The sequence below is a fragment of the Sebastes fasciatus genome, chromosome 6, assembly GCF_043250625.1.
Source record: "Sebastes fasciatus isolate fSebFas1 chromosome 6, fSebFas1.pri, whole genome shotgun sequence".
NCBI classification, from domain to species: Eukaryota; Metazoa; Chordata; class Actinopteri; order Perciformes; family Sebastidae; genus Sebastes; species Sebastes fasciatus.
In genome coordinates this window covers 4,113,310-4,184,992 of record NC_133800.1, presented here as the reverse complement: position 1 = coordinate 4,184,992, position 71,683 = coordinate 4,113,310, and the positions used below count along the sequence as shown (strand labels likewise).

The window sequence follows — 71,683 nt, the reverse complement described above, 5'->3', positions numbered from 1 at the left end:
AACAGCGTAGCGACACGCGAGCAAATATACGAGCGCGCATGGGACGGCGACCCGGCTGATTTATACGTGTTACAAACAGTCCCTTTTTAACACAGCAACACAAATATGTCACAAAATTAGCCAAATCGTTTCCATAATTTTCTGTTCAAAACCACATTTTGTTCATTAAATACCAACTCTACATTTCAAAATGCAAAAAAGAAACATTCTCTACGTAAACTAACTCTATCAAAATGCAGCAAACCTGACTCAATATCAGTTCTGGTATGCTGTGTTCAAGCATTTGTAAATAAGACCAGAAAAATCTGTCATTTTGGTATTGGGTAAGGTTGTATGTAAATAAAATGTAAGCATTTTAGAAATGTGTTAATTGACTGCATATTGGACAAAAGGATGTTAGCGCTTGTAAAAAAAACCCGGTAAGAACGGCACACTTTCATGCCAGCCCTGTTCAGGTAGATGTGTGTCTGCTGCTCTGTTAAGTTCAGAACTGGTCCAGCTGTGAGAACACATCTGGAACTAGAACTTGCAGGAAACTAGATTGATGGATTTATAGTCAAACAGTGAAAGTAACCATTAAAATCCCCCATGTCAACTTCAGTATCATTTAGAAATCTGTAACAGTCTATAATCAGTCAAAATCATCCCAGGACTTATGTCACCTTGCATAAGCAGCTCCTTTCTTGTGGACTTTATTTTGAAAACAGGAAGTTGTATTTATTAGTACTTCGTGCGGATCTGACATCGATCGGGTTCATTTTATGAAAAGTGTTGCTGTGTACAATCAGCTTCAAGCTTTAACAGATCTGTCAGTCCAAATAACAAGTGAGTGTCTCGTAGACACAGGAGCTTCTCTGTAGTCGTTGGGCTGCTATCTGCTAACATGACTGAGCTCCGGCACCGTGGAGCCAAAGACAGCGATCCGACGCTACAGCAGCAGCCGTCAGAGGACAAGGTAACGTTAGTGAGACGGTCACATCATCCACCGCTAGCAAGCGATGCTAACGCCAGCTAGCTACTGGATCGTCCTCAGGCATTATCCTGTAGCTCGTGTAGCGACAGGAACAGTCATGTCACAATCTATTTAAATCCGTCATGTTGCTTTCCTCTGGGCACAGTCGTGTACTTTACAGAATAGCAGCTGTTATTAAAACAGCTGTTAAAAGCCTCTGAAATGCGCCACACTAAATACAAATCATCCGCCAAACTGCTCTCATTTTAGACGTGATTGGTTGATGCTGCTCAGCGTCTTCCTGGGTGGACTCTAACAGGAGAACCAAACACACAAGTTACAATGTTATCTAAATGAACTCTGCTGTCTTCATCGTTTATATGCCGAAGTATAGAGCATCTCTTCTTGTTTAGGAAAAACACTTTAGTTATACTTGATCAGATGTCTTTATTCTATGCTGAGCAGATTAATAGTGAATTGTGAACAATCTGGTTGATGTCTGGGGGAGATGTTCTGCAGCTAGTAGCCACATCACGTTACACGGTTTGATCTCTCACCAGGTCTACAGACGCGTTGAGAAATCCTTCAGTGAAACACTGGTGAAGACTGTCTCTGCTCTCAATCTGTTTTTAGTAGTAAGCTAAAGTCAACTGTTTACTGTTAGATCGTTTAATCATCCAGGGCTCTAAGACATGGTCCCTGTCAGTCTAACATTAGCTTAGCTGGTCTGGCTGCTACAACAATAACAACAACAGCTTCAGGCGTTCTGCTGTCTGGCAAGATGTCATAATCACAGGATCCTGTTGTCTTCAAACTGGAGGGGAAATAAAGGCATTATCTAATAGAAGAGTCGGAGCCAGCAGAGGGGCGTGGTGATGGATGTGGGGACATGTCTGTCTAGGACGAGAGGACATGATCATTGAAGAACAGCTAAAAGCAGATGGGAAAGTAGTCGAGGCTTTAGCCACATCCCTACAACAAACCACATAGGCCATATCAGGGGAATGGTAATATACTAGTGAGGTCACACAAAGTGCTATGATTTGTCTTTATGTGTTGTTTATTACTCTGTGTCTTTTGGCTGTGGTGTGTATTAGAGCAGTTCAGCAGTGAGTACTCCAAAGAAGCTGCCTGTTGTGGTACTAGTGTGGTGAGGTTATACAATCAGTTTAATTACTTTCCTCTATTAGGTATAGTACCATTTAGGTTATATTCCTACACTTCTAAAGAGGTGTTGACTGTCAAACTGATTTAATCAACTCATGTCTCTCTGTAATCATTGAAACAAAAGACACTGATGACATCATTTATATCTTCAATATGATCTGGTTTATTCAGTTTGTATCATCTACCAATGTAGAAAATCCATCCAGTATTTTTTTAGATTAATTTAACTCTATCTTTATTAATCTGTGAGGTAATCTAAAGCAGAATAGTAGAATCAATACCAGTATATAGCAGGATCTGGCCAGCTAAATCCTGTGTAAAGACAACACCCTGGCTTAAAAGAACGCCATGTTAGCTTGACACCGACCCACCCCTCCACCTAAGTACAAATGCTAGCAGCACTAGGATTTATTTAGTGTGGGTAAACTGGGCAAAATGCAAGTGCAGATGTTGAAACCATGGTAATTGTGTGCCACAAGTGTCCAACGTAGATGTGGAAATTCAGGCAAATAGTAAATTGCCATGTGCCTTAGGTCAGGAAGGACCACAAGCAATATCACACAACAATCGTCCACAAGATAAAGTGAATTACTGCAGGACATACAGCTGTTCTGGCACAGCAACATAGTGATCATACCAAGTAGAAGGTGGGGAATAAAAAATAGTAAAAAAGGTTAAATCAGTTCTGGCTATGCTATGACCTTTTTTTTTTATCTGGATCAGCTTTAGAAAAATGATGTTTGTTTATGAAATGAGGAGGACATTAGTTTAGTACTTTTCATGGCAGTTTGCATAAATAAGAGTAGAGTGAAATTCAGTTCACAGTTTTATGAATGAAGCAAACTGTGATCAAACTATACAAACATTAAGGATGCCTCGAGATTCATCTGCATCTGTTTGTGGATATCTGCTTGGTGCATCATCTGGTTTCTAATTATAGACATTGTGTGTTCTTTCAGGCGATGTCAGGAAGTCTCATTCTAAATGAGCATCTGAACACACGTGTGGTCTTTAGCTATTCAAAACATTTTAAAACAGTTGCTCTAAAATATTTGTGCCTAATGAACTCACAGCTGAGAAATCACAAACCTCCTCTTTTCTTTTTTGCTTTATTTCTGAGGGACCCACCCTCCTCTGGGTTTACTTGTCTACAAATCCCAGTAAAGACCTCGGAACATAAATGTGCTCATCCTTTCACAACATGCAGATTTAGCTTTTTTCTAATGAATTGGAGATAAACAAAACGGGAGACACTCGGTGTTGAAGCTGACCACCAGAAAGCACCGAAGGGGAGGAGTGTTTCTGTGAAATGAGCGCCTATTTTTAACTCGAGCATCCTGAGTGACGGATATTGTCTCCATAGTAACCAGCAGGCGGAGGATGGGGCTGTATGTGCATGTTTTCTTTGCCTGCTTCTGCATTCAGTTGGTGTGTTGAACTATCGACAGTGCATCTCGTAAGAGTGTTTCATGTAATTTGAAGAAGAATCAATGGATTTTTCCAAATCTTTGAAAATGTACAGTTTGGGCTTCTTTTAGCTGAGTTGATCCAGAGAGAAGGGACACTGTAATAAAGGTGGACACACACTGACTGTTGCTGCTGTTAAAATGTGATCCTCAGCCTCAACGTTAAATCTCTCTAAGGCAGGGGTGCTCAAACATTTTGTGGCCAGAGACCCCTTACCCCCCCCCCCTCACAATCAGAATAGCGATTCAGCATATGCTCACTACCATTTGTACCATTGTACCAGCACAATTTTATAATTTATAGCAAATCATTTCGTGGACCCCCTGGCATAATTCCACGAACCCCTGGGGGTCCCCGGACCCCGCTTTGAGAATCACTGCTTTAAAGAGCCACCTGAATCAGTATAGGAGGGTGTTATTGCCATGAAGGAAAGGTTTTCTTTATAATGAGAAACATTTCTAGCTTTATTGACGTCTTTCTTACGTTATAGCAGCATATTTTCCATGTAACTTTATTTTTCAACAATCATTGTGATTATTGATATATTGAATGGTTTTGGGTCTGTTTTTATGTGTCAGCCCTGTGATAGTCTGGCGACCTGTCCACGGTGTACCCTGCCTTTGCCCAATGTCAGCTGGGATCGACTCCAGTTGTTAGCACTGTTAGTTGTGAGCTGCCGGCTCAGCCGTCGCCATGTTGAGAGCCGTGCGGAGGCTATAAATATGCTCTGGATTTCATATTGAGCACCTTTAAAGAATTGGACAATGCCACTGCACCATCATACTTTAAAGCTGAGTGTAGAGTGCAGATTGAGTATGAGCTAGTAAAGGAATACAACAAAAACATAACTGGCATGGTGGAAGGTGAAAAGCAACAAAGGTATTTTATTAATATAGAAAATATCCAGCTGCAGTAATGTAGTAGTGTCTATTTGTTAAAGCGTTAGACTGAGTGGGTGTCACAGCAAGCCGACCTTCTGCTGTGTGAATGTGAGAGGAGAACTTGGAGCCTCATTTGGTCACCATCAACAGAGATCTGTGGAGGGGGGGGGGGAGGGGGGCAGACTGACCTGAAGAAACCTCTGTTTTCATCAGACGAGCCGTAACTGTGTGTAACTGTCACCGTCTGATGTCGTCCATCCCTTGATTGTTGTTACCATGGAGAGGCAGAGATCAGTGTGTTTTGAACAGGCCTCTGTCAGTGAACAGATGGTTGTGAGAAATCAACAATATGGATGGAGATGATTTGGCGCAGTGTTTAGCCTCCCACACATACCCCTGCACTGGCAGTCCTGCTGCTCTTTGCTTAATACTGTATGTCTACTCTGATATGATGAAGCTGCTGCTGTTTGGGCAACAATTACATATCAATATTTGTTTGAGTGCATAATCAGGGATCAGGTATACATAGTGTTGAAAGGACTTGGACTTGTTTTGACCAGCAGGGCATTAAAGGCATTACACATCTATGGTCCACCCAAACAGGTGTTTTGAATTATTTTAAATGCTATGAGGCTACAACCCGCTCTGCTCAAGCGAGCCATAGACCGGAGCCAACTTCCTGTATCTTGCAACTCCGGCTCCGCCTCTTAAGGTGGGCTCTTAAGGTGGACCAGCTTTTCTCCTTAAAGAGACGAGCCGCTCCTGTGTTTTTCTCAGCTTTTTAAATTAGTTATTAATATATATTTTAACCGTTTAACCGATAGCATTAATCGGTTAAAATGCTTAATGTAGGTTAATGGTTAAACGGTTCATTATTAACATCCCTAGTCCGTGGTGTCCGCAGCTGTCCACGTCCGTTCAGGAGTATAAACAAAGCTTTACGCCTCGTTTCCACAAAGTTTTATTTTGTGTCCGTAGAGTATACAGATTATTCCCCCTAGTGTTCAACACAAGGAAATGCATCTCTTTACGGAAGGATAGAAACATCAACGCAGATATGGAAGAGAAGTTACTGCATAAATATAAAAGTGTTTTTTATATCTATGAGTTGTCTGTCTGTTTTTCACCGTCCAGTCTAGACGAGTCATGTTTATTCACTTTTCTAAGAGAAAAGTTCGACGGCATATTTACACTGCTAAATATGCGCGTTGAACTTTTCACAGTTAATTTATTACAACGTACTCAAGGCAAATTACGGACGAGAAAAAAAAGGAAGGAGTTTCGCAAACACATCGGTGATCAAGGAGGTTCCTGTAGGAATGACTGAACTTCCGGTTGACTTACATATGCACACAGAGCTATGTGGAAAGAAGGCGTTAGCCTCAGCCTCTTGCACAGTACCATGTACGTAGCCATCAAGTGCATACTTGTGCAGGGTTCTTGTTTTAAAAGGAGTCAGCTGGAAACATTAAAAAGTTAGCTAGAGGCAGAGTTTTCCATTAAGAGTTTGTTGTTGATGTTGTAAACTACACATGCGCCCTGTGAGAATGGAAAGCTTGGTGGAGCAAATGGTGGGCAGAGCTTAGCCAACGGTCATTCTACTGTTTTGTTGTGCCTGTCAGAGAGGAACAGCTTACACTTTTATCACTCTTTGAGGTAAATAAAGTTTGGTGACCTCAAAAACCCCAGCGTAGCTTCACCCAACTTCAACCTGAGTGTGATCAGCCAGATCTGAAAACACCTGTGTGGCTTTACAGAGCCTTTACATTCTGACCAATCTGCTTCTATATAAGCCATTTTGTAAGGAAAAGTAGTTCAATTTACTATAAATGGGTGCATTAGTGCTATTGGCAGGGAAATGTAATTCAAATATATCTGTTACCATTTTAGGTACTTTTGGATACAGTCTATTATTAAAATTGGCGAAACTAATGGAAGTAAATTCAAGTTCAAATAGTAATCTATTATCATGTTTTTTCCCCCATTTTATTTAATAGTGTTTCAACGTTTAATAGGTTCATAGAGTTCCGTACTTACGCAACGTTGATGTACGCCAAGCTGGTGATTACAGCCCGATTGTAGACCAAGGAAATATTGATGAAAGTACTTTGATAAGATGTCTATAGTGTAAGATTACTGCTCACATTGTAAACTGATATGGTCTAACTGACTTTGCATTTTAATGTTTATAGAATCAATGTAGGCCTGGCTGCTTCTTTTTGCATTCATTCTCATCTCTACTTCTGTAGTGACACTGTTTGACTCCATTATGATGTCATGATTAATTACTGTATACAGCTCAGAAAGTCAGATGACAGTTGGTTCCGGATGAAGTTTTAGTTAAACAATGAAAATTGTGTTTTGAGGAAATTTCTCAGCTGACATTTTTTCTGTGGGGAGCTGTTTTTTGCTATAAAGCGCCAGGGGAAATGGTGTAAGATGAGTTGTGTGTTTGTGCTCTGAAGAGCAAAAAATAGCAAGTTCCCTCTAACCTAGATACCATATCATGTGTTTTAGTTTGAGAGAGGCCATCCCTCTGGAAGTCGTCCTGTAAAGAGTATTTACCTCTAGTTTGACTGCATTCATTTATCTGCACAGGCCCTCTGTTGCTGGAAATATGTAAATGCAGTCATATATCATATTATTGGATAATTGCCAAAAGAAAAAAACATAAAACATTTGGGGACAGTTGAGAGATATTCTTAAACTGCTACATTCAACCTGAATCTAAAGCCCCTTTTTGACCGCAGGAACTTTCGCCTGCGTCGCTTGCGTCGGCCGCGTCACGTGGCACTATATTCATTTATGGAGCACTCCAAGTCACTGCATGTTCCACATCAATGTGCTGCACATATTTCAAAATAAAAGCCTTGTGTTAACAAATTAAGGAATTCTGTCCATATAAAAAAATGCTTGAGGGCTTTTATTTTGAAATGAAAGCAGGAAATTTTGATATAAATTTTGAAATAAGTCTTTACTTTTTTTCATCTCTGTAACATTTTCTACAGATAGAGACATCGAAACTATAGTAATCTTGCTGATATGATGTCAATATACAGTCAATAGATCACTTTCACTGTCTGTTGCTGTGAACCACGCGGCTCGCGTCAAAAATAGGTGAGACCTTGAATCTCTAGAAGAGACGCGGCTGAGACGTGTATGAGACGTGCGTCTCATGCAGGCAGTGTGGCTGCTCTAACCTGTTAACACGGACGCCGAAATAAAAAACAACAGGTAACGCAGCCGCCACGCGCTCCTGACGTTCCCAGTGTGGACGAGGCTTGAAAAGCCACTTATGTTTCTTGGGATTCTGTGGTTGCATCTGTTTTCCTATCGTTACAGCACCATATCTTAGCTGAATGTCAGTGTCTTATTTTTCCTCTGTCTGTTTTTTTGTCAGGGTTCAGACAGCGAGCAGAAGGTGGAAAAAGATGGGGCGTCAGATGGCGAGGCCAAGGCGGACTCAGGGATGCCAGAGGTGCCAGTCCCCGCTGATGACACCCCCGAGGTTCTTAACAAGGCCCTGTCTGGACTCTCCTCAAGGTACCATCACCGTTATTGCTGAGTCTTGTCTGCAGTAATGAAAAATGTCTTTACAGTATTTGAAAATATGACTGTGAAGCAGGGTGTTGAGCATGCTCAGTCAGCTTTCCCTGAATAGATGATGGCCAGCATAGAATATAAAAATAGTTATGGACGTTACACACCTTTTATCTAAGGAACCACTCTGTATTCTGTATTCTGAGTTGTTCGTGAGTCACTACATTGTTTTGTACAGAGCTACCAATCTAAACAAGAGGCCCCTGGTTTTTCTTTGAACAGCAGATGTGAATCACTGAACTCTTGAACCTGTATAGAGCGGCAGTGTCCCTCCCCTTCCAGTAGAGCCCCATGGGACTTATTTCGGGAAAAATATGAACAGTAGTTAAAGTGTCAGTAGGCAGTATATTTTTGGCATCATTGGGCAAAAATTCCATAATAACTTTTCAGCATATTGTAATTCAAGTGTTCTGAGAGAAAACTAGACTTCTGCACCTCCTCATGGCTCTGTTTTCAGGCAAAATCTAGCCCCTGATGGGAGACTTTTCAGAAATTTCAAAAATGTTGGGCACCCTGGACTTGAGGAAGGTGAGCTAATAAATGCTACATTGTGCTCAATAGACTAATTCCATTAGTTCCTAAAGGGCAAAACCTTTGGCCCTACTTTAGTAGGGGTCAAGCGGTGAGCTTGGATATGTGAGCCATGCTCACTTTTGCCTTGTTGAACCTGTTTGAATTGCGCCATGAATCATACGTTTCAAACTGTTGAAGTATCAGACTGTGAAGATACGTAATTAGAAAAGACTACACAACCAAAAATCGCGTAAGTGACGTCTCTCTCTCTGACGCTACGATGCCTGTGTGTTTCGTACTGGGATGTACTCGCACCAGCAACAGGTCTCGCTCGTTCTTTCGCTTCCCGGCCGATAAAAAGACCAGGAGCCGCTGGATAAAACACATCGGATATTAAGATATTGTTTCATTTGAGCGTGGAACATCGCTAAGTTAGCTAGCTAGCTAGCTAGCTAGCTAGCTAGCGTTGGTGACGTATGTTGTGCGAGACGAGAGATGTAGTTCACTGAGCGGTTTCACACAAAACGAAATGATACCACGACAAACCTACGACAAACTGAGACTTTCCTAACTTGCAAAATGATCTTTTAATTGACAAACATCATATGTGTGATTCATGGCGCAATTCAAACGGGATCAAAAAATGATTTGTCCCCCACCGTTGACTACTGGACATATTTCTTCCGAAATAAGGTCCCATTGGGGACACCGGAAGTGGATGGACTTCGCCTCTCTATTCCTGGCAGCAACATTATGATATCAAACTTGGGATGTCCCTGTATGAGATGAGACACAGTTGCACTGTTGTTTTAACACGATGCAATATGGATAGTTAACAGTCACCACACAGATAAGGGATAATATACACACGTAGGCAAAATTCTTGGTACCCTTCCGTTAAAGAGAGAAAAACCAACAATGGTCACTGAAATAACTTGAAACTGACAAAAGTAATAATAAATAAAAATTCACTGAAAATTAACTAATGAAAATCAGATATTGTTTTTGAATTGTGGTTCAACAGAATCATTTTAAAAAACAAACTAATGAAACTGGCCTGGACAAAAATGATGGTAACATTAACTTAATATTTTGTTGCACAACCTTTTGAGGCAATCACTGCAAACAAGTGATTTCTGTAACTCTCAATGAGACTTCTGCACCTGTTGACAGGTATGTTGGCCCACTCCTCTTGAGCAAACTGCTCCAGCTGTCTCAGGTTTGAAGGGTGCCTTCTCCAGACTGCATGTTTCAGCTCCTTCCACAGATGTTCAATAGGATTTAGATCAGGGCTCATAGAAGGCCACTTCAGAATAGTCCAATGTTTTGTTCTTAGCCATTCTTGGGTGTTTTTAGCTGTGTTTTGGGTCATTATCCTGTTTGAGGACCCATGACCTGCAACTGAGACCAAGCTTTCTGACACTGGGCAGCACATTTTGCTCCAGAATGCCTTGATAGTCTTGAGATTTCATTGCACCCTGCACAGATTCAAGACACCCTGTGCCAGATGCAACAAAGCATAACATAACCGAGCCTCCTCCATGTTTCACATTAGGTACAGTGTTCTTTTCTTTGGATGCTTCATCTCTTCGTCTGTGAACATAGAGCTGATGTGACTTGCCAAAAAGCTCCAGTTTTGTCTCATCTGTCCAAAGGACATTCTCCCAGAAGCTTTGTGGCTTGTCATTATGCATTTTGGCAAATTCCAGTCTTGCTTTTTTATGATTTGCGTCCTCCTCGGTTGTCTTCCATTAAGTCCACTTTGGCTCAAACAGTGACGGATGGTGCAATCTGACACTGATGTACCTTGACCTTGGAGTTCACCTCTAATCTCTTTGGAAGTTGTTCTGGGCTCTTTGGTTACCATTCGTATTATCCGTCTCTTCAATTTGTCATCAATTTTCCTCTTGCGGCCACGTCCAGGGAGGTTGGCTACAGTCCCATGGACCTTAAACTTCTGAATAATATGTGCAGCTGTAGTCACAGGAACATCAAGCTGCTTGGAGATGGTCTTATAGCCTTTACCTTTAACATGAAGGTCTATAATTGTCCTTCTAACCTCCCGAGACAACTCTCTCCTTAGCTTTCTGTGGTCCATGTTCAGTGTGGTACACGCCATGATACCAAACAGCACAGTGACTACTTTTCACCCTTTAAATAGGCAGACTGACTGATTACAAGTTTGAAGATACCTGTGATGCTAATTACAGGACACACCTTAGTTTAACATGTCCCTATGGTCACATTATTTTACATCTTTTCTAGGGCTACCATCATTTTTGTCCAGGCCAGTTTCATTAGTTTGTTTTTTAAAATGATTCTGTTGAACCACAATTCAAAAACAATGTCTGATTTTCATTAGTTCATTTTCAGTGAATTTTTATTTATTATTACTTTTGTCAGTTTCAAGTTATTTCAGTGACCATTGTGGGTTTTTCTTTCTTTAATGGAAGGGTACCAACAATTTTGCCTACGTGTGTACATCAAGGCGTCTTGAAGGATCAAACAATGAAACTCTGCTTGAGGTATCCTGTCATGCAATTTTAATGCACACCTGCCACCTTACATCACGATATCTGTGCCCATTGTCTCACACAAGACAGCAGGATCTTTTAATGTTTTTCAGTCTTCTACTGTTAAATTAAATAGCCAAATGGTTATGTGTATTAACCTGTTTAGTTCAGTTCTAAAAGGACTTTGAAAGGCAAACTGAAAGTGTGGGTGTGTTTTCCTTCAGATGGAAGAACTGGTGGGTCCGGGGTATCCTCACACTGGCCATGATCTCCTTCTTCTTCTTCATCATCTACCTGGGCCCCATGGTGCTTATGATGATTGTGAGTACAAAGAATGCGTGTTGGTGTTTGTGCAAAAGCTCGCACACCTCTTGGGGCGCTTTCACAAGCCACAGTCCGTTTGGCTAGTCCGAATCAAGAGTGAAAGTGATACTTTTGGTTAGTTTTGTATTTAGTCTGGTTCAGTGTCACAGTGCATGAATTAAAGCGGACCAAATAAATGAAAAATAATAAGTTGCTGAGGGGCGTGTACAGAGCGAATTTATCTTTTTCGTCTTTCTAGCTGCCACTTTTTAATCGTGGACTTTGATAGTTTTTTCATGTTGACTTGGCACTGATCTACTGTACGCACAAATCACTTCTCCAGTTTATCTCCAATGACTTTATAAACATCACTATTTTTGTGGACTTTATTTAGCGTATTCTGTGTGTTGTCGTCGACCCAGATGTCAAGCGAACATCAGCTGTCAGTCCTCTCCCGCTCGTTTGCTTGTGTCCATCTCAACAAATGCCCATAAAAGGCAGCCTGCCATTTGGTTTGCTTGGAAATGGTCCGAGACCACCTCGCCTCGGGCCGGTTGTTTTGGTCCGCACCAGAGTACGATTGCTGTGTTTACAACTGCCCAAACAAACCGCACCAGGGGTTGATTAAAGCCGACTAAATATTTGCTTGTGAAAGCGCCCCTAAGTTACCTCACAGAGAGTCTGTTGCTTCAGTAGAGTGAAAGCGGTGACAAAAAGTGTAAAACATAACGAGTAACAAATATAATGAGCCATGGCCTCAGGAATTTACTATGGCTGTCAATCAATTAAATATTAATTATTTAATTGAATATTTAATGGCATGACTGTCCATAGTTAATCGCAAATTAATCACACATTTTTTATCTGTTCAAAATGTACCTTAAAGGGAGATTTGTCAAGTATTTAATACTCTTATCAACATGGGAGTGGGCAAATATGCTGCTTTATGCAAATATATGTATATATATATATTATTGGAAATCAATTAATAACACAAGACACTGACAAATATTGCCCAGAAACCCTCACAGGTACTGCATTTAGCATAACAAATGTGCTCAAATCATAACTGCAGCCCAACAGGCTACAACAGCTGTCAGTGTGCTGACTTGACTATGACTTGACCCAAACTGCATGTGATTATCATAAAGTGGGCATGTCTGTCAAGGGGAGACTCGTGGGTACCCATAGAACCCATTTACATTCACATATCTTGAGGTCAGAGGTCAAGGGACCTCTTTGTAAAAGACCATGCCGGTTTTTCCTCACCAAAATTTAGCGTATGTTTGGAGCGTTATTTAGCCTCCTTCACAACAAGCTAGCATGACATGATTAGATTACCAGTGGATTCTTCAGGTTTTTCTAGTTTCATATGATGCCAGTATCTGTTAAACTGAACCCGCTACAAACTAAAAGTTGGAAGTTGTGTTTAATGCATTAAAGAAATTAGTGGTGTTAAAACGAATTTGCGTTAACGCGTTATTATCGCGTTAACTTTGACCTAGCCTTAGGCACGGTTCATTTTCTCAATGAGTTGTACAGTGTATCAGGGTTCATACAGTAATTTCTCTCTGCAGCACGTTCAGTTGAACTTAAGCACACTGATGAAAAACGTAATCTCCTGGATAAATGCTGATCCAGGCTCTTTAATAGCACGCAGGATCGGCGCTCCTGTCATGTGGGAATTCCCTTAAAAATAGGCCTGTCAGCCATTTTGTGTCACTAGGACACCAGGACGTAGGACATATTCACACACACACACACAGTTGTGATGCTCCAGTAGTTCGGTCCCTGGTGACGCCTGGTGTTTCTCCGTGCAGGTCCTCTGTGTTCAGATCAAGTGCTTCCAGGAAATCATCACCATCGGCTACAGCGTGTACCACTCCTACCACCTGCCCTGGTTCAGGACGTTGAGCTGGTGAGGAACGCACGCAAACACAACCGCACACTTTTATCGCACATTTTTATAGAGGTGTTGTGAACGCGGCAAATATCCTCGCTTGCTTCTTTCTTATTGTGTTGTCTGGTGTTTTATTTTGTTGCAGACTTCCTGAGGTTTGTTTTCTGACCTGATTACGTTTTGAGTAGATTGTAGATTGTTAAGCCAATCAGTGGATCATCAGAGCTGTTTGATTTGATTAGCAATAGCGGTGTACAGTATAGTGTGATAGATAGCAGAGTCCTGACATTCACTATGCCATGTGCCTGAAAAATCTAAACTGCATCCCACGTCCAGTTAGTCATTTGGACCGGCAAAACATTCGGCCTTCTAATTTTTGTCATGCAGGGAAGTGAGTCAGCGAGCGGAGTTTACTCGCATGAGCTCACTGGTTTTTCTGCAGGCATACTGAATGCAGAGTCTGATGTAGCTGCTGTCATAAAGCCGTGAGACGTGTACATGTGCTCCACCACCCCCACAGGTACTTCCTGCTGTGTGTGAACTACTTCTTCTACGGTGAGACCGTGACAGACTACTTCTTCACGCTGGTGCAAAGAGAGGAGCCGCTTCGCATCCTCAGCAAATACCACCGCTTTATCTCCTTTGCCCTCTACCTCACAGGTACTAACACAGTAGAGACCCCAGCTGCAAATAAAGCCTGTAATAATGTCTGACCTTGTCGGTGTGTTGGAGAGAATAACTTCCTGCAATGTGGACTGAGTTCTCTTTTCATTTTGTAGTTGTGTCACAGAATCACGCCAGTGGGCCACAAAAACATTGATTCATCCAGGTCATTCAATATTGGCTTGTGTCATGTCCGTTATACCAAAGAGTATAGAAGCAAAGAGACGAAGCTCTGGTGCTTTTTTGACAACAGCTGTTAGATGGCGCTGCGGTAGCCCTGCCGCCATTTTGGACCTATAACGTGGGGTACCAAAAAACCTCTTACCACTATTACCAAACAAAATTAGCCACACATAGGTTTTCTACTGATTACTTTCTACTAGAAACTTTGATTGTGGCCTAATGCAAAGATGCCGCAGGGTGACCTAGTAGTTAGTGAATGTGCTCAGGACCAAAGGCATTTCCATTTTATCAAATGAAATGATTAATCTTAAGGGTGAGAGAGAAGAGGTGCTGTTTCACACAGCAAAGGCCATATATTTAATAAGAGAGGTTAGTGTTTAGACTGTCATCTGCTGGTTAAATTGATCACAAAGGACAAGATGGCATCAGGATCTCGTAGGCTTGTGGAACATCAAGCTTGATAACTTTGTATGCATTAGGTTAGACATGCAAACTGGAAGAAGTCCCACTTCCTGTACTTGCAGGTTGTCCGTTAGTAATTCAGTTCCACTGCAGCTGCTGGCTGATGCCAAACAGGATGTGGTGAGGAAGGAAGCACCCTGAATGTTTCTGCTTCTTGTCTACTAGACTCAAGGTGAAACTGAATGACCCGGCTTTCTCACATCTCCGAGCAGAGAGGCTTTGAAGATTATAGTGTCATACCTCGAAGTGCCAGAAAATGCTCAAATGTGGAGCGTTTTGGCAGGACTTATTTTTCAGATACTGTAGATGTTGCATCTGACCTGGAAAGGAGTAAATGTCAATGTAAAACCTTTAAGCAACCAGCTACCTAGGGTCTACAGTATGACTTCCTTTCTCCCAGTAAAAGCAATTTGTGTCTCACACATTCTCTGCTTTGCGACATCCTCTCATCACCTCAGTCTTGAAAAAACAGTATAAAAAGCTCCAACATTCCTCACCTACTCATACCAGTGCACATTACCTCCGGGCTTTGTCTGAAATAGGTCAAGCTAAATTTAGTTGAGTTTGACCAAAGATGACCGGGGACTCTGACTTAATTAATCTCCCTCTTCTTTCAGGCGCTGCAGCCCCTCCATTATGTCCCTGTTAAGTAAATTCACACGGTGTTTTGTCATGTTGTTGCAGGTTTCTGCATGTTTGTGCTAAGTTTGGTGAAAAAGCACTACCGCCTACAGTTCTACATGGTAAGTGGCACCCTGCCTCCTCCTGGCCTCCAGCCTCCAGCCTCCAGCCTCCAGGCTACTGGGTTATTGATGAGGATAGCTAAAACACAGGCCCTCGAGTGTATGGAGAAGTGGGCCAGCGATTGCTCTAATGGAAATGTCTGGCAGACAGTCATTCCAACTGTCTTCAGTTGGTTGTGTTAACCAGATAATTTGCTACAGGGGAATTGTTGCTTGGTAACTCAAAGGGCATCCAATCCATAGATATAAAATAGTAGATGCGAAATTACGTCATAACTAATAGGATAACTGTACGCCATCTTACCCGGGCATTGTTTACAATCACCACTTATGGACAGCAACTCAGCTGTTCAGCACCTAATCGCCTCACTAGAAGGACCAAAGAGACCAGGGAGGCTGGCATCACTTCACACACGTTAGTATAGAGTAGATGAGAGATTTATTTTTTTACTTATGGGTCAACTAAAACTACAAAAAGTTAGTGAACTATGTAACCTTACCGTTAGTTACAGTACAAAGCAACGGACCAGCTGAGTTCTAAGTCAAAGGCCCCCTGTTCAGACCTGGCATTAACATGTGTCCTGAGTGATCCGAACACAAGTGGGCAGCTTTAAGTGCGTCTGTTCACACCTGGCATTAGAGTGCGTCTCCAGTGGCCACTTGTGATCCGATCTCACTTCCCCGCTCTATATGCAAATAAACACGTAATAAACACATGGCTAATACAGCAGCCGTTGTGATGTAATCTAACAGGAATGTCAGTAATAATATCCTACATATTCGTGGAATCGGGTACATTTTATTAACATAAAAATAAAAGGTTATTAGGCGGTCCACCCCGGAGACCACCGTGCACCGCCGGCACCGCTGCCTTTGCCAGGCAACAGAGGGGGTACAGAGAACCAGAGAAGAGAGAGAGAGAGAGAGAGAGCGGGCGTGTGGCAGCTCCATGCAAAGCAGCGGAACAAAAACACCATCACATCACCGACAGTATGATAATGAAGCACTTCGGGTGCCTAGTCTGTATATACTGTATGTAGCCTATAGATAAGATATACTTTAATAAAATACAGTTGTACCGACAGAATACAGTAGAGCACAGAAGCCGTTTCCATGCTGCGAGGCAGACAAGCCCTCGCGTCTGCCTGTCTATTCAAAGACCACCTTTTCAAGTGGACTTGGGCACGGTCTGTACGGTAGGGAGCGTTCACACTAATCTAACAAACTGGACTTTGGGGACAAGTGTTCAGGTAGTTTTACAGCTACAATAACATTGACACCCGTCAGTTGAGTATGCCCACAATATTTGACTGTAAGTGAGGAGTGCAGCTAGTTCTTAATGTTCAGAGGAGGAGACCATGCCTCCACCCACATTTTGTAATCTCATTGTGGATTTAATGAAGCTATTATTTGGTCACGCTTTAGCCAAAACTCATCTCTGTGCAGTCAGTGTTCACTGTGGGTGGTGTATCACCAGCAAATCACTTGTTCTTACTATATGTCCAGTCTGTCAATAAATATTGAGAATAAAGACTTACAGTCGTGAGGAGTTAGGGTTTAATTAAAACGCATCCTAGTGTAAACATACTCAGCTAATCTTGTTGTATTGTCTCCACAGTTTGGATGGACCCATGTGACTCTGCTGATTGTGGTGACTCAGTCTCACCTTATCATTCACAACCTGTTTGAGGGGATGATCTGGTCAGTAAACAGTCCTTTATTTCCTTTACATAGGCTGTATATTCAAGCAGTAAAATGTCTTCTCCTCTCTGATGTCTACTCCAGAAGTAAAAATTATGTCGAAATCCAATTATGTTCATTTTCTATGTTGACTTGTACGAGAATTAGCTCGTAAAATTAATGTATTTTTCAAATTGCCTGACCACACGTCTTGTTTCATAACACATTTTTTCACTCAGTCTCATATATGAGTCTCATGCGAACTCTTCTCATCTGAACAGGTTCATTGTGCCGATTTCCTGTGTGATCTGTAATGACATTATGGCCTACATGTTTGGTTTCTTCTTCGGCCGCACCCCTCTCATCAAGGTTGGTTGTACCACTGTTATTCGTAGCTTTAGAAACTATTAATGCAAGCACCAGTTATCCAGTGTTTGAAGATCGTTAAGTTCATATTTGAAGATTATTCTCTCCTCCAGTTTTTGGTTGTAATGCCAGGGTAGGTCAAACATAATCAGTGTTTAAGAGGTCTGGGTATTGACTTCTGTCATGGACACATTAACAGTATTGTGTGTGGTACATGTTGGTATATTAACCTGTTATCCACAACTTGACCGTGTCCTCTTCAGCTGTCACCTAAGAAGACATGGGAGGGATTCATCGGTGGATTGTTCGCCACCATTGTGTTTGGCATCATGGTAAGATGTTGTTTTTTTTATCTCATGCCTCTATAGACAATTCTGCATTTGATGTGTGTTGATCCCCACCATAGCGTTGACATGTTTTGAGGAAGTTTGAGAGGTATAGGTGTTATAGGCTGTTTACAAAGTTATTGTTCAAAGCAGCACTATTTTGTTCACTAGCCGCCGGTCCTCCCTCCGGGCACCAGTGTTATACCTGGAGATGTCGGACTGATGCCCTATGACCTAGGTATCAGACAGGTTTCTATGTTCTACATAATAGTGTTGTCAGAAATATTGATTTTTCGATACACACACATATTAAAATATGACAAAACAACAGGCTTAGATATAAGTCTGTGTAACCATTAAAAGCTAAGGTAGGTAAGGTATTTCCATCTCTCCTGAGTTATTAAGAGATATTCATTTCCCTCAAGATCTCTAACAACTATTTAGGTAGTGATGATCTGTTTTTTCATTGAGGTGTGCAACATAAAAATGAAGCATTCATGTAATCTCTGAGTTATAATAAACGTGAACTAAAACGCTGTCGATTTAAACTATTCTACTTCTGGCAGCAGTGTTGCTGCTTTTCTTCCTCTTCAGTCTGTCAACATTTGAGTGAAATAAGAGCCAGCAGGCCGGTGATGTGACTGCAGAGTAACTGAAGCTTGTTCTCCTCCCAGCTCTCCTATGTGATGGCCGGCTACCGCTACTTTGTGTGCCCGGTGGAATTCAACAACGACTCCAATAGTTTCCAGGTGGACTGTGAGCCGCCGGAGCTTTTCCAGCTCCAGGACTACACCCTGCCCAGCGTCCTGGAGTCTTTCACGGGATGGGTGAGACTCACCTGCACTCCTCCTGCTCTCTCTCTCTCTATCATCTTTTTTGGCTTTACTGTGTCTCTCTTTGCATTACGGCTCCACAAGTCACATACGGACTAATGTGAACATGAAAGAATGAAATAAGTATTATTGCAAAAGCCACTATGTGTTGCCAATATGTCTTAAGAGGAGTCCAAGATTTTCATAGCATAGTGTATTTGTGCAGCATCCTGTCCAACATTTCGGAGGTGGACAATGCCTAACTGATATAATAAAGAAAAAAAATATATATATTTATATACACCTTAAATGGAGATTTGTCAAGTATTTAACCCTTTTATCAACATGGGAGTGGGAAAATATGCTGCTTTATGCAAATGTATGTATATATTTATTATTGGAAATCAATTAACAACACAAAACAATGACAAATATTGTCCAGAAACCCTCACAAGTACTGCATATAGCATAAAACAATATGCTCAAATCATAACATGGCAAACTGCAGCCCAACAGGCAACAACAGCTGTCAGTGTGTCAGTGTGCTGACTTGACTATGACTTGCCCCCAAACTGCATGTGATTATCATAAAGGGGGCATGTCTGTAAAGGGGAGACTCGTGGGTACCCATAGAACCCATTTTCATTCACATATCTGGAGGTCAAAGGTCAAGGGACCCATTTTGAAAATGCCCATGCCAGTTTTTCCTCGTCACAATTTAGCGCAAGTTTGGAGCGTTATTTAGCCTCCTTCGCGACAAGCTAATATGACATGGTTGGTACCAATGGATTACTTAGGTTTACTAGTTTCATATGATGCCAGTATCGTCACTCTAGCTTTACAACTGAGCTGTTACAACCTAAAAATTGCATGTTCCGTTAATGCATTAAAGAAATTATTGGCGTTAAAACATATTTGAGCTAACACGTTATTATCGCTTTAACTTTGACGGCCCTAGTCCGTTATTGGGCAGGCTCACATTGAAATGCTGGTTGAATGTTGATAACTGCTCGTATTTGTTTTGGTCTTAACACTCCCTTCTTGTTTCCACAGACCTCAGTGCGTCTCTATCCGTTCCAGATCCACAGCATCGCCCTCTCCTCATTCGCCTCCATCATGGGACCTTTCGGTGGCTTCTTTGCCAGCGGCTTCAAAAGAGCCTTCAAGATCAAGGTGGGGATGACGGACGCCTGTATTCGCTTGCATCCGTTGATGTCTGTGGACTTTGCTCTGTTTTTTTATAATGTTCAGAGGAGCAGTCCAAGCACACGTACTGTCCTTTGTTCTTTCAGGATTTTGCCAACACTATCCCGGGTCACGGTGGCATCATGGACAGATTCGACTGCCAGTACCTCATGGCGACATTTGTTAATGTCTACATCGCTAGCTTCATCAGGTAAACACACGTCTATATGAAATGATGACACTTGAATATGTTAATATGTTGAATATGTTAATTAGCAGTTTACAATAGTAAGAGTGGCAGATTTTATCATCAAAGTTAGCAGCCATTTCTTAAACAATGGGTCCTTGATTTCAGATGAGTAGACGACAGCAGCTTCTCATTTCTTGCCGACTACCGTTGTTTTTCGTTTGAAATCACAACTGTCGGTGGCACATTTTACCAGCTAGCTTTCTAAATACCATCAACTCAGTGAGTTAACACCGTCTCTTGTCGAGTTTTTAATGTCTCCAGCCGACGTATATGAAAATGAGTTCCCTGCAGGGGCTGTTAAATATGCATCTGAGGGCTACATACATGACATGCTCAACCAGTGCAATGTATTGATGCAGCTAAAGCTTACAGGTCCCAGGTATTGCAGGGTAGTTAGCCTCAGTATTACAGTATTTCATTTTAAGGAAAAACTTACAATCAGCCTGTTTGTTCTTACATAACCCTATTTGATGCTTACTATAAAAAAACAAGAGTGTGGATACGACAATTATTTACTAGGGCCGTCAAAGTTAATGCGATAATAACACGTAAGTGCAAATTTGTTTTAACGCCACTAATTTCTTTCACGCTTTAACACAACTTGAAATTTTTAGGTTGTAGGGGGCTCAGTTTTAAAGCTAGAGTGAAGATACTGGCATCCTATGAAACTAGAAAACCTAAGGAATCCATTGTAATGCCTATTTCTCGCATTAAATGTTTCACAAACATCTTGTAGTGTATTGTACTTTCTTATTTTACAGCTAAACAGTACACTACAAGATGTTTCTGAAAACATTGTATGCGAGAAATAGGCATTACAGTAACAGAATATTGATTCATATTTGATCAGCGCTGCCTAGTTTGACCGTTTGATCGGAGTTTGTGAGTGATTGACAGCTGCCTCGGACCAAGGAGTCTAACACACACGCGAGTCAGAGGGTGCAAGGAAAACCAAGTGGCGCAATGAAAGTGAGGGCTGCCGTAAAGTTGTATCGGAGTACGAGTACATGAGCACAGTATTGGTGCATCCCTACTGAAAACAGCCATGAGGAGGAGCAGAAGTCTAGTTTTCTCTCAGAACACTTGAAGTTCAATATGCTGAAAAGTTATTATGGAATTTTTACCCGATGATGCCAAAAATATTCTGCCAACTGTCACTTTAATAAAAGGTCAGTTCTGTTGAGTTCATTTTGGATTGAGGATGTACGATTATCTTCTCCCTCCTCTCAGGGGCCCCAACCCCAGCAAGGTGATCGTGCAGCTCCTGGCCCTCCGTGCCGATCAGCAGATCCACATCTTCAACTCCCTGAAGGCTCACCTGACAGAGAAGGGCCTGCTGCCAGCGCTGGAGGAGGCCGCCGCCTAGAGCCACCCGGCACCCGCACCGGCTCGCCCTAAGAGGGAGACCATAGAGGAGGGCAGCACCCGAGGGGCCCCGTGCAGCCCCCCGGAGCTCTGGGAGACTGGCAGTGCTTTGTGTGAGCCAAAACACATCAGAGAAAAAAAAAAAAACTACAGCCTTGGGTCATTCCATGTCATTTGGGTATGAGAGACAGGTGTGTCTGTGAATCATGTTTCAGTGTTTTCAGGTTGAGTTAGTGATTTACTGTACTGTTACACATTTTCCATTAGCCAACTTGTATCTATTCACACTGTCGAACAAAGTGTTGGTCAGCTGTACATTTCTACCTGCACACAGGATATCCTCTATATACCTATTAATGTGTGTTAATATTTTTATTGTACTTTTGTTTTTAGTTTTAATGCACTGCTCTCAACCCTCACTGTATCGTTACCCCAGCTGCACCCCCCTTTCCCCAAATTTAATTTTTCTTTGTTGTGATTGTTTCTATTTATACATAGATGGTTTTTATATTTGGTATGTTCTATTATATCTTAATGTTGTGTCTGTTTTATTCAGACTGAATTCACCTTTGCCATCTGTCACATGCATTTTACGTGTGTGTGTGTGTGTGTCTTTTTCCTGTGTTCTTGCTGCCATTTTTTTCATTAAAAAAAACAAAAGCCGCCAAATCATCGACATCATCGACATCATCGACATCATAATATCACGTATTATCAAGCAGGTCATGTCCGAAGACGAATGGCTGAGCCATCCTGAAGTGTTTGACAGGATCCAGTCTGTGAGTTGGTAATGCCAAACTATTTGTTTGTTTTCTGCTGTAAAGTTGCAGTTAGCAATGCTCCATACAAAATAGCGTTTTATTAAAGGTCCCATATTGTAAAAAGTGGGATTTTCAGGTCTGTTACATTATAAAGCAGATTTAAGTGCTATATAAATACTGTTAAACTATCAAAACGCTCAATATACGGAGAAATACACACAGCCCGTATTCAGAAATTGCGCGTTTGAAACAAGCCGTCAGGATTTCTGTCCATTTGTGATGTCACAAATATACAATATTTAGACCATCACACAGTTTTAAATGTAAACATTATAAATGTGTCCCAGTTTATTCCTGGTTGCAGTGTATGTTAAAAACATCAGCTGACAGGAAGTAAACATGGACCCAAACTGTTGCCTAGCAACGCAATTCCGATGCAGTTCCATTGAAATGCACTAAAACGGAGCGTTTTAGACAGGGGGTAAATGCAGGTATATTCAGGCAGACAGTACGAGGAAAATAATGTGTTTTTTGAACATTACAGCATGTAAACATGTTTTAGTAGAAACACAAAATACAAGTATGATCCTGAAAATGAGCATGATATGGGACCTTTAAGGTCGCCAGTGCGACGGACATCAGCACCCTGTCAGTATAATAGTCACAATGTCCCCTCACCTGCTTGTTGTTTCATGGCAAAAGCAGAAAGGTTCTCAGAGATGGAACAAAATCATGTTGTTTTTTAAATCTCCAACAAGGAGCTGTTCTAGTTTTTACACATGTACAGTAAGGTGGTGGGATTGTTGCGTTATGGCTTCTGTTTGTGACATTGTTGGGATTGGACAGTACAAGTAAAACGGCACAAAAACGGTTTCTACGCTGCCAATATCTGCTTCTGTGTGTTGTAACCTCACCGTGTTCACAGCTTCAGAGCAGAAAGACAGACTATATATATGTCTATCACTGGTTGTCTTGACCTGTATGTGTGACAGCAGTTGTTCCAAGTGTGAGCTCATGCATCTGATGTTCAGGTTGTTTGCCAATACACTCAGCTGCTGTACACACCGAGCACTGCTGCAGTAGGATTCTGTGATATTTATACCACTGGCAAATGTTTGCTTCATTTGGTGGTTAAAATATAAAAGATTCTCCAGTGATGAGTTCCTTTCTGTTTCTGTTTTTTTGTTTTTTTTAAAGGAACAGTGTGTAGCATTTAATGGGATCTATTGGCAGAAATGAAATATAATATTGATAAGTATACCTGAAAATAAGAATTGTGTTTTTGTTACCTTAGAATGAGCCGCTTATATCTACATACGGAGCGGGCCACCATGTTTCTACAGTAGCCCAGAGAAGACAGCCAGTGGCTCTAGATAGGGCCACCGTAGTTCTCCTACACGCTTGGCACACGGGAGAAATTTCAATCGCAATCTGCAACCTCACCACTAGATGCCGTCAGATCCTACACGCTGCACCTTTAAGCATTGTGAATGAATTCTGTCTGTAGTTGTGTTTTAGCATCCGTTAAAGGGGCACTCCACCCATTTTTCGCATAAGGATGAGTTTACTTGTCACGAGAAGTGCTTGTGAAAACTGTTAACATTTTAACAGAAAGCCTGTGTTTAACAGCCAGGGAGGATCTAATGAAAGATGTGACCATGTTGCATTATGGGAAATGTTGGAACAAGCATTATACTGGGGACTAGAAGCAAATAGATGACATTCTGGTGTTGTTTTGGACTGAAAAGGCTTATATTTATAATATTTCAATAGAATAGAAATCATTTTGTTTTACTTTCGTACGGCACTTTGTAAGTGGACGTTTTACTGTCGTCCGGTAGCCGCTTTCAGTCCAAAATGGCGGAAGTGTAGCTTTGCTGCTGGGCGCTGATGTTGCAATGGAACGATCAATTGACTTTCACTTCTTGGTGATACACGTTCTTTGCTAGAAGTCAGGATATCTCGGCCTCCGATGATTCTTCTTTTATTCGGTCTAGCAAAGTTGGGGGACTTCACTAAGACACTAAATTGCTGGAGTACCCCTTTAAAACTGCCAACACAGTCTGCTCTGTTCATTTTTATACGGTTGAATAAGGTTTTATTTTTAAAATATTTTTGTTGTACTTTGAAAGTCTTGAGCCATAGACTCCATTCAAACTCAGACTGAGTGAGTTATTTATAACTTATATGCAACTGGTGGACAACAAATTTACTTGCATTTAAAGACTGGAGGAAGATTTGTAAAACTTTTTGTTGATATTGTTAAGGAAAGGTAAAGTCAATTTGGCTCGTACTTGAAATTTCCAAAAGATTCCAAAATGCTTAAATAGTTGATGATGCAAATTAAATCCGCACATGGTCATTAGTCACACGTTTATAGGTTGTTTTGGAGAAATGGCATTGCTACAGAAGTGCAGCAAACATAACAGTGTATTCACTGTATGTGGGTCCAACTCTAATTAGCCTTCCATACTCGTCAACCAATCACCTCACGCTGTCCATCATGTTTGTACGTATTCATAATTTTGTTTCCATCCAATCAGAATCAAGAATTGATTTACCCTCATCAGTGAAAGCCAAATGAACTCTGGGGGTTTGATGAAGTACTAGGTGTCAATGTAACCCAGGCACAACTATTTATGTGCTAGTTGTTATAGGACAAAACAGCAATATGAACAACCATACAGTAGTCGGTGTAGCAGGGCTGTGAAGGTCAGAATCTAGGTGGTGATCATATAACAGCTTATAAACGTGCTATCATCTGTGTACAGTGAATGACAGCGTCACCGTATCAGGGTCATTTTGGAAATAGTTTGCCACCTTACATTTCCTCTCATCAGATTCTGTCCTCAAACATTTCTATATATTTTTGAGCAAAGGACGCACATTTTGTAACCCAAAATGTGCTTGTGCTTCATCATGGGAATCAATTTATAGACATTTTCAGATAGAATGAACTGCTGTATAAACCAAGCATGACTTTACATTCACAGCTCCTTATTTGATTGTCGCTCCATTCGTATTTTTATTGATGTCATTTCTTGTCTTTGCTTCGACTTGTGCGATAACCAACCGGTCTTACGCTTAACTTCTTAAAGTATTTATTTTATTTACTGTAAGAAAAACATTTTCAAAGTTACTATATTGTACATTTAAGAAGATGTCTAGAAACATGTTGAGTGTTCTTTAGTATTTTTGGTTAGAGGAATATTTAAAGTATTATTATTGCCATATAGGAGAGAGTATTGAGATAGCAGAACAGTATTTTTCTCTGTCTTTTTCTTGCTGTGACTTCAGTGCAGTTGGGTGTTTTTCTAGGCTCTTCCCTGGTAGCTGTCGTGTGTCAACTTCTGTGTCGCGGTGCACGCTTAAGCAACGCAGACACTTGTAGCAATGTATTGCATCGTCTCCCTTTAGAGTAGACAGGGAGTCTCCAGAAAGCAAGGTGAGGACTGGTGTCTCAACATTCAAAGATATCTCCTATTTCTCTGGCTTCACCGACTGGTTTGATGTTGGAGGTTTTAGCCCTGCAGCTCTGTACTGCCATTTCTCTGTCTGGTGTTCCAGTCGGCCACTAGAGAGAGCTGGAGCTCCTGTGGTCGGCTGATCAAGTGTAACACTGATGCTGCATCTGAGCAGAAAGGTTTGACCCTTAGTTACTGCTGTTTGATACATTCCAGTACCAATAAGATTTGCTCACATGGAGGCAGAATATAAGTGATAAATACACCAATATTAAAAAAACCTTTTTGTTTCATGGCACCCAGGAAACACCTCTGTGCCATTTTGAATCAACACAGTGCCACTTTGCTGTTGTGCATCTTGCCCAGCCAGGACCGTCTAAAAGGAATGTATGGGAGTTGTAACTGTCCCACATGCTGTAGGCTCCCCTTTGTGGACATTTTATTTTGTGGTTATAGATTATCTTATAAAGCTGTATGATTTCAGTATATTATTCTTAAATATATTATTCTGGTTTGTGTTGAGTTGTACTTTTGTCTAGAGAAAAGTTGTACTCTTTGATGCTGAAATGTGCTTTGCCTTGGTTCAAAGAAAATTAAAGGTATAAAAAAAATGTGCTACGTGATGGTTTCTTCCCTCTTGGTCTTCTTCCCCATTTTGAAATAGATATCTAGTCCAGTCTACGGAAGCCTTGAAAGGCAAGCGAGATTTTTTTTTCTGGTGATCTATTTTCTAAGTCTGATCATAATTATTTTCTCTCCTGTGTTTATGACTCAAGAACAGGTGAAAAAAAATGTTTTGCCAGGATAATCTTTCTAAGTTTCTTTTTTTTCTGTGAAACAGGTGGAAAAATATTTCAGGTTACTTTTTTTTCCTGCATGAAAACAAGTAAAAAAAAAAAGCATTTTTAGGCCGATTTTTCTAAGTTAGTTTTTTTCTTTGCATTTTAAAGGGACTGTTTGTAACTTTTTAAGCGTATAAATATATAGAGTGATATTGTGGTTTTAGCTGACGTGTGTTGCCCCAATGTTTTGAGCGATGCTCGTTCATGTCCATTTAGAGCGAGCAAACGCAAACCCGACGCTGACTTTCGTTGACTTAACGGCCACAGGTGTCGCTGTTAACAAGCATTTCTGCTTTGTGTTTGTGTTTGTTGTTGTGTTTGTTGTTGTAATGTTCTAAGTAGGACTAAGCATTCAGGTTTTCTTACTGAGACACATTTGGACTGTATACGTTAACAACCGTGAAATGGTCAATATTGTCTTTTTTTCTTTCATCTGTTTCCACTAATGCCAGGATCAGACTACACGATATTTTTGACAGTTACGATGGTCACTATGTCAGATTAGACGATGGAGAGTCATAAATTATTGTCGTGACTTGGCCGCGACACAATGACAAAGACAGAATACACGTCGGTCCCCTGTTCCGACAACACACACTCTCCCGGCAACGCCGTCTTAATATACGGGCTCACCGGGTACTGGCAGCAGTTGCGCTGGGAAGGTCCGATGACAACATTCTGCATAATAAGTAGCTATGTCCTTCGGTTTACAGCTGTGAGCAAAAGCAAAAACAAAAAAATCAAACATGCTAGACTTTCTGTCGGGACGTCGTGAGGCATCCTAGACGCGGCGTCGGTTGTCGTGTACTATGACACACTACACGAGATAAAACGATCGATTTTCACACACGATACTCATTTATCGTTCCCGATCCGAGTTGACACGCTACGACGGCCGTGTCGGGCTATATTCGGGCTTATATCGTGTAGTCTGAACTGGGCATAAGAGGCAGAGAGAAAAAAAAAGTAACTTTGAAAAATCTGCCTGTTTTCACACAGATGCAAAAATAACCATTAAAATGTTTTTTTCACTAGTTTTCATACAGGAAAAAATAATACTTTTCTAAAAAAAAATTTCAACCAGTTTCACAGAAAAACAAAAAAGATTGTCCTGGCTAAACATTTTTGTTTTCGCCTGTTCTTACAGACGTAGGCAAAGTTGTTGGTAACGTTCCGTTAAAGAGAGAAAAACCCACAATGGTCACTGAAATAACTTGAAACTGACAAAAGTAATAATAAATAAAAATTCACTGAAAATTAACTAATGAAAATCAGATATTGTTTTTGAATTATGGTTCAACAGAATCATTTTAAAAAACAAACTAATGAAACTGGCCTAGACAAAAATGATGGTAACATTAACTTAATATTTTGTTGCACAACCTTTTGAGGCAATCACTGCAATCAAGTGATTTCTGTAACTCTCAATGAGACTTCTGCACCTGTCGACAGGTATGTTGGCCCACTCCTCGTGAGCAAACTGCTCCAGCTGTCTCAGGTTTGAAGGGTGCCTTCTCCAGACAGCATGTTTCAGCTCCTTCCACAGATGTTCAATAGGATTTAGATCAGGGCTCATAGAAGGCCACTTCAGAATAGTCCAATGTTTTGTTCTTAGCCATTCTTGGGTGTTTTTAGCTGTGTTTTGGGTCATTATCCTGTTTGAGGACCCATGACCTGCAACTGAGACCAAGCTTTCTGACACTGGGCAGCACATTTCGCTCCAGAATGCCTTGATAGTCTTGAGATTTCATTGCACCCTGCACAGATTCAAGACACCCTGTGCCAGATGCAACAAAGCAGCCCCATAACATAACCGAGCCTCCACCATGTTTCACATTAGGTACAGTGTTCTTTTCTTTGGATGCTTCATCTCTTCGTCTGTGAACATAGAGCTGATGTGACTTGCCAAAAAGCTCCAGTTTTGTCTCATCTGTCCAAAGGACATTCTCCCAGAAGCTTTGTGGCTTGTCAATATGCATTTTGGAAAATTCCAGTCTCGCTTTTTTATGATTTGGTGTCCTCCTTGGTTGTCTTCCATTAAGTCCACTTTGGCTCAAACAGTGACGGATGGTGCGATCTGACACTGATGTACCTTGACCTTGGAGTTCACCTCTAATCTCTTTGGAAGTTGTTCTGGGCTCTTTGGTTACCATTCGTATTATCCGTCTCTTCAATATGTCATCAATTTTCCTCTTGCAGCCACGTCCAGGGAGGTTGGCTACAGTCCCATGGACCTTAAACTTCTGAATAATATGTGCAGCTGTAGTCACAGGAACGTCAAGCTGCTTGGAGATGGTCTTATAGCCTTTACCTTTAACATGAAGGTCTATAATGTTCTTTCTGATCTCCTGAGACAACTCTCTCCTTAGCTTTCTGTGGTCCATGTTCAGTGTGGTACACACCATGACACCAAACAGCACAGTGACTACTTTTCACCCTTTAAATAGGCAGACTGACTGATTACAAGTTTGAAGACACCTGTGATGCTAATTACAGGACACACCTTAGTTTAATATGTCCCTATGGTCACATTATTTTACATCTTTTCTAGGGCTACCATCATTTTTGTCTAGGCCAGTTTCATCAGTTTGTTTTTTAAAATGATTCTGTTGAACCACAATTCAAAAGCAACAGCTGATTTTCATTAGTTAATTTTCAGTAAATTTTTATTTATTATTACTTTTGTCAGTTTCAAGTTATTTCAGTGACCATTGTGGGTTTTTCTCTCTTTAACGGAACGTTACCAACAACTTTGCCTATGTCTGTAAGTCATAAACACAGGAGAGAAAAAGAATTAGATCACACTTAGAAAATTGATCACCAGAAAAAGAAAAAAAACATTCTCTCTTGCCTTTCACAGCTTCCGTAATCTCCTTACACTATAGACCTGATATCCTATATAATAGTGTTTATTTATTTAAGGCTAGGGAAACATTGCAATCACCATATAAGTCTGCTGCAGTCTTATGGCACTCTGAGCTGTGAAGCGACATGCTGACTGAAGGAGCCAAACCAAGATGTGAAAACCATTTCCTTTAGAACACACCCGTGGTTTTTTTCTTGTGACACCAGTGAATGTTAGTCATTTGAAAAGTCCCCACTAGTGATACATGAAGCCTGGAGCCATGCATCTTTTAGTGAATCAGCCTGGAAGCCATTTATACAGACCTCTATCAGAACAAGTATGGACATGGAAGTAAAGGCAACATGAGGGGACGCGTTTAGAAGGGCTGAAAAAAAAAGAAGAAGAAACATTAACACACAGGAAGTAGGAAGTGTGATCTGCGATATCTCCAGTTTGTGTGATTGTGTTGTTTGAGTGTGTATCAATCTGTGTGTGTATGTGCTCCGGCGTGGTGTATGTGTGAAATGCAACGTTGACCTCTGTGGTACGACTTAAGGACGATGTCTCTCAAACTACCTCGCAACTGGGACTTCAGCACCTTCAAGGCTGAGACAGCTCGCATAGGTAAGCCATTGGCCGTGCTGCGTTCACTATCAGCAGGGTGGATGCTGCACTTTACCACTTCACATTTTAGCCACTTTACAGTTTGGACATTTAACTGTTCCTCATTTTCCATCAATTCAGAGATGGTACAGAGTGAAATGATATATATACACACATAGCACAGTGCACTTTAAAAAAATAATGTGTTTCTCCTTATTGTCAAGAATAGTATTTCTTTGCATATAAATTCATTGTATATACAGAATAATTGTGAAAACAGGTGTTTTATTATAGAAAAAAAAATTAAGTAGGTGACTGAATCTGCATTTTGTTTTATTAGTGGGGTTTTTTTGAGCATGTTGGTAGTTGCGGGCTATGTGCTGATGGTAACCAGTGTGGTATTATTGGACAGTTTTTCTTTACACAAACCACTGTCATCCAATATAGGATTAATTGTATCATATATTAAAACATAACTTGACATTTAAAACTATAAAGTGCTTTTCTCAACTGTTTAAGGAATCACCAACTACTTTGATAATCGATTATTCGGTTTGAGTAATTTTTTTAAGAAAAAAATAAGTCCAAATTCTCTGATTCCAGCTTCTTCGATGTGAATATTTTCTGGTTTCTTTACTCCTCTATGACAGTAATCTGAATATATTTAAGTTGTGGACATAACAAGACATTTAAGGACGTCATCTTGGGCTTTGGAGAAAACACTGATTGACTTTTTTCACCATTTTCTGACATTTTATACACCAAACAACGCATCGATTAAAATCGAGAACATATTCGACAGACTAATCAACAATGAAAATAATCATTAGTCGCAGCCTTGATGTTATTCCTAAAGTCTAAGACAGTCCAAAAACATTATTGAACATGAACAACTCTCTCAAGTATAAAGTGTGGGAAATACGTTATAGATGACTCTGAGAGCACCCAGGGGGATGTTCTGAGGGTGTGGGGACATTTTCTGTTTCACAACTGAGAGCACTACTCTAGAGTAAAGCTCATTTGGGTATAAAAAAAACAAAACATTTAGTGGGTCCACAAAATCAGTCTCCCATTCATTGTCTATGGAGCGGCTCCAGAGTTTATACTTGATGACATCACAAGTTTGAGACTTACTTCTCTGGTTTCTGGCTTTGAGAGAGAAAGAGTAGCTCACGTTCACAAGTATTGATTGAACTTTATGCCATGGAAATAACATGTTGAAATTCTTCATTTAGGTGGTGTTCCCCTTTAAGTCACCTAACAGTAGCAATATTGCAACAAGTCGTTGACCAACGATGCATGCAATACTATGCGCAGTCATGACGGCACAGCGGTCTAGACTTACTAATACCTTGCTTACCACTGTTTGCATATTGCTGGAATCAGTGCAATACCATGCCTTGTTTCCTCTCAGGCTCAGATGGCACAACAGTTGCAACATTCAAATAAAAAGAGGTTTGCACACAAGCAGAGACTGGATAAATTCTCTGCAGTACAGCGCTGCTATTGTTCACAGTGTGCATCATTTTCGCTAATCATTTTCACAATCAGTGGTATTGGTTGTTCAGCACTGTGGAAGGAAGTTGCTGCCTGTAGCACATTTATTTTATCTGCTTCATGTTGACTGACTTTCAGCCGCTGTTACTGTCACGCTCTTGCTTCAGCAAGTTCCTAAAAGCTTGTGACCCCCCTTCATGATTCTTTTACCTTGGGATGTTTTGTGGACCATGACAAATTTTATTCACTGAAACTGGAGTGACGCAGGTTTCAACAGGAAATTGATGCAAGAGCTCAGTTTCTGCAGAGCTCTGAATTTCTGGAACTGTGCCCACATATATGTGAGTGTGTGTGTGTGTAAATATGACGTGTACAATGCATGTGTGTGCACAATCATACTGCATATGGCCTTTCATACAGATCTGAAAGGACATCCGCAAACCAGTCAAGTGACACTGACACTTCCTGATGCAGTGGATTCCACTCATCTGCTATTTCATGCAGCATTAAAGGGATAGTTTGACGTTTTGGGAAATACGCTTATTTGCTTTCTTGTCGAGAGTTAGATAAGAAGATTGATTCCACTCTCATGCCTGTAGGCTACACTCAAAATGAAACTACATTTAGCGGCTTAACATGAAGACTGGAAACAGGTAGATATGTGGATTTGTGTTGCCTTTGGACAGAGCCTGGCTGTTTCTGTTTCCAGCAAGCCCCCCGGGAGAGAGTGCCGGGCTTTGAAGCAAATTTTTGTAGTGGCCAAACGGTGGTACCAGCAAACAGCTATTTGCTATGTAAAGATATAGAGGAGTAATGTCTACCTGAGCAGAGAATGAAGTCACTCTCTCTCTGTGCTTGTTAAAATCCAAGCTTCTATCTGCTTTGTTTACATCGCCAGGCCGGCTGCCTTTTAGTGCATGCTTGTGCATGTGAGCGTGCCCCACTGGCTAGCTAACGGCCACCGCTAAGCACTGCTCTCATACGGCGGTTACAGCAGAAGTGTAGCACCCCCCCTCCGGTTCCCCCATGGTTAGCTCTGCCAGCATTGTTGCCGTTGTTTTTGCTGTTAGCACTGTTAGCTGCGAGCCACCGGCTCTGCCGTCACCATGTTGAGAGCCATGCGGAGGCAATAGAGAGGCGAAGTGCCACCTCATCCGGTTGACCACCATTATTTCGGAAAAAATATGTACGGTAGTCAACGACAAGAGACTAAAATTAATGCACAATGATTCACACGTATGATGTTGTCAATTTAAAACATAATTTTGCAAGTCAAGAAAGTCGCAGTTTGTTGTAAAACTGTTGAACTATCAGACTGTGAAAATACGTACTTAGAAACACTACACATGCAAAAGTCAAGTAAGTGACGTCTCTCTCGCTTAAGCTAAAAAGAACAGGAGTCGCTGGATAAAACACATCAGGTAAGATTTCCTTTGTGCGTGGAACATAGCTAAGTTAGCTAGCTAGCTAGTGTTGGTGATGTAGTACGAGACATTTATCGTCTCGCATTTAGTACCTTTAATTCTGTCATGTCTGACTAGTCCTGCTTCGGAAGTACATACAAATCTTGATCCTATCATCAATAAATGATTGCACAGTCAGTAGGAGACTCTGAATATCATTGTCCCCTGTACTCACTTGATGTAAATACATCTTGGTGGTGGCCACTGCCTACGTCTTTGTGGTGCTGTGGGACTGTAGGCTCATCACGTACTGAGGCCAGTTGGAAGGAGCTGTGTGTTTGCCGGCTGAGGGTGTGGTGTGACATCTGACTCTGTGTGTGGGCTCAAGGTTCCTCAACAGCACTTTAACTTTCCACTAATCAAGGGAGGGTGACGCTATTAAAATTAGACCAAAGACTCTCAAAGCTCTAGGTGGAGACCATCAAAGTGTCGCCAGCCCTCCGGCGATGATGTGGCAGTTTCCTGTTTACCCCGGTTTGGCCCTGCTTCTTCTCTTCCCCTCTATCATCTTGCACAACAGGACACGGTGAATTTAAGAACAAACTGAGCATGTGGGCTCAATCTCAATCAGCTATCTCTGCAGTCCACAGTGCTGCGTGTTACTCGGACCGTCTCCGTCTGACTCCGTCTTCCCTGGGCCACGTACACCTCTGCCTCTGTTCTTTCATCACTCCGTTAAACCTTCATGGCCTCTTACAGTTACACAACTCAAGGGTGACAAGTATCAGTCAAGGGTGACATTCTTAGAAAAAACCCAAATAGGATTTTTGTATCAGTTTCAGTTCAACTTAAATCTAAACAGAACTTGATCTTTCTAGCTTATTGTGTAACGGCCGGTCCCTTGCAGACCATGCTGTGTTATTTATGTAGAACAATCACAGCTGCATTCGTGCCCCTTCCACAGGAAACACGGTCAGCTCAGACCAGCAGTTTCCTTTCAGCCTGAAACTGTATAGGTGGGGGAACAAAAATAGGCTACAGTGTGCAGGTCTCTCAAACTTGATAGGCTGATGCATAGTCATGTCAGAAAGAGGAAGTCCTCCGCTCCAGTCGAGTAGAGCGCTGATGTTTTGGTAATGTTTCACAGCTCCGGCTGTGACACAGCAAGTCGGGGGATTGTTGTTCATGACACTTTCACCGACAGCTTTCTTGTGGTGTTTGGCAGCGCGATCCAGGAGTGTGATACCTGGAGAGGGAGGCCCCAGCCCGGGCTCGCCGCGCTCCACCAGGTCCATGGAGAGGCCGCTGAAGGCCGGCTGGCTCAAGAAACAGCAGAGGTCTTTAGTCAAGAACTGGCAGCAGCGTTACTTTGTGCTGAGAGGAAGCACTCTGACCTACCACAAGGATGACAAGGAGACCACTGTCCAGGTGAGACACTGTTAGTTTAGCCCATACATTATGATGTAATCTGTCTTCTTCTTGTCCTTTGTTGGCATAAAACACATGTGCACATCATTTCCAAAACTAATACATGTTCTACTTCTTTTACATTCAGTGATGATCTAACAACTACATTTAGTAATGTAAAGTTAGCATTGTTTGTATTAAATGTCTTGTAGATTCATAGATTAATTCATAAAATTCATGGGAAATGTGTCATTTATAATTTCCAATCAACACCACAAACACTCTAGCTGTGTGGCTAACTTTGCACACTTCCTGTGAACAAAACAAATGGTGGTTAAAGTCTCACAAGAGAGGCCCGCTGCCATTCAAAGCCTTTGAAATAACTACCCAAAATGAACCATAAGGATTATATGCAAGGATCATTTGAAAGGTAAAAAGATAAGGAATATGAATGAATTGTAAGTAACTATATCACCATGGAGATTCCAATGGAGAAGCAGTAAAAAAATTATATTTTTTTTATCCTTGCCTAGTATAAAATCTTAATTTCAAAGGCAATGTCACCTTTTTTGTTACAGTTCTATCTAATTAACTGGTTTACGCTCTTGATGTCAGCCAACCAAGACCTTACAGTTTTTGTTATCATGCTGTAGATCTGTCTATGTGGGACAAACACAAGATGTAAGATCTCCTTACATGTCATGCAAAGTGTGCACAAACTTCCAAAAAAATGGTGTATAGACAATTAGACTATTACTCTCTCATGATGTCATTACTAGCTGACATTTCAGGGGTGGCTACACTAAACCCCTAATCGCTATAACCATGTATGCAGGGAGTGTGGCCAAATTTGTAGACCATATTTATGTGTAAAATATCCCAAAAAATTACAGATTACATGCTTCGCTTTTCTCCCTACCTTCCGATTTACTTCCTGTTTAGAAATGAGTGATAGTGAAACATGAAGGAAGAGTAGCATTCATGACAAAAAAATGACCATATTCCCGTTCAGGGATACCGAACTCCAAAAGTAGGGCTGTCAAAGTTAACATGATAATAACGAGGTAATGCAAATTTGTTTTAACGCCACTAATTTCTTCAACGCGTTAACATATTCGATCTTTCGGAGGTTGTAGTGGGCTCGGTTTTAAAGCTAGAGTATAAAGAGGAAAGAATACTGATATCATATTAAACTATAAAACATAAGGAATCCATCGTTACCAACCATTTCATACTAGCTTGTTGCAAAGGAGGCTAAATAACGCTTTCAAACTTACGCTAAATTTTGGTGAGGAAAAACTGGCCTGGCCATTTCGAAAGGATTCCGTTGACCTCTGACCTCAAGATATGTGAATGAAAATGGGTTCTATGGGTACCCACAAGTCTCCCCTTTACAGACATGCCCACTTTATGATAATCACATGCAGTTTGTGGCAAGTCACAGTCAAGTCAGCATACTGACACACTGACAGCTGTTGTTGTCTGTTGGGCTGCAGTTCGCCATGTTATAATTTGAGCATATTTTCTTATGATAAATGCAGTACCTGTGAGGGTTTCTGGACAATATCTGTCATTGTTTTGTGTTGTTAATTGATTTCCCATAGTAAATATATACATACATTTGCATAAAGCAAGCATTTTTGCCCACTCCCATGTTGATGAGAGTATTAAATACTTGACAAATCTCCCTTTAAGGTACATTTTGAACAGATAAAAGAGTGTGATTCATTTTCGATTAACTATGGACAATCATGCGATTAATCGCGATTAAATATTTTAATTGATTGACAGATCTATCCAAAACTCTAAGAGTCATTTCCATTTTTGGTCTTGGTTTTAAAACAGAAATAAAGGACTGTGGGTGGAGACAGAGGAAGTGGGCTACACCACATGGTGAACTGGGAGATATACTGTCCCGTACTGTATATGCTGTAATGTAAACAGGGAACTCATAAACATGCGTGGACTCTAAGTGAAATGATAATAGATTTTTTTCAGTTTGTTGTACATCTGCAAAAGCGCCCGTGATACAATATGGCCAGAATAAAAGAAACTGTGCTACACCTGCAGTTGGAATACCTGCTACGGCCTTTACTATGATACTATGAATGAATGAATGTAAACATTAATATCAGTGGTTGGTTCTTGACTTCTAGTTTGGACATGACACTAATGTGCTTTTTTCTGTGTGTGGTTGTGTCCCTGTTCTTTGACCGACTCCAGGGAGTCATCCAGCTGCGGTTCAGTAAAGTTAATGAAGTCCCCACGAACTCAGATGATGCCGGGAAGTACCTCTTCGAGATCATACCACGTAAGCATGAAATCAACCCTGAAACGGGAGCAGAAGTGACTTTAGCCGTTGTGTGGCACCTGGAGGCGGTTTTGTTAGCAGCAGTGATACATCAGAACTGTCTATGGTGGTCTTCTCTGGAAATCTTTCTATAGATTTCACATGTTCTGACATGTATCTGTCCTACTAAAGGTTCTGCTCTGTTAAGATGCCTTTTTTCCAACAATACATTTCACAGGTACAAACAGAGACAGAGAGCGATGTCCGTATGTGCTCATGGCAAACTCCCAGAGTGACATGGAGGAGTGGGTCCGCACTCTGCGCAGGGTCATCGGAATGCCAACGAGTGGAGGTTCAGTAAAACCTTATATTGTTATGGAAACTGAGCTCATGTATGACACTGCAGCTAACGTATTTGACAAGACTTTTCGAGAAATTACATGAATACTGTATAGTTGGACATTTTGGGATGTACATTTGTTCACTTTCTTGCCGAGAGTTAGATGAGAAGATTGATACCACTCTCGTGGCTGTACACTAAATATGTAGCTGGAGCCAGCAGTCGGTTAGCTTAGCTTAGCATTAAGACTGGAATCGGGGACACAGCTAGCCTTGCCAGCCGATTAGACTGTTGTCAGGCAATTAAATAGGCATTATCCAGCGCTGTAAGCCCCATAGATGTGGGTCAGTAGGGGCCTACTACACCCACTAGTAGGTTTTATCATCTATTCACATGGTAGATCAGAAAGAAGAACAGGACAGCGACCTCTAGCGACTGCAGTAATTATGACAGGAGTAGAAGCGGAAGTGAGGCGCTCTAGCATAGACAGTGTGAAACTCCATAAGGGGTGGAGGTCGGGGACGATCTATGGTGCTTATAATGACTGATAACGCCTATTTAATGACCTGATGATAGTCGAATCAAGTGGCCTGGCTCTGTCCGAACAATGTGTTAGTCGTAAAAAAAAAAATCTGCCTCACAGCACCTCTAAAGCAGCTGGTTAGCTTAGCTTAGCTCAGGTTAAACAGAAGGAAGCCAGGAAGTCTCTGCTCGCTGCTAAGAAATAGGCCCATTTCCAGTCCACCCCCTCCACACACCTCTCCCTACCCACGTCCACTCCGTTTGCACATTCACGCAGAGGGTTCGCCATATTAAGTGTCATCCCAAACCAATTAGCAAGAAGTGGAAGGGGGTTATGAAACCCTCCACCAGCGAGTCTGCATCGATGCCCACTTAACCAGCTGACCTTAGTGACGACGTGCAACGCCGTTTTGTGTTCATCATGGAACACTCTCCAATGTCAGTTTCGTGTGACTATCGGTACAAACATTTACTCGTAAACTGCTCAAACTAAGATAGACATTTAATTTATTCTACTTTATTGTCATACAGACGTCATCAATTTAAAGTAAATAGATTGTATTTAGGATCAAATATACCCTTGTCTAGTCAAAAAAAGGTAGACATGTTCATTTGATTGTAGTGTTGTATATATATATATATATATATATATATACAACATATATGTATAATTTTGTTTACCCCTAACAGCAGCTATAACCCTATAATTTATTATATCTTCAACTGTGCAATACTGATTTAACAGTAAAATAATTTAGTGCAATAATTCAGCTGTGCAATAATCTGGTTTAATCTGGCATTAACACTGCAAATATTTATTAGTGCATTTAAACTAATATTCTTATTTATTTATAGTATTCTTGCATTTTTATTTATGCATGCATTTATATTATTTGCATAGATAGATCCTATTTTTTCGGCATTATTATTTGCACTGTTGTTATACATATTTCTTATTTATATTTTCTTATGATATAAATAGCAAAACATAACTCAATTTCCCCCCGGGGATCTCTAAGTATTTCTGATTCTGATATGTATTAAGTTCGTCTCGAAGCTTGCCGCTGTATTTCTATCTTCCACCTTAAAGAAGGAGCTTCATTGAGCTGTGAGTGTGACTACAAACGGAGATCCCTCCACCACGGAGTGGGAGGGTGTCGGGGCCGAATGTGCCAGACTGTGCTAGCAGTTGTTGTTTTTTTACCTTTGGACCGAGCCAGGCCAGCTGTTTCCAGTATTTATGCTAAGCTACTGTAAGATAACCAGCGACTGGCTGTAGTTGTAACTCTCAGCAAGAGAATATGCTGTTTCTCAAAATATTAAAATATTACTTTAAAGTAAAAAAAATAAAGAATATTTTCACTCGAACAAATGATGTGTTTAAAGCACAGGTACCACCCTACAATTACTATAAAGACCATGTGGAAAGGGACAATAATGGTATTCATTTGAATGTGTCAAATGTTTTTGTGATTATACTGTATGAACGTGACTGGTCCAAGATGTCATGTCTTACCTCTCTGTCTGTCTGTCTGCAGTGTTTGGAAAGAGTCTCATGGACACAGTAACATATGAGCAACGGTTTGGGCCTCACATGGTGCCGACCCTGGTGCAGAAGTGTGTGGAGTTCATCAAAGAACACGGCCTGAATGAGGAGGGCATCTTCCGCCTCCCGGGTCAGGACAATGCTGTCAAACAGTTCAGAGACGCCTTCGATGCAGGAGAGAGGCCCTCCTTCCCCAGGTAACACGGCTCCCTCTGTACTGACTGGAGCCTGTTGAATCATTTCATATAAATGAGTCATGATTTCTATTACTTCTATTATTATTGTTTATTGGAAGCACCTAACCTGACTCCAAGACATGTTGATCTGATTCCACACAGGTAGGTTTCAGTGTGTGGCATATACTGTGTATGAAATAGGGTTATTCGGGTTATTGTAATACACAAGAAATACTGAGTTCAAAATGGTTATGAAGTGGCAGTGGCACATATCACAAAAACAGGGCCAAAAATGTCCTTGGAAATAATTTGAAGCCCTTTTTAAACCTGGCTGGTAAACGTACAAGCTTTAAGAAGGTCACTGCTATATAAGGAGACAAAAACCTCAATCAATCAGCATCAGCTTTTTTCTTGTCTCTGTGAGAACAAGGAGAGATGAGAGAGATGCAGAGCGTCTGATAGATTTCTGTCTGCTCAGAGCTGAAGGCGGTACCACATCCTGTTCTGGCGGGTACACAGGAGGAAGCCTGTATTACTCAACATCACAATCTCTCCTGACAGAGCACTGTTGATTAAAACATTAAAATACACCTAACATGTTTGTCTGCCAGCAAGGGCTACTAAAAGATGCTTTATGTCAAATTTCTGATAAAACGAAGTACACAAAGTTTAGATTTTTCCCCTCAAATTGTATTCTTGGCCAAACAACAAAGCTGAATCAAAGCCTGCTGCACCAGCTAAAACTAGGCCCAGAGGCCCAGCACCCCCAAGAACAGCAGAATCCCTAGAGGACTTGGTAAAGACCTTGTTTATACTACAGCCCCATGTATACGCTATTTATGAGTCTGGTCAAGGTGGGAAAAAAGTCTTTGAATGAACAATTAAAGCTTCAGCAGGCAACAATTTTTGGCATCATTGGGCAAATATTTCATAATAACCTTTCAGCATATTGTAATTCAAGTGTTCTGAGAGACTTCTGCTCCTCCTCACGGCTCTGTTTAGAAAATCTAGTCTGTGACGGGAGACTTTGACCAATCACAGGTCATCTCCGAGAGAGTGTTTCTATTGAGCGTTTCTATTGGCTGTGCTCCAGCTGGTGGGCGGTGCTTGGTATTTTCTCAACTTGATCTCAACACGGCAGACTCCAGATCAGCTCTGACTGGTTGTTTTCCTCCGTTCTGTGAAATCTTGCAGATTCCATTAGGAGCACCGGAGGACACAGAGGAACATGATTTTTTTCAGATTACCTGTCTCATTATAAAAATAAATTGTTTAAATCATATTTCCTCCATTTCTACCCACTGCAGCTTTAAAGCCCACAGCCAATACAAAATACACAATGTTAAAACTATAACAGCAACTTATTTATACATGTATGGGTAGAATCCAGTGAACATTATTGTAATAGATTTAAAGGGACAGTTCAACCCAAAATGAAAAATACATATTTTTTCTCTTACCTGTAGTGCTATTTACCAGTCTAGATTGTTTTGGTGTGAGCTATCCAGTATTGGAGATATCGGCTGTAGAGATGTCTGCCTTCTCTCGAATACAATGGAACTAGATAGCACTCTGCTTGTTGTGAGCAGTTTTATAGGAACTATTTCTACCGAACTACACCCGCCAACTGTATCACCGCGCAGAAGGAAGCGTGCATCTACCATAGACTGTATATAAAGACGAAAGACATGTTTCCACTTCCTCCCACTGTACAGAAGTGAAGCCAAAATACCCATGACACAGGAGCTGCCATCTTGAGATTTTGACATCATTTGGAGCCACAGTCTGCGCTGTAGTGAATCAATTACAAGCCGAGCAGCTTGTCAGCGAGACAGACTCACAGCTGTCGATCATGGCGTCTCACCCCCTTTTTATAGCATCAAATAACTAATTCAAACAAAACTTATCAAACAAATTAATACTTGAACATACATGATAGGAACTACCTAAAATGAGAGAAACCATCTTAGGGAAAAATTGATTTTACTTTTTAGTTTGGCTTATGTACCATCTGGGGGCGGGCTTTATGACCTATACTGCAGCCAGCCCCCAGGGGGGGCGATTGAGATGTTTTGGCTTCACTTTTGGGGAGCTGTCATGTCATCCATCGTTATATATGGCATCTACTCATGGATGAGAGGCTACTGTAGTTTATAGCTAACCGATACCGCTAGCTCACCTATTACCACTGAGCTAGCTAATGTTACAGCTCAGCCGAGGAGGACGCTGTTAGTGTTTACATTTTGCGTTGTCGCGAGCACAAGCCTCTCGACCATGGGTAGATGCACGCTCCCTTCTGCGCTGTGATACAATTAGTGTAGTACCGAACGGTGTAGTTCGGTAGAAACAAAATAGTTCCTAAAGGAAGCTGGCCCTTTGAGCACCACAAGCCGAGCATCCGGCCGATATCTCCAACACTCGGCAACTCACACCAAAACAATCTATATTGATAAATAGCACTACAAGTAAGGTTATTTTGGGTTGCACTGTCCCTTTAAGCCAGGTGAAAGGCTTCCCATAAACAGCATGTAACCAAGCAAACTGCATGTCTATAATGTAGTGGGCAGGTTCTAATTGTTATAAAATACATGGCAACTCATGTACCGGCAACATTATACACTGGTCTAACATTGCGTTCTGTGTTTAAGGTTTGAATGTCATTTATGCTGTTAAGTAGATGTTCATTGGATGATATGTGTCATTGCCTGCAGTGACACAGATGTCCACACGGTGGCGTCACTGCTCAAGCTGTACCTGCGCGAGCTTCCTGAGCCTGTGGTGCCCTGGACTCAGTACCAAGACTTCCTGGACTGCACCAACATCATGCTGGACTCCAGCAGCTCAGAGGTACATTTATGCATACATACATACATTCATATGTGTGTACATGCAGGAGAGGCCGTGTGACATTTTGACATCTCTCGTTCATGTGTCCTCTCAGGGTTGGGAAAAGTTGGAGAAACAAATCGCTCTTCTCCCCAGAATCAACTACAACCTCCTCAGTTATGTCTGCCGGTGAGTAGAAGCTGGAGCGCAAAGCATTATGGGACATTTCAGAGAAAAAACATGATCCCTTTGTGGTTAAAAAGGACATCCTATAATTGGAAAGATACTAGTTCGCTGTCCCTGAGCAAGGCACTTTACTGTACATCTACCAGATCTCAAGTTAAAACCATCAGCCGAATGCTGTTCTGAGATCAGTTGCCATCCCCAACACATACTGACCTGTGTCTGTTAACTATGCTGATCACGTCTTTTTGCTTTGCAGGTTTTTGTTTGAGGTGCAGCTGCAGTCCAAGGTGAACAAGATGAATGTGGAGAACTTGGCTACAGTGATGGGGATCAACCTGCTCAAACCTCAGATAGAAGACCCCATCACTGTGATGAAGGGTGAGAACGCGCCGCCGATGTGTCCTCAACCAACATGTGTGCAGATCTGTGTCGAAATTATGCGGATGTGACTGACATTCTGGTCCAAAACAGGGTTGTATTTCTCTGTATTTACTGTGAAAACTGTATTGCTCAACATCTGGAAAACACCCTGAATCCAAACGTTGTGTGATTGCTAATTTTTTTATGTGGTAATAATGCGCCATGACTACATCCTTCTCTTTTTTAGACACTATATTTAGTACAAAAAAAGACCAAGTTAGGAAGACATGCCTCATTTAGATACCCTTGTACTACGTGGTACAATCATTCCATAAACTTTACCTACTATCTCTTTAATTACTACATTAATGTGTGTCAACTGTACATAATAACAAAATAATAACAGAAAAGCGCAATGAAAAAGAATAATTAATTTCAAGTGAATTTTCAAAAGACTGAAGAAAGTGAATTGAGAACACAATCATTTCAAATGATCGTAATCTTTTCACGTCTGTGTTTGTTTTTCTTCGCAGCGACTCCTCAGATCCAGAAGCTGATGACAGTGATGATCAGACAGCATGAGACTCTGTTTCCTCTCTCCAAAGACGTGCTTCCCTCCCCTCCCTCAAAAAAGGCTGAAAGCCAGAAGAACACTCCCCGAAGCTTTGTGGGCTGGGAATCTGCAGAGGTACGAGCAGTTGACCACACATTAAGCCTCTGGAAAAGTGGAAAAAAAAAGAACACGTACCAGAATATCCAAAATGATTCACATTAGTAAGAAGTTGCCGTGTATCAAATTATGAATGTTGGCTATAAGGCAAACAGTGCTAATTCTGTAAAATGGGTCAATTTGTTGACAAAATTAATATTAATTCATATTTGATCAGCACTTCCTAGTTTGATCGGAGTTTGCAAGTGATTGACAGCTGCCTCCGTTGAATGAACAGCCAATAGGAACGTTTTCTCTCAAATGACCTGTGATTGGCCCAAGTCTCCTGTCACAGGCTAGATTTTTTAAAGCTTGAAAACAGAGCCATGAGGAGGTGCAGAAGTCTAGTTATCTCTCAGAACACTTGAATTACAATATGCTGAAAGGTTATTTTGGAATTTTTGCCCAATGATGCCAAAAATATTCTGCCTACTGAAGCTTTAATATGGTCTCAAGTGGATGATGGCTTTGTAGCTTCATTAAACCAAAGGAAATCCATGCCCTAAGTCCCAGAGATTATTTATTAGTTTATAATTAAAAAAATAAATAATTTCCCAGTAAGATAAATTGCATTTCATTTGAACATATTATACTTAAAACTTTCCACAGGAACATTTGGTCAACAATGGTCCTTTGATGATGGTTCTCCATGAATTTGCATGAATGATGACGTTCCGACATCACAAACACTATAAAAGAACTAAAACATAATATTGCATATTCATCTATATGACCACATTTATTTCTATGTCATTCATATTTTCCAAGCTACTTTGGTTCAGTTAATGGTTGTTCTTCATCTGAAGTTTCTGCCTCCATTTCTTCCCTCTGACTCTAAAATAACATTTGTACATAAAAGATGTATATCCGTTATTAATCTTCCGTTATGTGTTTGTCTCAGATGGGTGATGCATCTCTGTCTGAGTCTCCAGAAGAGGAGGAGGACAATGACAGTCCAGGTCCAGACAGAGGGAACCGCAGCCCCCACAACATGCTCCCCGAGCCTCGCTCGCCCTCCACAGACGACTGGTTGGGAAGTCCCCGCAAACGCACTCAGACCCTGCCCGCCTTCAACTGCCCCCTCACCGGGATGGCAGCCAAGGCCGATGCCCTCAGCCGGTGGAGTCACATCCAGGAGAGCGTGGAGGAGAAAAGCGGGACGCTGTCTGAGGACATTTTTAAAATCCTGGACCTCCGGAGCCCGGGTTCATTGTTCGGGGGGTCTCAGATCAGTAACAAAGAGGCAGAGGATAGGTTAACAGCCCGAAGAGGAAGTGACAACACAGGTTCTTCTACTGCTAGCCCCCAAAAACCTGACAGCGTCTCCCGGCCTGCTCCCGGAGTGCTGCCTCATCAAAAGAGTGTGGGGAACCTGACGGTGAGCGGTTCAGTCCAGCAGGTCAACAGCAAGACTGAGCAGAAGAAAGACAGCCAGCAGCTTGTAAACAGGTGAGTTCAGCTGAGGATTCACAACTAACTGGCTACACACCAGACAGCCCCTCACCGACCATTACATGTGGTACATCATCCATAAAATAGCTTATTACCACAAAATGTATGTTTTCACAATGTTGTCTGATGAAAACGTGACGTAAAAATGATCTTTTCAGGAACTATTAGCTTGACAAGCTTGAGGTATTCCAGCCCAGTCGCACAGCAGTTCGTGAAATGGTCACGAAATTTAATGTATTGATTTGTGTACTAGGACACAAGATTCAGATTTTTTTGTGATGGCCAAAAAACACAGAACTTTTGCCCAGGACACCGGTGTTTGTGTCCCGTGTGAAACCAGAAGTCAAAGTTGATTTATTGGTCACGTATCCTCTGTATTTAAGTTACAGTTATTTTAACCCAAACCACAATCTTTTCCTAAACATAAGTAGTTTTATTTTGAAAAGACTGGAGCGGAAATTGACACGTGCATCACGTGTTGCTGGACATTTGTAGAAAATTCGCAAAAAAATTACGTTGTTGAAAGAAAATTGAAATGGAAATTTGTGTCTTTGTACACAAAACAAATAGATTAAATTTCGTGACTATTTCACGAACTGCCGTGAGACTGTGCTGGGTATTCAGTGTAACGTTATCCTAAAGATTTTTAAAGGTTTTTGTAACTGAGAGGGTATTTGTAGAACCCAAGGAGGAGCAAGCAGACCTTCAATTCAAACACCAAGAAACACAAAAGGATTGCAAAAAATACGTGTTTTGACAACTAATTTGGTTTTATATTCAGTCTCATTTTTTCATTAAACATGAGAAAAAAGTGAATACGTTTGTTCCAAGTGCAGCATTTCTTGTTTTGGTTATATAGTAGAAATGAGAGTCATATCTTGACAGATAAAAGCAGATCACTGGAATAGAATCAAAGAAATGACACTTCCAGGAAACTCTGAAACAAGTTGATTTACATTGAAAACAAGTGTAGTAATCTCCCTCTACTGGCAAAATGTAAGTTTAGAACTCAATATTAGACAGTGACAGGCGTCTCTTTGGACTTGATTCATTTGTTTTTGCAGTGACAAAGTGTATATGACATGGATTGTTTCCAGAATACTTTTTGGACCTTTTACTGTACGTCTGAAGCCTCTGTGTCTTTCGCTGTCTCTTCTAGTCTGCAGCAGGAGAACAAGGAGCTGAAGGCCTCAGTGGCGGAGCTCCAGTTTGCCCAGGAGACAGATCGCCGCCGAGTGGCCGCTCTGGAGATCTGCCTGAGAAATGCAGAGCGCAGCCGAGACGAGGCCCTGAGACGCAACGTGGAGCTGCAAAAAGACTTTCAGCAGTTCCTCACCAAAAAGCCCCAAGATCCCACCTAACAGTCATTTTCAGACTCACTAGTAAATAGATTTATGACTCTGTTAACCTCAACAGAGCTAATTTCACATGAACTGGTTATGGAAAATACTATTGTCCTCCAGAGGGATGACACTGGATCGGTTCCATTTGAGCTCTGTTTGGACCTCAAGATATAGAGGTCATTTGTTTGTGTCTGTGAGGAAAGTCTGATTTAAATAGGCTTTAATATATCACTATTCACATGAATGACTTTACACAACTAAAGTTTGTTCCTCCCTACTGCAGGTGTCATGTCACTGTATACGAACAACCTTGATCTGGTGTGTCCATGAAATGCAAGGCCGATCAGCTTAGACTGAACCCTCTGATCTGAAGTCAACTAGACTGAATTAAAGTTAATGGTGGACAGTACAAATACTATGTGTCATATGCAGAGTGACTAGTCCATTATTTTTGATGTTTCATTTCAGTGGTAAATAAATAAAACAGCAATAATAAAAATGCAATAAAAGTGCTGAGATCATGGAAGAAAAAGGAACTGTCAGGCACATAAATAAAGAGATGCAGACCTGAAAGCAGTGGACATTGTGCATGATTGCAGAAACCGCTGGAAGGGTTAAACTGATACTTCAGGCATTTATTAACTTAAGGATCAGTGTGTAGGATTAGTGGCATCTAGCAGTGAAGTTGCAGATTGCAACCAACTGATTTACCCTCTGCTCACCCCTCTCTTTCCAAACATGTCAGAGAGCTACAGTACGGTGGCCTTAAAGCTTCAATAGGCAGTATATTTTTGGTATCATTGGGCAAAAACTCCATAATAACCTTTCAGCATATTGTAATTCAAGTGTTCTGAGAGATAACTAGACTTCTGCACCTCCTCATGGCTCTGTCTTCAGGCTTTAAAAAATCTAGCCCGTGACAGGAGACTTTGACCAATCACAGGTCATTTCATTGAGAGAGCGTTCCTATTGGCTGTGCTCCGGTCATGTGACCCGAACTTGGCGTTCCTTCACCAGAGTTCTCATTCTATAGCTAAACCGTCACACTACAAGATGATTCGGAAAACATCTGAGGAGAGAAATAGACATTAACGTAACATAATATTGATTCATATTTGATCAGTGCTGCCTAGTTTGACCGTTTGGTCGGAGTTCACGAGTGATTGACAGCCGGCTCTCATAGACAGCAGATGGACAGCAGACCTCAGATCAGCTCTTACTGTTTGTTTTCCTCCGGTCTGTGAAATCTTGGCAGATGCCGTTAGGAGCACCAGAGAAAACTGGAGGACACAGAGGAACATGTTTTCTTTCAGGTTACTGTCACGATATAGCGACCGTTTTATAGAAATAACTTTTTTTAATCATATTTGCTCCAATCTCTCCTACTTCAGCTTTAAGGTAACGTAAAAACATGAAAGGCCCCCTCTAGAGTGTTGAGTTTGTGGTTGGTATGTAAATGGTAAATGGACTTGCATTTATATAGCTCCTTTCTAATCTTCTGACCACTCAAAGCTCTTTACACTACATGTCAGCATTCACCCATTCACACACACATTCACACACCGATGGCACAGCCTTCGGGAGCAACTTGGGGTTAAGTGTCTTGCTCAAGGACACATCGACATGTGACCGGGGATCAAACCAACGACCTTCCGAGTGGTGGACGACCTGCTCTACCCTCTGAGCCACAGCCGCCCCATTCTGGGCTACTGTCCACGATTCTTAATTTCAGGTGATTATACACTAATGAAAACATTGATATGAATATTATATTATATTCTGCTAATAGATCTCCCGAAATGCTACACACTGGACTCTGAAAAAGTCTCTGCGAGGCTGTGGTTAAGCACAATAGTGCTGCACTAAATGTTAATGTCAGCATGCTAACATGCTCACACTGACCATACTAACATGCTGATATTTAACAAGTATAGTTGAACCATCTTAGTTTAAACTTTAAGGTGTAAGCGTGCTAACATTTGCTAAGTAGCGCTAAACACAAAGTGCAGCTAGGGCTGATGGAAACAGTTTTGCAGGCATTTGGTTATAAAATGAAGTATTGGACATGGTGAAATTGTCGAAATTGACCATGAATGTCAAACGTTTATGACAATCCATGTAGTAGTTGTTGATATAGTCTGGTCCAACGGACTGACTGAACAACATTGCCATCCAGAGAACTATGCTGCAAGAAGGAGAAACAATCAGATAATTCACTATAATTCACCACAGAGAATGCAGTTTGTTTCATTCAAGCTGCACTAATCAATACTTTTTTTATATTAACAAATAACTGTTATGCAGCAACATTTGTGTCCCCATGAATTACTTCCTCATATTTTCTTTAAAATGTGACAAATATTTATAACAAATGGCTTAAATTACAGATTAAGGTGTTCTTTATAACATAAACAAAGAATAATGCACATTAAATTACTAAAATATTTTTCGACATACTATACTATGACTTTTTTTTCATGAAATTCTTCGACATACTATACTATGACTTTTTTTCACTAAATGTTTCAACATACTATACTATGACTTTTTTTCACTAAATGTTTCAACATGCTAAACTATGACTTTTTTCACAAAAGTTTTTGACAAACTATATTATGACTTTTTTTCAGGAAATTTTTCGACATACTATACTATTACTTTTATCACTACATTTTTCGACATACCATACTATGAATTTTTTTCACTACATTTTTAGACCTGCTATATTATGACTTTTTTAAAAATAATATTTTTTACTTTACTAAGTTGTTTTTTATACATGTGCTCAATTTGACCATGTCCCCAGTGTAAAGTACACCTATCAGCCATACAATTATAAAATATGCAAAATATTCTTTAATTAATGTGACATATTTTTTTGTAGGGAACTCAAAGGACTAAAGTAGGGTGAGCATGTCTTTTTTCCCATGTTTCATGATGTTAATCTGTTTGTTACACTCTCAGTTCCACCCTGTTCGGCTAAATTATGAAGAACGTTGGTCCAATTAAAAACATTAAAAACACATTTGATATAGTTATAAAAGTTCTGTTTATGTGTAGAAGGTTAGCGAGCTAAATCTGGATCACTCTCAGAGATATTGCTAACTTAGCTCCAAATCTTCCACACAGGTCTATAGACCAATATAAACCAGTCTACCCATAAGGATTATTATTTGAGTGCCTGAGATTGGCCAATATGTTTTCCTGACAGTTAAATATGTCACTATTCTTATATAATACAAAAAAGAGGCTGAAATGTTGCTGCACAACAGGAATGACCCGTTTAATGTGAAGGGTCGCTTGTAGTGACAAAAACCAACAGAGAATCACCCGGCACATACATGGTAAATGGTAAATGGACTTGGACTTATATAGCGCTTTTCTAGTCTTCCGACCACTCAAAGCGCTTTACACTACATGTCAGTATTCACCCATTCATACACTGATGGCAGAGGCTATTAAGGTGCCAACTTTGCCCATCAGGATTTAATCTAAATACTCATTCACACACCGATGGCTATGCCTCCGGGAGCAATTTGGGGTTAAGTGTCTTGCTCAAGGACACATCGACATGTGACCCGGAGCAGCCGGGGATCGAACCACCGACCTTCCGATTGGTGGACAACCTGCTCTACCCTCTGAGCCACAGACGCCCTGATACATAGATTGAATATTGGACGTTAATGTGTTGGGCAGCCAGAAACACGACTCCAAAGGAAAGCTAACATTTCTCTGTGTCTGCTGGATATAGGCAACCTTTTGCTCACACCCGAGGGAGGGTTAAATCAGCAGCAACTGGACTTACGTTCTTGAAGAACCTAAACCAAGTTCAGTTGCTGCTGATTTAACCCTCCCTCAGATACCATGACCTGGATGACTGAGAACCTTCACAAACATTTTGCTCACACATTTGTCATAATATGGGGGTACTAACATGTCAATGTTGTTCCACTACAATCACTTAATACTGCTTTAAATATACACAATTTTGACTGATCAGTAGTACATTGGATTACTAAAAAAACTCTTAATTTGCATTGATTTTACAATATGTTTTGTCGTGATGGTGGTATAATCTGGGAGTGGTTAGTTTTCCATACATTGCCCATCCTAAAAAACACACACCACTGTGGGGGAAACGCAGATTCGGATATTTGGTATCTGCACAAAATGTCTGGTGGAAGGTTCAGTCCCAAAATAGCAACTCAGGCCTTCATAAATCCACAATTGTTACGCTTCAGGTCCGTAATACAGGCCATATGGATGGGACTGACTGTGTGAGTGTGTGTGTGTGAGTGTGGGTGTGTGTGTGTGTGTGCGTGCAAAAGGACATTGCCATTATCAAGCCTTCTTACGGCCATCAGGAAGATGTGATAGTCCGTTGCGGCAGCAGTTTAACAGGGTGACAGATAACAGCATTGTCTGTCAACTGTCAGCCTGGCAGATGAGTGGCGGAGGCAGGAAAAAGCTCATTCCTTCCCATCTCTGTGACGCGCCGCAATCATGAGTGTATCTGCAGGGTCACACAAAGAAGCTCAGGAATGAGGGACAGTTGCGTAGTGGGACGAAGGTTCAGGTGACGAACGGAGCGGTTATTCAGGGGAGTGAGTCATTATTAATCTGGTCAGAAAACATCCGACCAGCCTCTTGACTCCATGTTGGTAGCAGTGCCAGACAGTCTGATCCATAAACATGTCTCTATAAAGCTCTGTGTACCCCTCATGGTACCCCCTATTCTTATTCCCTTGTACGTCCTTGCTCTTGCATTTTTAAGGAGCCTCTTGTGCCCAGATAACCCATTTCAGACGCAGTGTCAATTTACCAGAAGAGGTAGTACACACACAGAACATTTTAGCATGCAAAACAGAGGGGGTGATTGCATTTTGTTGAATGAACATGAATGATTGTCTTAAACTACTCCTCATGAGCTACTTGAAATAACCTCCAGACTCAGCTCAGCATCTTTCCTCCTTGATCATTAAGGCCTCACACCTCATTGCATTTCAATTTCATTTGGACGAGTGTTGTCTAATAGATATATCCTGTTACATTCAATGATATCAACAGAGCCTCGGTGCGTTTTGTCAAAAATAAATGGTCAATGGAGCCTAGACGGCAGCTCGCAGAACTCCACCATTTACAAAGCAAATAAACAAATGAAGAATATCAAACCCCGGAGCACCCACCCAAACAAAATAGCGCTTCCACAAGGAAGAGGCTACAGGACAGTGTTTACAAAATCCTCATTAAGGAAGTTGTGAGATAACACACGCTCATGTGCATCACACAAAGTTGAAGGCAGGCACGCACGCACACACACCAGCTAAGAGACCATAAGCACTGAGCAATGCAGAGCCCACCATATCATAGATAAGGGACAGAAAGGGAAAGAAGAGAGCAGAGCACACAGAAAGAGAGAGACAGACAGAGGAGAGGACACAACAGAGATGACTCGGCTGGACGAAGCCAAGCCTAGGCCACCCTGTCACCGGAACCGCAGCCCTGTCGCAAAGGACATCAAAAGGTGTGCATGAGAATAAATGCTGTGAGATCTGGAAGAGAGCAGCAGGAACACACACTCCTCCAGAGAGGCTCACACTGGTCAACAACACTACTGTCTTCTGCCAGGGATACAAAACTCTCTTTGGCTACAGATGCACTGACCACAATTTCAATTAACCTTTGGATTAAGGCGTTCAGAGATTACAAATCATTTTGTCTTACTGTTGCATCAGCTCATCCATAGACAACCCCAGAGGGCATACAATAGATTGTTTTTCCCATGGCGAGCATTTGGGTCTCTCAACTGGAAACCATCTGCAGCTCCAGGACTTTGCTCGTTCTGTTTTCCATCCTGATTCTCCAGGGGCTCTGTGGACAGAGCAGCCCGATCTCCACCAACACCCATCAGAGGCATCGCCCCGCTCCGGGGCTGGGAGACGGGCATGGGGGGGTGGTGGATCCATCGCTGCTGGAGCAGGACAACAACATGAACATGCAGAGCTTGCTGGAGAGCCTGAAGGAACAGTTTCTGCAGACTTTCAACCTGTCTGGCTTGGGTCCTCTTGCCATGCCTCCTGGAAGCACAAGAGAAGAGCCACCTGAGTACATGATGGAGCTCTACAACCGTTTTGCTAATGACCGCACTGCCATGCCCACCGCCAACATCATCCGCAGCTTCAAAAATGAAGGTAAAGATCCTCTGCTCCATATGATGATGTCCCTGTTGATCATATAGATTGATTAAAAATGAGAACTACACTTTCTTCTTTAGTTGGTGCCATGTTTATTGAATATTTTTATGACATTTTATTTAAATATTATGCATTTTCCTCATCACACTCTGGTCTGCAATGCCAAAGAATATAAGTAATGAAACTGAGAACGACAGTATTCTTGTGTCCAGTTTTTAAGTAGACTGTAGCTAAACCAAAATGTAGTTGTTGAAATCAAATCCTTATTCATGATGATGTTTGTTGTTACTTCTCTGTGCAAGGTGAATAATGATCATATCAAAATGCTATTCCTACTTTGAAATGGAACAGCTTGCAAAAAAGATAATAGATGTTTCCCAATGAAGGATGAAATTGGGGATGCAATCAGGGTCTGAAATTAACTTTTTTTTCACTTCCTGCTACTGTGGAAGGCAAGTATTTGTTTTTGTCTGCCACTCAGAAATTTCATCTGCCACTTTTGAAATCTCTGCGCTAAATAAACAAATAACATTTTAGATTCTGATGTCATTCAATGTTCGATATATTTTACATAAAAAAAACATTATATGCATGGTAAATTCCAGAGTTTGAATTACACCGTAGCTTCTGTGAGAGCCCTATTTTTCGGGGCTGGGAGGGTACTGTACACGGTACTTTACTGTATTTTGTTTTTGTCATCTATAGTGGTTATTTGAGTAAAAACAATTCAAATGATTATAATTATTTAAATATTTGCTTTGATTAAAAAAAATCTTGGCATCAGTAGTTTTAATTATGTATTATAAGCTGCTTAGAGCTAATGTTAGTGTTATGAATTTAGATAGGTCATAATTCCCTCTCTATCAACTGGATTTATTCAAGTTCCTCGCCAAAAAACTACATTTTACAAGATTACATTTGAACACATCATGATAACATTGTAATTTACCTTCGCCCAGGTGTAGTAGTAGTAGCGCCATGCTGTTGAGTGCTTTTCTTTCTCTCTGCCATGGCTCCGGTCCCAAACAAACTGAATGCGTATGCGTCACTGTGCATGCGTAACAGTCAGAAAGCATTGAAGAGGAATCAGTAGTCACAGAGGCATGAGATGCTACAGAATCAGACAAGTAGGAACCTATTCTCTGCTCCAATCCTGTGTTCCCTGCCTGCCAAAGTGGCGGATGGCCTGACAATTTATCTGCATTTCGGACCCCAGAGGCAATAGGGTTAGGTTAAGATAGGGTTCGGATACGTTGCAGAACTCAACTGAAAACCTCATTATAAAGATTATACAAAATATACAGAAGTCCAACTTTGACCATTTATTTCTCTTCCCCAGATTCATCTCCCAGTGTTGTGGGTGTTGGAGGAGTGAGGCATCACCCTCTCCTCTTCAATGTGTCAGTCCCCCATCATGAACGCATCACAACGGCCGAGCTTCGCCTCTACACCCTTGTCCAGACTGACCGCCATCTCTATGCTGGTGTCGACCGCAAGGTCACTATCTACGAGCTGGAGTCGCCTGTCGGAGATGACAACACGACTGATGAGAACCCTGAGAGAGGCGATGGATTCAGAGGGGGAGGAGAGCGGATAGAGCTGGTGGAGTTGGCTTCACGCCAGGTCTACGGCACCGATAACGGCTGGGAGGCCTTTGATCTCACTGCTGCTGTTCAGCGCTGGCGCAAATCTGACCATGGCACCACGCACCGGTTGGAAGTTCACATTGCCAGCATGGCTAATGAAGATAATGGTCAAGGTATGACAGAGGACAGCAAAGACAGGAATCCACCTGAAGGGGACATGAAGATTGACACCAGCCCTGAGGAAAAACACAAACCTCTGCTGATTGTTTTCTCTGATGACCCAAGTAGTGATCACCGTGATGACAAGCGTGAGTTGAACGAGATGATTGACCACGAAACCTCTGACATGGTTCTCCAGAACGACTTGGGGATGGGCCTGAATGGTCTGTGGGGGGACCTGGGGAGGGACGGGGATGAGGGAGATGAAGACGCAGAGCCAGATGAAGAGGACCTCATCCAAATGCGCTCCAATCTGATCTACGACACAGCGTCCCGCATTCGCCGCAATGCCAAGGGAAACCACTGCAAGAAACAATCTCTGTTCGTAGAGTTCAAGGATATTGGATGGGACAGTTGGATCCTGGCACCCACTGGTTACGATGCCTTTGAGTGCACTGGCATTTGTTCCTTCCCACTGACGAAGCACGTCACGCCCACCAAGCATGCCATTGTCCAGACACTGATCAACATCAACAGTCCTCAGAAGGCTGCGCGAGCTTGTTGCGTGCCCACCAAGCTGGACCCCATCTCCCTGCTGTACTTGGATGACACAGGCGTGGTCACCTACAAGTACAAGTTTGAGGGTATGGTGGTGGCTGAGTGTGGCTGCAGATAGTCCATGTTTTGAGAGAGTTTAACGTTTTGACTGATTCTGGTCCTTTCATAAAGTCTTACAATAAGAGGAAAGACACAGAACTACCAGTAAGCTGAAAAAGGAGGTTAGCCAAAACTGTCTTCAGCAAAGGGACAATCGTTGGAATCTCTGTAAGGGTTACTCAGTGAGACTGGAAGTGCATATTATTTATTCATGAAACTATGTGCACTCCAAATTCAGACAGTGGAACGATAGTGTGCGGCAGATCTACAGTCAACATTTTGCCAACAGTGATGCCAAGGTGTGTCCTCATACCCACAAGAATGAAAAGGCACAAAATTTCCCAAAGGACCAAACCAAGCACATCCTACGGTGTGTGCGGCCTGGTGGGAACCAGTGGGCCAGTTGTCCCCCTCCCTCTCCTTCCCCCTGACATCTGTCTTCCTCTCCACTTATCTCTGGCCTCCCCACTCGATGCAAACACTAATCAGCACTTCTTGTGTCCTGGCTCAGTGAAATAACCCCCATGAGGCAACCTGACAAGACATGAACTCTCCAGGCCCACCTCCTGCCTCCTGCCGCCTCCTGATACGTAGGCGCTATGCAGGGGTCCTAGTGGCAGGGTTATCTATCCCAATCCTGTTTCCCACTTCACATGCTTCTTTTCCACTCCCCCGAGCTACAGCGATAGCAAGGTGTGGGGGCTTGAGAAACATGTATGCCACCACTCAGGCTTGGAGAACTGCACGGCATTCTGGGCATCTTTGGTGGTGGTGGGATGGGGGAGTTGGACAGGACAAGGGGGCAGGGGTTGTCCACATTCCTAGGCAACAAACAATCTTAACTGACTCAACTCCCTGACCTAGCACCTCCTCAGTTGAGTCATCCATCACTTTTATGGTAAAAATGGCCTTTTTGGACAGTTATTATCTGATGGCCAAACTCAAGAGTGGAAAAGGGGTCACTTTGTCACATTCTCCTTATGGATACAACTCAAAGGAAATACAGTTTTAGAAATACAGTTTCTTTGTTTAAAAGCCTTTCGATACCTCTGCTGCTTGTGTCAAATAAAAGACTATTTATTGTTCTAATTTATTAATTTTTTTTACAACAGCGTAGATAAGTATATATGTACATTTGTAAGTTAATTACTGTAGCGCAGGTTTTGTATCCGTGACAATGCATTTGCAGCACAACATTAATTCTGTTGGGAAGAGAAATGGTAACAGTTTCTTAAACAATAAAGTACAATTACTTAAAAAATTCTACATGCAAAGTCTCCTTAACTGATCCTTACTGTTTCAGAAAGTTTCCACCCCATCAAAATGTCATCTCGTCAAGATGAACGTAAATATTTGGAGCTAAGATGCCACACTGGTGTTGTTTTTGCCAGTTAATTGTACATGATCTATCTTCCACATTTACAATCATCAATCAAAGCATCATGGTCTGTCAACTTTCCTTTACATTATATTAAGAAGAAGCTGCTAGACCAATGATACAATGCATTGCTGACATTCAGATCATTTAGTCCGACAGTATCAGCTCACAGGTCATAGTTTATACACGACACACAAACAAAGAACCATGGGAAACTGAGTGGAAGGCCTGCTAATGAACAAAATAGATGGCCTACTGCTCACACTGACAGCTAGCAGATGCAGACAGCTGTGATGGAAAACCTGTTTGTGAAGAGAAAATGTGAACAAAAAACTAACAAAGATCTGGTCTCCAGTATCTCTTTCTGTTTTCACTTAGTTTTCAATAGATGTTAAACTAGAGCGCAAAAAGCATTGTGACGTTCATTTCATGTACCAACGTACATTGAAGATAAATAAAGGATACAGAAAACTTTACAATATTTCTTTTTGATTTAGAATGTGTGTCACACTAGTGTTCTATGAATGAGATGTCTGTGCTCTGAAAATCAAAGGCGAAGATACAGAACGCAAAACATGGATAGTACTGTAAAGATTGGATTGTGGCAGGCAGGTGAGTATTAGTTGTAAATGCCAGGCTACTTCACAAAATGGTTACAGATACAGTTGGACATATTGAGAAGTATGCTCATTATCTTTTTTCGCCAAGAGTTAGATGAGGAGATCAATACCGCTCTCCGAAACAGCCTGGAGACAGTTAGCTTAGCTTAGCATAAAGTCTAGGAGCAGGAGGAAACAGCTAGGCTAGCATTGCCAAAAAAAGTGATTAATCCGCATGAAAAGTTAAGTTAAAAAACAACAACAACAATTTGTATTTTGGGGGGTTATCAGCCTCCCTAGAGTCTTGTCTTGAGGTTGTCAGGCAATTGGCAGAGAATTGTTGAGTTTTATTACACAGCTTTGTTGAATGCTTGATTCTGATTGGTCAATTACGACGTACTACTGTCTGTTATGTAAGGGATAATGTACAGCGAGCTGGTCATTGTTGTGAATGAGGGGTCCTTCATCACCCTGAAGGGGATTCTTTCACAACAATGATCCGCTAGCTGTACATTATCCCGCTTATTACACGGCTACTTTATTAAGAAATCAATTTTGACACAAAAATGGTCCGCCAGGGTCCGACATCAGAGCTGCACCCATAGCAACGGTCTGTTATACATAGCAACGGTCTGTTATAGAGAAATTACAGACAGCAGAACGCCGTGATTAACCAATCAGAATTGAGTATTCAACACAGCTGTGTAATAATTCTTTATTACAGACCGTTGCTATGTGCTGTATAATAGAACATTGCTATGAGCGCAGTTCTGATGGCGGACTCTGGCGGACCGATTTTGTGTCAAATAACTGATTTCTTAAGTAAGTAGCCGTGTAATAAGCGGGATAATGTACAGCTAGCGGGTCATTGTTGTGAAATAAACCTCTTCAGGGCGATGAGAGACATTGTTGTCATTTCACACAATGACCGGCCAGTTGCATTGTACATCACCCCTTACTTAGAGCTGCTGGTGGATTATTTTACCACTGGACAGAGCCAGGCTAACTGTTTTCCCCTGTTACTAGCCTTTATGCTAAGCTAACGTAACGTTCTCCGAGCTGTACCTTAACAAACTGATATGAGTGTGGTATCAATCATTGCATCTAATTCTTGCTAAGAAAGAGGATTTGCAACCCATGACCAATTCTAATGCAGTCATTATAGTCACTAATACATTAAAAGTTTACAAAAATGCAGGTGAGAGCGATGTGTGGGGTAACTTAACACCATAACACCATCGCTACATTGGTTCAAAATGATTATTATGTAATGCGTCTGCTACCTCCTAGTGTCCTGTTTTGACTAAATGGCTATTTTTTTGTGGATCACTCTACATTATTTCCAATATGCTACTGTATTGTATGTGCTGTGCATCAGAGTCAAATCTAGAAACTTGTTACAGTAATGTTGGCTTCCTCAAAAAAAGCCTTTGGCAACAACCCACTAATGACAAGTGCACTGAGATGTTTCAGAAAGCAAACAAGTCACTGACTCATGTAAGATGAGAGCAGAGGTCGTCTAAAAATATTTACAGACCAGAGGGCAAGAACCTCAGCCAGTTACTGTGACAACAGGAGGTCTCAGCTATGTAAAGCTCACTAATTGAATATTTACAGAATGGTGGACGAAATATGAATCTGGCCTTTGTCACTGAATGGCAAACTTTCAGGAAATATGATGAAATGGGAAGTCTGTAGTATTTTCTCTGATGATAAGGACGTTGTGAAGAGTGCTCTGTGCTGTTTCCTCTCTCTTGTTTTGACAATGCTCCTTCTGCCGAAATAATTTTAATCTTGTTGTTATGCTGGAGTTTGTGAAGGATTTGGCCTACGTGATTAATGTAGGAGCACACCTAAACCACAAGTCAACAAACTGAATGCTTCCCAATGTAGAGACAGTTCAAAGTGCTTCAAAATCCTGTAATGCGGCGGTGCCTGACATCATGACGTCGGCGGCACGACGACGACGACGACGACGTGTATCTCGCTGTGAACGTGTGTTTCGGTGTGTGTCATCCGAAGCTGCATGACTCGCCCTAACTCTGACGTGGGGTCTGTAATAGGTCCCTGATTGTTTCCGTTTTGGGTCACATGTTTATCATTCCATCTCTTGGCAACACCACCACCACCCAGCACTCATTTCTCGCTCTCTCCTTCCAAGCTCTTCGTTTCCCATGAAAAGTACGCTTTGGTAAACATTACTTAATGACAACATGCAACAAAAGTACTTCCAAATGATCAAACACCTTTAAACAATTTGCATTTGACTCTGATATTGCAAAACTGCAAAAAGCCCATTGGAAGAGTCATACGAGAAACAGATGTTCGATGCGGTTATTATGACGGCTAGCAGTCTTTGTCAGAACTCTGTTTTTAATTCAAATCAACTGTCATTCTTCATTAATAGTAAAGACTTTCACTCGCCAGAGACCCTAAAAAAATATATTACAAGTCGTTACCGGGAAGGCTGCTGCGTGTGAGAAAAATCCAACACATTGCTGAGGTAAAGTAATGACACTGTATATAAACTCATTATCTCTCTATGAGAATTGCATTTGACTGTCCATGTTGAGTCATTAAGTGTTACCCCATAGCTCACTGTGATGAAGTGTAGGAAGCTTGAGCAATCTGCAGCTCTTTGCTATCCTTTCTTTCATGTGAACAGAGCATGAGTGCCAGAGGAGAGGTAGCTACAAATCATCTGGCATGACCCCAGCTGCATTCTGCAGAAAAATAAACCGCCGGGGGAATGCTGTTGTTGTTGGGTTTTAAAGGTTTTTGATGACAATTCCTCTCTTGTAAAACAAATTACAAAGGTTACAACTGCAAAAAGTGACTGAAATGCTTCTTCTCAACTCTAAAAACATGTGGTTTTGATTACTCAGTCAAATCCATATGGAACCAGTTTACAGAGAGAGCAGACAGCTGAGAGGCCCACCACAGTATAACAATCACGAACCACAACAGCAGAACAGAAATAAAACATGAAACCCTTGTTATGCTTACACATGTTTTCTCATGCGTAAATGAACAAATATAGCGTTGAATATAACATATTTATCTATAATCTAAGAAAACAATCCGTAGAAAAACAGATAATGTCCTGGCAGAAAATTACCAGTACATTTTCCGTTAAGATTACAGACATTTTTTTCAACCCTAAAACGGACATTTCTGTTGATTTACAGGATGTCCTCCGTGCCGAGCCAAATAGCAGGCCCAACCTTTACATTCTGGAGGGAATGCAGATGCTTACGGTAGCATTTGTACGTTACCTATCGGACCGCCTGAGACTAAAACTGGGGCTAACTCTACCTGACGTCCACTGAAGTCTAAAATATAAGCATTGGTAAAACATAAATTACCAAACTTGCGTTAGTCTCAAAATGAGTCAGCAAAATATTCCTGTGTATCTGGTAACGTTAACGGTCCACAACAGCTGAACTAAACAACAAAACAGCTTTCCAACTAAAACGATACCGAACTAACGTTAAGTCCTTAACATAAATCATTTTGGTTAGACATTAATTGTTGAATTTTTACCGCAGAATTTTTAGAAAGGTTTCTCCAAATTCGGAATTTGAACTAAACTTTGCTGTGTGTGATGGTCTCTGCCTCTTCCAACTTTCGCGATAGTGGAGGTTCTTGTTCCCACAATGCAATGCATATTTAAAAATACCAGTAAAACTCTTGTGAAAAATCGATACAGAAAATTCCTTCATATTAATACGGTACATTGGCCTGTATTTTTTCGGACTTTTCTTAGAGTATATATATAGTATATATTTACAATATAATCATCAAGCCAATCATCAACAGCTTTGGCTCAGAGAGGAATGTTCACGTTAGATATTCACATTATTTTTACATCGTAGACAGTTTCACACTTTTTTAAGGTTAACACTGTTGCCTCACAGCAAGAGGGTCACCCTCAGAGCACAAGGGTCGCCCAGCTTGGGGTCCTTCTGTTTGAAGCTGGCATGTTCTCCCCGTGATAGCGTGTTTTTTTCCAGGTTCTCCGGCTCATAGTCTGGCGACGTGTCCAGGGTGTGCCCCGCCTTCGCCCAATGTCAGCTGGGTTCCGCTCCTCCTGCGACCCTGAATAGGATAAAAAGTTACAGATAATGGATGGATGGATGGATGTAGACAGTTCCACCGAAGCTTTGGCACAATTTAAAGACTTACTTTGCCTTTTGTAATGGCTAGATGACAAAAAGATATCAAACCATGTAGTGATATTAGAGAAATAGTCTCACATTTTGGGTATTTGCTTTCCTGCCAAGAGTTGGATAAGAAGATCGATAACACTCTCATGTTTGTGCGGTTAATATGAAATAACAGCCAGCAGCCAGTTTAGCTTAGCTTAGCATAAAGACTGGAAACAGGAAGAACAAGATCCACCTACCAGGACCTTAAATTCACCAGCTGACACGTTATATCTTGTTTGTTTAATCTGTACTAAAATGTGTGGTTTTACGGTTTGGTATGTTTGCCTTGGCCAGGCGCAGTCACTTCCTGGAGTCTCTGCTGAGGCAGGCTAGCTGTTTTCCCCTGTTTCCAGTCTTTGTGCTAAGCTAAGCTGACTACTGGTTGTAGCTTCCAATTGTACTGTAATGACTTGAGAGTGGCAGCAAACTTCTCTTTCATTGTAACCTGGGATGAGAGAATATCCAACTCGTTCTCACTCCCAACTCAACATAAGCTGGACATGCTAATGTTACAACTGGACTTTTCTTCATTCCCTGGAGTCAACACGAGCACATGGCCAACTTGACGCATAATTGAACCGCAGTGTATTGCACCGGTGTGACCTGTAATTTCCTCCTTGAGTAAGACTGGACTTTCCCGGTTTCAGCTTGATACTTACTTATAATACTAACAACATTAGTGCCAGGAAAATACATCTGCTAAATGCTCTGCTTTATAACCGCAGTAGTTATATCAACACAAGCGACTAATACGTCTTTTTGGAAGTTACCTCCACAAAGATGGTAGTCGAGTAACTGCGACCTGTAAGTGTTTTTTTTCAGGGGTGGACTTAGTAATTTGAGGGCCCCAAGCCAACGTTGTCTAGCTTTACTTTTCACCCTTTCTCTAACTTGGAGTGTTGTTCCCGTCAGTTGTAGAAAAAGAAAGGCCAACTCAAATGAACTATTAGCAAAACTACACAGTAAAAGGCCTGCATTCAAATGGTTACTTCAACTTAAGAGTGAAAGAGGCGAAGAGAGGTATGGAGCTTTCATGTAATGATCATATCATAATGGTCGGGTCATGGAAATGTTACTATGCTGAAGCCTTTTTTTTAAAAATTCGGTCATGTTAGATTCTCAGTGATTTTCAAGCACAGGGCTGTGATCTACTGCTCCTCACTGAGCCCAAACACTTCATTAGCAGGGACCCTGCCATCTGCCTGTATTTTCTCTTTTCTTCTTATTTTGCTATGTTCGGGACATTTCTGGGCTTCAGCAAACAGTGTAGCTTCCAGTACTGTATGGCATGCCAGCTTTTGGAATTTCATTGACTGGATCTGGCAGGCAGTGGGCAGTAGTGGCCAAAGTTCATGTGGATAGAGATGGGCAAATCTGTGTGCTTAAGGATGGAAACTGACTTCCTGTCTCCCTCTGCAGGAACAACACATTCTCAACTCATCACACACTCATGCTTTGTGAGTCTCCTTGGTACTCATTTGCTTAAAGCTACAGTGGGTAGAAATGGAGCAAATATGATTTTAAAAAGTTATTTTTATAAAACGATCACTATATCCTGACAGTAGTCAGTAAAAATCCTGTACCTTTGTTTCCTCCAGTGTCCTCCGGTCTTCCTAATGGCATCTGATCTAGAGTCTGCCATCTATGAGCCGGCTGTCAATCACTCGCGAAATCCGATCAAACGGTCAAACTAGGCACCGCTGATCAAATATGAATCAATATTCTGTTACTGTAATACCTATTTCTTGAATAAAATGTTTTCAGAATCATCTTGTGGTGTACTGTTTAGCTGTAAAATGAGAGTTTGTGACCCGTCAGCCATGTTGATATCTGTTGAGGAAATACCAAGCACCGCCCACCAGCCAGAGCACAGCCAATAGGAACGCTCTCTGTCTGAAATGACCTGTGATTGGTCAAAGTCTTCCGTCAAAGGCTAGATATTTTAAAGCCTGGAAACAGAGCCATGAGGAGGAGCAGAAGTCTAGTTATCTCTCAGAACACTTGAATTACAACATGCTGAAAGGTTATTATGGAATTTTTGCCCAATGATGCCAAAATATACTGCCTACTGAAGCTTTAACATGGTGAATTCAAACAAAAACACTTGCTAAGGTTAAGGCAACAAAACCATTTAGTTAGGTTCAGAAAAAAACATCATGGTTGGGCTTAAAATGACTATGTTACGTGGCACATGAACAGCTGTTTGTAAAATGGAAAGTGAAACGGTGCTCTCCTGGATGAAAGCCTTGTGTTTGTCACACAGACTGTGTGAAAAGAAGTATTCATTATTCTCACTGTCCAAAAAACATCACGCCTGTGGGAGCATGAAATAAACTTTATAACCGTAGGAAGTCACACACTCACTGAGAACACATACACATTTCAACCAGGGTTGTGAGAGTGTGTGTGCGTGTGAGAGAGAGAGAGAGAGAGAGAGAGAGAGAGAGAGAGAGAGAGAGAGAGAGAGAGAGAGAGAGAGAGATAGATAGATAGATATGGCTCTCACCCCATCACCCTGCCCCAGCCAGGAGTTGAGCAAGCGGCCTGCAGCAGCACCGTCACATCAAACATCATCAACTGGGTTGTCGATGTGTAAATTGTGTATTACTGCATAGAATCATGCCAATGCATGTGTGTGTGTGTGTGTGTGTACTGTATCAGACCAGATGATTACCGACAGTAACTTAAGAGGAAGAAAAGGAAAACAGAGTGAAACCATCGCAGAAAGAGGCGAGATGTGATAATTGTTGAAATACAGGAATAATGGTGCACATATTCTCTCCTAGAAGGCATTCATAATGTTGTACTCGTTTGTTGTTAACACGAAAAGTAAGAGAATGAAAATAGAGATATTGAGAGAGAAAAACCTTGCTTACTTCCTCACCTCTGCACACCTGGCCAATCACAAACCTGGCCAATCATGAGGGAAAAGTGGGAGTGAATGTCAGAATATCGGTTTTGGAAAATTACAAAAATTGTCGCACACAGACACCCCCCAATTCCTTTTTGGAATGATGAGGGGGGAGGGGGTTTCTGAAGCTGATCTGGCAACTTAACTTGCGCACCCTTTGTCTTTTAGGTTCCCACATTAAAATGGAACCATATGAGTCTGACATCCTTGCAGAGACTGGGTATATTACATCGTAACTGGCTGACCCTGCACCAACATCATAAATATGATTTACAGAGTTTTGTAGACTCGTATTTTTGATGACAGGAAGCACAGATGGGAGGGGGGCAGAATGAATTCCTGTCCAACAAACACAAAGCTTCATCCAGGAGACCGCTGTTCGTGTCCCGCTGCGTTAATTATTACAAAAGGAGACCAGGCGGGACCAAAAATAGCAAAAAAATGGCTTAGACCTCAGAGGGTTGTACCCTCCATCCAAAGCTGTGTTCAACTTGTTTGATAAAAGGATAAACAAATGTACAATGCATTATTGTTGTTTTTTTGTTGTTGTGTGAATTAAAAAAACAGAAATCCACTTGCTTTTCATGTTTTCGTCTTCAAATCGGAAATTGGAATAGAAATTAAACCAAAACCAGAAAACAATTCGATACTATCACGATACTTGGGTGCTGAATCGATATGTATTGCGATTTTTATGTATTGCAATTCCTCTTCACACGTTACGATTTATTGCGATTTTTGTTAACTTTTTCAACACTAGACCGTGGGAAAAAGTTTAATTATACACTTCTAGGGACTTTTACTTTGGAAAATATCTAAATTGATACAGTAAAAATGTTTGATATTTTCTCTACAACAGAACAAGATCGAACCAGGAAATTTTTTCACAAGATAGAACAGATACCCAAAGGTTATATTTCAATCATAACTCAATTTTAACCAAATTTATAGTTTCTGCAGTTAGGCTTTGTAGGGCAGCATAGGTGAACTTTTTTTCCCCACCCCCAATATCTATAAGCTATTTGCCCCACCCGCATCTATACAAAAACAAAGTAACTGGCAATGCTATAAGCCTAGATAGACAGACAGAGAGACAATACTTTTGACCCTATTTTGATTCCATAGACTGGCTGCTGGTTGTAACTTCCAATTGTACTGCACCGACTTGATAATGGCATCAAACTTCTCTTTCATTTAATCAGTTTGTAAAGTAACCTGTCATGGGTGAATATCAGCAGACATTCACTTCCCTTTACCTACACGTACAGTCTGATCAGCATTGACCAAAATAAATCTGTCATGTATTATCTGCCTTACGCCTACAACATGAATGAATACACACCAAAACACTCCCATGTCACAAGGGCAAATCAGTTGCATAATAGTTCAGGCGTTTGTTCATTGTTTCATTGTCATGATTTATTGCGTCATCTCATGCTGCATTCACTTGCTACAGAACAGCTGGAGAAATTTTCACATTGTAAATACTGCACCTGAACATGATGTTTGTCCATGAACTTAGTCATCAACAACTTAGATCACTGACGAGGAAACAGATAATGTAGTCTTGTTTAGAACATTATACAGATTTCAATCATTTTTATTATAAATGGCATTTTGTGGTCACAACTCAACTTAAACTTTATTACAATCCTCATAATACGTGGAATTTAAAGGCACTGTTTGTAAATCCTAACACGTATATATCATTGCGGGTCGGTGTCCCATGCGCGCTCGCGGGTGGCTACGCTGTTCAAACAACACAAACTACACAGAAGCACCAAAACCGCAAAGTTCTATCTAGTGAAGCCCGTCTGTTAAACAGTGTCAACTCTTCCTGCTCCGGCCGTGGTCAGAAGACACAGGGGAGACTATAGCTTTGGTCTCCTTAACCCACCCTAAGCATTAGGAGAAGGGGGCTGCTGCTAAGCAACTTGGGGTTCATCGTCTTGCTCAAGGACACTTGCGGACATGTGGACACTGAAAGCTGGGGATCAAACCGCCAACCTTGTGGTTAGGACAACCCCCTCTACCCACCGAACTCCAGCCGTCCCCCCTCTCTCAAAATGTCTTGACACTGTAGGATGTGTGCCTGAAATGGCAATGGTTGGTTTGCTGTAACTTTGGGATGACATATTCCTCATGAAGCGTGCGTATCAAAAGCTGATCAGGAACAACCAACATCTGCAGAAAATATCCTTCATTGCATCCTTGACAGCTTTGCTGGAACTTGAGCAATCCTCAGTTTGATATATGTAAATGTAAATCCAATTTTATTGGCACACATTGTACTTATCACAGCGCAGCACAAAGTCAAATTTACCCCTCCTAGTGTATAAGGAGCAGTGGGCAGCTACTACACAGAGTGAGTGACAGACTGAGCTACTGCCGCCCTCAGAATGCAACAGTCCCCATATGCAACAGTTTTGTCACTTTGGACGCGTATACTGCACTGGTGCATGGTACGTGCCAAAGAGGAGGTCCCAGTGGGTGAAGTAGGGGGCGTAGTTGACACTGTGGAGAGTATGGTGGGCTTGGTGGTAGGGGGCTCCTCCCAGGCAGGGCAGCAGTCTGTGCAGAGCCCAGGGCAGGTCGTAGCCACAGTGGTCCTCCACCGCCAGCCAGCTGTTGATGAGGTGGAAGAAGGCTTCGCTCAGAGGGTGGCAGCCCACCACCCAGGCGCTGCTCAGAGCCAGCAGCAGCAGAGACAGCAGCTCCAGTGAGCCGCTGTCCTGAGCAGCCAGAGCAAAGGGTATGTGGTACTGATGGTGCAGCTGGTGGGCGTTGCGGTACAGCCAGGGAACCCTGATGAGAAACATACAAACAGCTGTCTCTGTTTATGTTCTTACTGTTATGGATAATCACTACAATATTCCCAGAATGGTATAATGTCAGTGTGTCTGTGGTCGTTTACGCAATAGAAATTTAGTTCAACTATTACTAATAATATTGAAAAGCAACTGTCAGGACACCTATGGTCACCTAGTATGTTCAGAATAAAGGATTCACATGCCATCAGTTTCCCTGTCCCTGATGATGCCAAAGTGATGTCATCAGGGTTATCTCCGATTGGACTTGAGACTTAAAGGGACCTATTTAAAGGATCTATAGCGCATGGTCTAAAGTGCACGGCACAAATGCATTTAGGGCGTGTCCAACTCCACTTTTGCTACTTAAGCGGCGCATAATCTGGGCGCAAAGCAAGGCGCAAGGGGCAAAGGGGTTGTGTTTAGTAATGTGTGTTTTAATTAATCATAGGTTTGTTTTGGGCGTAACAGAAATTAAACCAATCAGAGTGTCATCTCCCATTCGCATCGCTTTTTAAAAGGCGGACTCGTCAAATTGGAGAAGCGAGCCGCTTTTCTGCTGAAACCGATCCGCTCATGCGCGAAGTGAAAGTGTGGAGCAGATGTATGTGATGCTTGGCCGTTGGACCCTCTGCCTCCGCCATCTCCCAATCCTCTGTCCCATCAACAACTCCATTTGACTGCATATGAGCAAAATGCACCTATTTAACTTGTGGAGCATTGAGCCTGTCCAAATAAGCTTTTGTGTCCTCCCACAAATCATTATATTTAATTAACATTAAATTTGACAAACATGTATTGATAAATAATGAAAACTGTATTGCTTTCTGATCCAACCCACGGGGGACTCAGACCGGCTGAGTGGAACCCTCCAGAGCTGCTTTACGCACGGGCTTGCAGTCGGGCACTGCCGGAGAGGCTGTGTGTAACGCGCCAATCCATCAGCCTCAAAACGCCGTCGTTTAGGGGGAGAGGGCCCGCAAACTTTGAAGTAGCCTCCGTCTACACTCACACACATAGAGGGAGGAGGAGAGGAGACGCCACAGAGGAGTGTGTGCACCGTGATCTCTCTGGTCACGGCGGTCACGACTTGATTGACAAGCCATAGGTTAGAAGCAATATTACTTAAACACACAGCATGTTATTTGTCATTCTAATCCCATTTAATGTCTTTAATTAGAACTGTGCCAAGCCAGGTGGAACAGATTTGTTATTGGACCACACAGCTCATCACATCAACTTATCTGATCTCCATGGGCTGTATATGGAGATGGATTAGAACTAATGATTTTGATTAGGCTGGTGCACGCCAAGGGTAGAGTACGAGCAGGGAGGCAGGGAGGCATCTGATTGGTTCTTTCCAAGCGGAAAGAACCAAGGCAGTGACTGGTAGACTTTTTTAAAGGATTACAGCAGCTACAGATGACGGCTCTTCTCCGGCCCTTTTTCAGAGCTCATCAGTAATGGATCGCTGTCGGGGTGTAAAGGCCATTTCAACCAATATAACAAATAGTGGATACTGGAGAACATCGTCAACCCTGCCTTTAATGTTATAACTGCCTCGTGGAAGTGATTTTAGCTATTTTTATGTGCTGCTTGGGTGGTTTCATTTATTGTATGAAAATAGAAAGTATTTCATATGCTCATCATAGGTTTTTAAAATCTTAATATGTGAAATAACAGTCGCTGTCCGATAAATGTACTCGAGTAAAAAAGTGTAGGCTTTTAGCAGAAAATTTATATTAAAGTCGCAGTCGCACCGCAGTTCATGAAATTATCACAAAATTGAATGTATTGATTTGTGTACATAGACACGTGATGGTCAGCACAAAATCAATTCGTATGTAATCCACGCAATTATGAACTGGTGAAGTATGGCGGCGGATGCCAGGGTGGATGGGAGGGTCAAAAAACACATGACTTTCGCTCAGGAGACCGGTGTTTGTGTCCCATGTGAAACACGTCAAAGTTGATTTATTTGTCACGTACCTTTTATACTTCAGTTACAGCACTTTCTGAGTTATTTTAACCCAAAACCGCAATCTTTTCCTAAAGCTATCAAAGTATTTATCTCATTGTTAACTGCAATGGTTCAATAAAGGATAAATCAAAAGATGATCATATAGGCTGATCAACTTTTAATCTTTTTTTTGGGATGTGATTGGTTCACGTTGTGTCATGCCGCATTCCTGAAGCAACCTTTCTTGGAACAGCCGCTGGCTTTAGGCGGAGTTCTTTGATAACCTTACTACGGTGATGGACGGGTTTTAATTGATAGAGGCATACCGATATTGCTCAACTTCTCCTCTCCCTAGGCTCACCTTGCTCCCGATGACGGGGTGTTTATTGTAATATTTATATTATAAACTGTTGATTTTAGATCCAAAGTGATTATCCCAAAGGAGGATGCACCACATCCTGAAATATATGTACATGTTTTAGTTGGAGACATTCCCTCACCTTAAAGCTTCAGTAGGCAGAATGTTTTTGGCATCATTGGGCAAAAATTTCATAATAACCTTTCAGCATATTGTAATTCAAGTGTTCTGAGAGATAATTAGACTTCTGCTCTTCCTAATGGCTCTGTTTTCAGGCTTTAGAAAATCTAGCCCGTGACTGGAGACATTGGCCAATCACAGGTCATTTCAGAGAGAGTGTTCCTATTGGCTGTTCATTCAACAGCTGTCAATCACACGCAAACTTTGCGAAACGGTCAAACTAGACAGCGCTGATCAAATATGAATCAATATTCTGTTACTGTAATGCCTATTTCTCATGTAAAATGTTTTCAGAATCATCTTGTAGTGTACTGTTTACCTGTAGAATGAGAAAGTTTGCTCCGGCTGGTAGTCGGTGCTTGGTATTTTCTCAACTGATTTCAACATGGCTGCCGGGTCACAAACTCTCACATTTTACAGCTAAACAGTACACTACAAGATGTTTCTCAAAACATTTTATGCGAGAAATAGGCATTACAGTAACAGAATATTGATTCATATTTGATCAGCGGTGCCTAGTTTAACCATTTGATTGGATTTTGTGAGTGATGTTAGCTGCTCAGAGAAGGCAAGGCTCCAGCTCAGCTCGGATTGGTTGTTTTCCTCCGGTCTGCAAAATCTTGCAGATGCCATTAGGAGCACCGGAGGACACCGGAGGAACATTATTTTTTTCAGATTACCTGTCTCACACACTACTGCCAGGATATAGTGAATTTTATAAAAAAATAACCTTTTCAATCATATTTGCTCCATTTCTACCTACTGCAGCTTTAAAGGTCCCATATTGTAAAAAGTGAGATTTTCAGCTCTTTTATATTATAAAGCAGGTTTAAGTGCTTTATAAATACTGTGAAAGTATCAAAACGTTCAATATACGGAGAAATACACACAGCCCGTATTCAGAAATTGCGCATTTGAAACAAACCGTTAGGATTTCTGTCCATTTGTGATGTCACAAATATACAATATTTAGACCATTACACGGTTTTAAACGTACATATTCTAAATGTGTCCCAGTTTATTTCCTGTTGCAGTGTATGTGAATGACATCAACTGACAGGAAGTTAACATGGATCCAAACTGTTGCCTAGCAACGCAATTCCGTTGCAATTCCGTTGAAATGCACTAAAACGGAGCGTTTCAGACAGAGGGTAAATACAGGTATATTGAGACAGACAGTACGAGGAAAATTAAGTTTTTTTTTAACATTACAGCATGTAAAGATGTTCTAATAGAAACGGAAAATACAAGTATGAACCTGAAAATTAGCATAATATGGGACCTTTAAAGACGCCTCAAATAAAAACTGTCACATTGAAATAAACACAACCAACATGGTATGGGATGCAGACTGCTCACCGGTGCAGGCAGATGTGCCATATGAAGAAGAGCAGGTCGAAAAGCAGCAAACACGCGAAGACTTCCACGAAGAGCTGCCAGCAGGACGGAGCCAGCTGCGGTAGCGCGGGGCTCCTCAGTGCGTGGAACAGCGCGTGGATCAGCGCGGTGGCCGGGAACACGGCGGTGACATATTTGAACAGCACGCTCCACAAACAGTCAAACCACCGGCGGAGAGACGGCGGAGGACCGGAGCCCGCGGAGATCCTCCAGGACCGGACCCGCTGACTGACACCCCCCAGGGCGTCCAGCGCGAGGAACGGAGCGCTCAGCAGGACGTGCATCAAGAAGGCGAAGGACGCGGGCAGGTACGGAGACAGCAGGATCTGCTCCTGACCGGATCTCACCGACTCCCAGAGACCCTGCAGGATGGGCTCTGTCATCACGGCTCCAGCCTCACCAGCTCCTGCATCTTGTGCTCCAGGGCTGCAGCGGCCTCCTGATGATATGAAGTAGATAGAAGATACCAAGTCTTACCAAAGAATCACTTTTTCTTTGGAAAAAGCAGTGTTTGTATCCTTTTAAAACCAATATCCTCATGAATTATATGTTTCCACTTTGAATGTACTCCAGAAGGATCAGTCCTTGATTGACTCTCTTACATTTCTAGAATAAAGGCATGTTGTGTAAAAGGGTCTTTAGATGTTGTTCCTCTGCTGCTGCCTCGCTTCTTCCTGGAGCTCCTGCTGCTGGAGAAGTTTTGTGTCCACACGGTGGAAGAAGAAGAAGGAGGAGGAGCTCCACATCCTACATGTGCAAATATACAAAGCTTAAAGTGTCCTTCTCTCCTATTTCTTTTATGTGGACATGTGGAGACTGAGTAGAAAGTCCCCTGAGGGCAGCGTTCTCTTTGACGCACTAGTACCACCTACTTTAAGCCTACAGTTGGCTGTGGGAAATGCAGGGGGTTTCTGGCTGCACTGCCGCACTAGAGGACCAGTTTTTCTTCAGTGATGGCGGGGAGGTCTGATTATGATCCCACACAGACAGATTACACTGCTGATTACTAATCTATTTAGAATTAGAGTCAGATTCTGGATTTGGTGATTTTATTTGGGGATTTTATTGGAAAAGGAGACATCCTCAGCCAGAACAGGATTGGTCCTCAAACTGGCAGAATATGAAAGAAATGATATGATGAATGATCCAGAGGGGTGAAAAAAAATTACATTTCAACGCCTCTTTGATTTTCTTTACATTTTTCATTCTTTTTTTTGAATTAAGGAGACAAACATGCAGCTGTAAAATCAAATGAATCATCGCAAACGCCTGCAAACTATTACCAAATTACTGTGTCATCAAAATGAACTATATTCTGAGATAAATTATCAAAATATTCAAATTGCACAGGGTATTATCTACAGTCATTATTTCAGTTAAGGCTG

General features: G+C 41.6%; 4 protein-coding genes across 6 annotated transcripts; 3 read left to right on the top strand and 1 right to left on the bottom strand.

Moving 5' to 3' along the window:
- The first annotated feature begins 722 nt into the window (after positions 1 to 722).
- cds2 (CDP-diacylglycerol synthase (phosphatidate cytidylyltransferase) 2) lies at positions 723 to 22,000 on the top strand. The gene is made up of 13 exons (XM_074637228.1): positions 723 to 955; positions 7,868 to 8,010; positions 11,318 to 11,414; positions 13,217 to 13,314; positions 13,817 to 13,956; positions 15,289 to 15,347; positions 16,966 to 17,048; positions 17,309 to 17,396; positions 17,657 to 17,725; positions 18,394 to 18,546; positions 19,585 to 19,704; positions 19,824 to 19,927; positions 21,197 to 22,000. Exons 1-13 carry the CDS (start codon positions 884 to 886, stop codon positions 21,330 to 21,332), a joined length of 1,362 nt encoding a protein of 453 aa, XP_074493329.1. The 5' UTR covers positions 723 to 883; the 3' UTR covers positions 21,333 to 22,000.
- A 7,467-nt stretch (positions 22,001 to 29,467) lies between these two features.
- arhgap25 (Rho GTPase activating protein 25) lies at positions 29,468 to 46,476 on the top strand. Of its 2 annotated transcripts, none has more exons than XM_074637224.1 (11): positions 29,468 to 29,867; positions 33,972 to 34,174; positions 36,377 to 36,464; positions 36,682 to 36,795; positions 38,844 to 39,048; positions 41,739 to 41,874; positions 41,969 to 42,042; positions 42,296 to 42,417; positions 42,933 to 43,087; positions 44,010 to 44,557; positions 45,720 to 46,476. In XM_074637224.1, the coding sequence occupies exons 1-11, from the start codon at positions 29,804 to 29,806 to the stop codon at positions 45,919 to 45,921; spliced, it is 1,911 nt and encodes a 636-aa protein (XP_074493325.1). In that variant the 5' UTR covers positions 29,468 to 29,803; the 3' UTR covers positions 45,922 to 46,476. The 2 variants fall into 2 exon arrangements, with proteins under 2 accessions (XP_074493325.1, XP_074493324.1); XM_074637223.1 differs by having other exon boundaries at positions 29,484 to 29,867; positions 33,951 to 34,174.
- Positions 46,477 to 50,255: 3,779 nt separating this feature from the next.
- Positions 50,256 to 55,760, top strand: bmp10 (bone morphogenetic protein 10). Its single transcript, XM_074637225.1, has 2 exons — positions 50,256 to 52,094; positions 53,437 to 55,760. Exons 1-2 carry the CDS (start codon positions 51,686 to 51,688, stop codon positions 54,516 to 54,518), a joined length of 1,491 nt encoding a protein of 496 aa, XP_074493326.1. The 5' UTR covers positions 50,256 to 51,685; the 3' UTR covers positions 54,519 to 55,760.
- An 8,591-nt stretch (positions 55,761 to 64,351) lies between these two features.
- ch25hl3 (cholesterol 25-hydroxylase like 3) lies at positions 64,352 to 71,157 on the bottom strand. 2 transcript variants are annotated; one of them, XM_074637222.1, is made up of 3 exons: positions 70,901 to 71,155; positions 70,260 to 70,737; positions 64,352 to 66,400 (listed from the first exon to the last, which is right to left on the bottom strand). In XM_074637222.1, the coding sequence occupies exons 2-3, from the start codon at positions 70,679 to 70,681 to the stop codon at positions 66,025 to 66,027; spliced, it is 798 nt and encodes a 265-aa protein (XP_074493323.1). In that variant the 5' UTR covers positions 70,682 to 70,737; positions 70,901 to 71,155; the 3' UTR covers positions 64,352 to 66,024. The 2 variants fall into 2 exon arrangements, with proteins under 2 accessions (XP_074493323.1, XP_074493321.1); XM_074637220.1 differs by having other exon boundaries at positions 70,260 to 71,157.
- Positions 71,158 to 71,683: the final 526 nt, after the last annotated feature.

Bases quoted from the DNA above. Each gene is read 5' to 3' on its own strand.
- cds2 (XM_074637228.1), top strand. From the start codon at position 884: ATGACTGAGCTCCGGCACCGTGGAGCCAAAGACAGCGATCCGACGCTA. The intron at 17,397-17,656 runs GTTGGTTGTACC...TGTCCTCTTCAG, and splicing joins GCCGCACCCCTCTCATCAAG to CTGTCACCTAAGAAGACATG. The intron at 19,705-19,823 runs GTGGGGATGACG...TTGTTCTTTCAG, and splicing joins AAAGAGCCTTCAAGATCAAG to GATTTTGCCAACACTATCCC.
- arhgap25 (XM_074637223.1), top strand. From the start codon at position 29,804: ATGTCTCTCAAACTACCTCGCAACTGGGACTTCAGCACCTTCAAGGCT. The intron at 36,796-38,843 runs GTTCAGTAAAAC...GTCTGTCTGCAG, and splicing joins CGGAATGCCAACGAGTGGAG to TGTTTGGAAAGAGTCTCATG. The intron at 44,558-45,719 runs GTGAGTTCAGCT...TGTCTCTTCTAG, and splicing joins AGCCAGCAGCTTGTAAACAG to TCTGCAGCAGGAGAACAAGG.
- bmp10 (XM_074637225.1), top strand. From the start codon at position 51,686: ATGGCGAGCATTTGGGTCTCTCAACTGGAAACCATCTGCAGCTCCAGG. The intron at 52,095-53,436 runs GTAAAGATCCTC...TCTCTTCCCCAG, and splicing joins CCGCAGCTTCAAAAATGAAG to ATTCATCTCCCAGTGTTGTG.
- ch25hl3 (XM_074637220.1), bottom strand. From the start codon at position 70,681: ATGACAGAGCCCATCCTGCAGGGTCTCTGGGAGTCGGTGAGATCCGGT. The intron at 66,401-70,259 runs GTGAGCAGTCTG...GTTTCTCATCAG, and splicing joins TGGCACATCTGCCTGCACCG to GGTTCCCTGGCTGTACCGCA.